General features: G+C 47.1%; 2 protein-coding genes and 1 long non-coding RNA gene across 6 annotated transcripts; 2 read left to right on the top strand and 1 right to left on the bottom strand.

Moving 5' to 3' along the window:
• Positions 1 to 2,763: 2,763 nt before the first annotated feature.
• On the bottom strand, positions 2,764 to 5,181 carry LOC125549284. 4 transcript variants are annotated; one of them, XR_007301303.1, is made up of 6 exons: positions 4,698 to 5,181; positions 4,475 to 4,594; positions 4,162 to 4,350; positions 3,661 to 4,084; positions 3,441 to 3,579; positions 2,764 to 3,065 (listed from the first exon to the last, which is right to left on the bottom strand). It is a non-coding gene; the product is annotated as an uncharacterized LOC125549284 (long non-coding RNA). The 4 variants fall into 4 exon arrangements; XR_007301302.1 differs by having other exon boundaries at positions 2,764 to 2,996; positions 4,475 to 5,178; XR_007301300.1 differs by having other exon boundaries at positions 4,475 to 5,177.
• A 30,562-nt stretch (positions 5,182 to 35,743) lies between these two features.
• LOC125547231 (glutamic acid-rich protein-like) lies at positions 35,744 to 36,338 on the top strand. The gene is made up of 2 exons (XM_048711188.1): positions 35,744 to 35,815; positions 35,928 to 36,338. The coding sequence occupies exons 1-2, from the start codon at positions 35,744 to 35,746 to the stop codon at positions 36,336 to 36,338; spliced, it is 483 nt and encodes a 160-aa protein (XP_048567145.1).
• A 16,903-nt stretch (positions 36,339 to 53,241) lies between these two features.
• On the top strand, positions 53,242 to 56,556 carry LOC125547232 (B3 domain-containing protein Os03g0619600-like). The gene is made up of 8 exons (XM_048711189.1): positions 53,242 to 53,356; positions 53,484 to 53,488; positions 54,260 to 54,349; positions 54,449 to 54,863; positions 54,941 to 55,125; positions 55,453 to 55,816; positions 55,912 to 56,135; positions 56,257 to 56,556. Exons 1-8 carry the CDS (start codon positions 53,242 to 53,244, stop codon positions 56,554 to 56,556), a joined length of 1,698 nt encoding a protein of 565 aa, XP_048567146.1.
• Positions 56,557 to 71,936: the final 15,380 nt, after the last annotated feature.

Genomic DNA, 71,936 nt, shown 5'->3' on the forward strand with positions numbered 1-71,936 from the left:
TACTAGTTCAGTTGCTAAGAGTAGTAACTCGAAACAGGAGTTGCAAGATAAACAGAGACTAGTTAAGGACGAGGTGACGATGTGTATTGGAAATGATTCCAAAGTTGATAAGATCACCATCGCACACTCCTTTTACCTTCCGGATTAGTGTTGAACCTAAAATAAATGTTATTTTGGTGTTTGCGTTGAGCATGAATATGATTGGATCATGTTTATTGCAATATGATTATTCATTTAAGACAAAGAATAATTGTTATTTTATTTACGGGAATAAAACCTTCTATGGTCATACACTTAATATAAATGGTTTATTGAATCTCGATCGTAGTGATACACATATTCATAATATTGAAGCCAAAAGATGCAAGGTTAATAATGATAGTGCAACTTATTTGTGGCACTGCCGTTTAGGTCATATTGGTGTAAAGCGCATGAAGAAGATCCATGCTGATGTGATTTTGGAATCACTTGATTATGAATTGATGACCCACAAGTGTAGGGGATCTATCGTAGTCCTTTCGATAAGTAAGAGTGTCGAACCCAACGAGGAGCAGAAGGAAATGACAAGCGGTTTTCAGTAAGGTATTCTCTGCAAGCACTGAAATTATCGGTAATAGATAGTTTTGTGATAAGGTAATTGGTAACGAGCAACAAGTAACAAAAATAAATAAGGTGCAGCAAGGTGGCCCAATCCTTTTCGTAGCAAAGGACAAGCATGGACAAATTCTTATATGAAGGAAAACGCTCCCGAGGACACATGGGAAATATTGTCAAGCTAGTTTTCATCACGCTCATATGATCCGCGTTCGTTACTTTGATAATTTGATATGTGGGTGGACCGGTGCTTGGGTGCTGCCCTTCCTTGGACAAGCATCTCACTTATGATTAACCCCTATTGCAAGCATCCGCAACTACAAAAGAAGTATTAAGGTAAACCTAACCATAGCATGAAAACATATGGATCCAAATCAGCCCCTTACGAAGCAACGATAAACTAGGGATTAAGCTTCTGTCACTCTAGCAACCCATCATCTACTTATTACTTCCCGATGCCTTCCTCTAGGCCCAAACAATGGTGAAGTGTCATGTAGTCGACGTTCACATAACACCACTAGAGGAGAGACAACATACATTTCATCAAAATATCGAACGAATACCAAATTCACATGACTACTAATAGCAAGACTTCTCCCATGTCCTCAGGAACAAACATAACTACTCACAAATCATATTCATGTTCATAATCAGAGGGGTATTAATATGCATTAAAGATCTGAACTTATAATCTTCCACCAGATAAACCAACTAGCATCAACTACAAAGCGTAATCAACACTACTAGCAACCCACAGATACCAATCTGAGGCTTTGGGACAAAGATTGGATACAAGATATGAACTAGAGTTTGAGAGGAGATGGTGCTGGTGAAGATGTTGATGGAGATTGACACCTCCCGACGAGAGGGTCATTGGTGATGAAGATGTCGATGATTTCCCCCTCTCGGAGGGATGTTTCCCCGACAGAACAGCTCCGCCGGAACCCTAGATTGGTTCTGCCAAGGTTTCGCCTCGTGGCGGCGGAGCTTCTTTTCCGAAAGCTTGCTTATGATTTTTTCCAGGGTGAAAGACACCATGTAGCCAAAGATGGGCACCGGAGGCCTGACAGGGGGCACATGAGGCAGGGGGGCGCGCCCAGGGGGTAGGGCGCGCCCCCACCCTCGTGGATGGTGGGTCGCCCCCCTCCGGTGCTTTCTTCGCTTAGTATTTTTTATAAATTACAAAACTGACTTCCGTGGAGTTTCAGGACTTTTGGAGTTGTGCAGAATAGGTATCTAATATTTGCTCCTTTTGCAGCCCAGAATTCCAGCTGCCGGCATTCTCCCTCTTCGTGTAAACCTTGTAAAATAAGAGAGAAAAGGCATAAGTATTATGATATAATGTGTAATAACATCCCATAATGCAATAAATATCAATATCAAAGCATGATGCAAAGTGGACGTATCAACTCCCCCAAGCTTAGACCTCGCTTGTCCTCAAGTGGAAGCCGAAATCGAAAAATATGTTCACATGTTTAGAAATAGGGGTTTCGATAAAATAAAATATGAAGATGAGGGCATCATGATCATTCTTGAAACAACAACATACATTTATATTGTCATATGATTTCTTATGCTCAAGTAACAATCTATTCACAATGTCAAGTATGAATCAGAAACTTCATTGAAAACTAACAAACTATAATCTTGGTCACTGAAGCAATTGCAATTTATCATAACATAGGAAAGAGTCAACATAAGAGCTTTTCAACAAGTCCACATACTCAACTATCATTTAGTCTTTCACAATTGCTAACACTCACGCAATACTTATGGTTATGGAGTTTTAATCGGACATAGAGAAAGATAAGGGCTTATAATGTTGCCTCCCAACCTTTTACCTCAAGGGTAATGTCAAAAATAATAGTTCATGCTAACTTACATCCAATTGGATATATATTCAGTAGAACAGAAGTACAGAGACATAGTAAAGCCAAGATGGCACTAAACCTGGTAGTCCCATCCGATCACTGCAGAGGGCTTGACGCCCTTTGACGTCTCCAGGAGTAGTGGCAAGAAGTTCCGCCCGCCCGCCACCATATACAAGGTTCATCCAACACACACACACACACACACACACAACGCCACTGCAACAAGGTCCAACACAAACTCACGAACAACACATACACCACAGAGTCTGCTGTGGGCACAGCACAACAAGCCCAAACACCACAAGGGTGGCACAAACAACACATATACTCCAGTGGCACACACCAAACAAAAAAAAGCAATAGAAACCCCAATTCCTGGAGAGGGAGAAAGAATGGGAATGGGAGTGCAGGCGCGGACCTCGTTGTGGCCAGCGAGGGAGATCTTCTCCTTGTTGAAGATGGCGATGTAGAAGTCGAGTATGCAGCCCTCCGGCATGCAGCCGCCACGGCACCATCAGCATACAAAATAATCTGCATCACCGGTCATAGTCTCGTCAGGATTCTAGCATCGATGTTGCATTTTTCCAAGCAATTTATGACCTGCAAAAAATCATGTTGTTCATATTATATAGAACGAAAAATAAGATTCTAGCATCGATGTTATGCATTTCAGTACTGATTAACAGTCTCTTTTTTCATAACAATCCTAGCTAAAAAAATGTTTTTAGTATGTCTTAGGCTATTGGCTAATTCTGGGCATAATAGTCTCAAAGTGCATATGTGGTTCTTTGAGTATAGAAGCGGAACACAATGCTAGTAAATAAAAAGACTAAAAACATAAAGAGTTGTGGAACGCCATCGCAGCTGATTACATTCGCTAAAATAAGGTAGAAGAGATAGTAATGGAAATGTACAGTCCAAAATGTAGAAGTTGAATGAAAAGTTTAGTAAGATGAGATTGGCAGTGTAGCTTACCTACAACTGGGGCTTCTCTAAAAGCAGCAATTAGAACTGTTGTACATACATGAACTTGCTTAGTAGCTTTCTTCAGCACTTAGAAAAGAAATCTCACGATGATGATTTGTTGCTCACCTTGCTGCATGCTGCAAACCGACTAAGAGAACATTATGTGAAGACAAACCATGAGATTCAGGTAGAACTTGTCCTGCAATGAAGGTTGCAGTTTTAACATTACCTGTGGATTCAGTCGTCAGTCTAAAGTAACAAACCAACTGTCTGCAACTGATGGGAGATATCCACTGATATTTTTTCTCGCATCATGCCAGTTGCCAAACTTCAAATCACACACAAAACATACCGGCGCACAGAGAGAAACGACGCTGGCAGATTTCGCATCCCCTGACTGGAAGAACCGGCGGCCATGGGACATGCGTCCTCGGCGCTCCACAACAATAGCAACAGAATGAGAGCAATGTCTGCCATGGAGTTCAGAGCTATAGTGTTTGCATCCTCTTCGCGGACCAACATCGCCGCGGCACCGGAGCTTGCGTTATGGGCGCAACAGCAATGGCGGAGTGAAGACATGTGTATATCTTATTTAGGAAATAGCACCAAAAGGCATTGTCTGTCTCCCACAACAGAGGCAGATCCATCTCTACCTACAAATGGGTTAAAAATTGTACTGAATCCGACATGGTTAATTGTATTGGCAAGTAACCACGGGAGGGGCACATACCTCGTAGTCAAGCTGCAAGAAGTCGGAAAATCAAAGCACAATCCTCTCAAATCAGTTCAATCGATCCACCACCCAGTTGCTACGAAAAGTACCAATTCACTGTGTAACATTGTTGTGTCATAGCGCATCATCAAGGAGAATCCACTAATTCCATGATCGTTGTAGCCTTTCACGGCCAAGTAATTAGGCCTATGATACATAAGATACACTGAGATCAAACCTGAACATGCTAGCTTGTACAGTACTTATACATAAAGCAAAACATTTGGAGTTGGTCTTGTATGGAATATAAAGGGGGCAAAAGAGCAAGTACCTGATTCATGGGTGGCGTCAGGCTGCTGAGGCTGCGCGACATCCAGATCGTGGCGAGCGTCCACGCGAGTAGTACGCCAGCATGTGGAAGGAGATGGCGTTAAGGCTGGCGCGTCCACAACTGGATGGATCGACGGTGGTCGCGTTCACGCAGCTGACGCCGTGAGACTGGGGCGTGGTGGAGTCGTGCAGGCAGTTTACACACAGTCGAGTACTTGAGTTACCTCGAGGGATGTGGTAGTGGCGTGCCCAGATCGAGTGGATCCGGCCGGTGAGGTGCCTCGCGGCACCAGGGGGAGGCGGCGGACGTGGTGAAGGGTGGCGGCGAGCGCTGCTTCTTCCTCTGCAGCGACAGGTGCGCGCTCTCCCGGTTGAGCACCAGCTACACCCGCCGCTCGTCCTCCTCTGAGACTCGTCGTTCTTCAGGCCGCCGTCCCCTTCAGCGCCGGAGGATAGGACCCCCCGGGATCCATTATAGGAGTTAGCCTGGGCATATAGGGCGCGGGGCACGAGTGAAGGTGGGAGCGCGGAGCTCGCATCGCGGCGGCGTCTGACAGGCGTGGGCGCGGTACGGGAATGCGGCGGCGCTGAGCTCGCGTGGGGGCGGCATTGTAGTGTGATGGCGCTGAGCTTACGCGGGGGAGGCAGGGCAACGCTTATGGGAAGATGGAAAGGACTGGATCTGGAGTGGAGGAATTCTCGGGCATAACCAGCTCATCAACGTCGGGTGGAATAGATCCGCAAATTTGGGCTTCTGCTGGTGGGATTCGCGAGATCAAGGGGACGCCGAGCTGGTATCGGCAGACCACGGCGTGCGACTGCTCGGCAGAACATTTGATCTGATCCGTTGACCCAAGTGACAGGTCATTGGCGTAATACGGACTGTAGGATATGTTTAAGTGGATTTGATCGTAGGGTCCTGATTATCTTGTGTACAGTTTTTTATGTAACTCTAGGTGAATTCATGTTTGCTCTTTTAATAGTACTCCCTCCGTCCCAAAATTTTTGTTTTAGATTTGTCTAAATACGGATGTATCTAGTTACGTTTTAGTGTTAGATACATCCGTATCTAAGACAAGAATCTTGGGACGGAGGGAGTAGTATAGTATAGAAGTATAGATATAGATAAGGCAAAGAAACTTACTTGTCAGTAGTTAAGGAAGCTAGCAGTAGTACTAACTACTCCAGTGTGTGTGGGCTCGCTGTACACGTGCAGCCCGACTTTCCTGTAAAAAGAACTTGTGCTCTCACTATTCGTTTTGGAGCTCGGCCACCATAGAGCCCCTTTTTTAAAAATAATCCAGAAAATCATAATTTGAAGTTTCAACAAATTGGACAAGAAATCCACAAGCTACTGAAAATAAGAACGATAAAAACTACTCCCGGGAGATTGAAACAGAAGACAGGGGAGGAACCCTAGCCACCCCAACCTCCCCCCCCTCCTCTGGCGCTCCCGCAGGCGGCAGGGGAGGAACCCTAGCCGCCGGCGCCTCTCCTCTCCCCCCTCCCGCCGCCGCCAAAGGGTGCGCCCGGGCGAAGCCCGGCCAGTGCCGGCGACGGCGGGGACTCTCACCCCCTTGTGCGGCTAGGGCTGGCGCGGTCGGACCAGGGCGCTGCGGAGCGCGGGACGCGGCGGCGGCTCTGCTGGTGGCGCGGGGCTCTCCGGCCGGCGTGGTGGGCTGCGATGAGGCGGGCCGTGCCCGGGGTCTGGATGCGGCGCCTCGGCCGGATCTGGCCCTACGGCGGCGAGGGCCGCGGGCGGCGCTGTGGGCGGGCGGCCACCTCTGCCCGGTCCTCCCTGCCTGGTGGAGGTGGGGGGTGGTGGTGCGTGCTGGTGGTCGGGGACGGCGGCTGTGACTTTGGCGGCGGCTCGGCCAGATCTGACTTCTCAGCGGTGCGGGCCTCGGAAGGCTTGGGCTGCGGGCAGCCGCCTCGACCGGGGCCATGTCGGCTGGTTGGGATGGCGGCGCAGTAGCGGTGGTTCGGCCCCCCTCTCCTGATGCTTGGGGTGCTTGGAGCTGTGGTCGGAGGTGTGGCCGGAGGGTGGACCACGGTCGCTCGACGCTCCTCGTCTTTGGCTGGCCACGGTGGTTGGGGCGCTCCGGGGGTTGGCAGGGTGCCTCCGGGTTTTTGCTGTTGCCAGGGGTGGCGACGGCGGCCCGTCCCCGGTTCAAGAAATGGCGAGGTAGCTGCGGCGTGCCCGGCAGCCGCTGGTGGCTTTCCCCTGCCCTGTCTCAGCCGGTTGGGTCCCATTCTCGCCCAAAGGGCTCGCCTTTCTGACAGCCGCGTCCGGTGGTCCGTGTGGAAGGAGGTGGGGTGGTCTTGGATGCCAGGGCGGCGGCTCTGGTGGTGGAAGCACGGTGCTCGCGGGCGGAGGCCGTGGCTCAGGTGCTGCCCGGTGGCCATGGCCGTGTGGGCGGCGTGGTGGCCGGGGGGGTGATGATCGGTGGTGGTGGTGCGGCTTCCGTACCTTTGCCAGGGGCAGTGAGCATGGACCGGGGTGAAAACCTGCTCTGTCTTTGGGCAGTCCGGCGGCGATGAGTTCGTCCCCTTCTTGAAGGCGCCGTCGCGGTCCTCATTGTCGTGGTTCTATGTCTGACAGTAGTGTAGGGGGGTAAGTATGGAGAGGCAAGATCTTAGCTGTGGGGAAGTTGTAAGCACGCAGGGTTTACGAGTTCAGGCCCTTCTCGGAGGAAGTAATAGCCCTACGTCTCAGAGCCCGGAGGCGGTCGACTAGATTATATGAATATGGGTTACAGAGGTGCGAACCTTGTCTCGGAGGAGGGGGTGGCTTATATAGAGTGCGTCAGGTGTTGGAAATATGCCCTAGAGGTAATAATAAAAGCATTATTATTATATTTCCTTGTTCATGATAATTGTCTTTATTCATGCTATAATTGTGTTATCCGGAAATCGTAATACATGTGTGAATAATAGACACCAACATGTCCCTAGTAAGCCTCTAGTTGACTAGCTCGGTGATCAACAGATAGTCATGGTTTCCTGACTATGGACATTAGATGTCATTGATAACGAGATCACATCATTAGGAGAATGATGTGATGGACAAGACCCAATCCTAAACATAGCATAAGATCGTATAGTTTGTTTGCTAGAGTTTTCCAATGTCAAGTATCTTTTCCTTAGACCATGAGATCGTGTAACTCCCGGATACCGTAGGAGTGCTTTGGGTGTACCAAACGTCACAACGTAACTCGGTGACTATAAAGGTATACTACGGGTATCTTCGAAAGTGTCTGTTGGGTTGACACGGATCAAGACTGAGATTTGTCACTCCGTATGACGGAGAGGTATCGCTGGGCCCACTCGGTAATGCATCATCATAATGAGCTCAAAGTGACCAAGTGTCTGGTCACGGGATCATACATTACGGTACGAGTAAAGTGACTTGCCAGTAACGAGATTGAACGAGGTATTGGGATACCGACGATCGGATCTGGGGCAAGTAACATACCGATTGACAAAGGGAATTGTATACGGGGTTGCTTGAATCCTCGACATCGTGGTTCATCCGATGAGATCATCGAGGAGCATGTGGGAGCCAACATGGGTATCCAGATCCAGCTGTTGGTTATTGACCGGAGAGTCGTCTCGGTCATGTCTACATGTCTCCCGAACCCGTAGGGTCTACACACTTATGGTTCGGTGACGCTAGGGTTGTAGGGATATGTATATGCAGTAACCCGAATGTTGTTCGGAGTCCCAGATGAGATCCCGGACGTCGCGAGGAGTTCCAGAATGGTCCGGAGGTAAAGAATTATATATAGGAAGTGCTATTTCGGCCATCGGGACAAGTTTCGGGGTCACCGGTATTGTACCGGGACCACCGGAAGGGTCCCGGGGGTCCACCGGGTGGGGCCACCTGCCCTGCGGGGCCACATGGGCTGTAGGGGGTGCGCCTTGGCCTATATGGGCCAAGGGCACCAGCCCGAAGAGGCCCATGCGCCTGGGGTTCAAGGAAGGGAAGAGTCCCAAAGGGGGAAGGCACCTCCTAGGTGCCTTAGGGAGGAGGGATTCCTCCCTTGGCCGCACCCCCCTAGGAGATTGGATCTCCTAGGGCCGGCGCCCCCCCCTTGGATTCCCTATATATAGTGGGGGAAGGAGGGCCTCTCAAACCACGCCTTTGGTGCCTCCCTCTCCCTCTCCAACACATCCTCCTCCTCCATAGAGCTTGGCGAAGCCCTGCCGGAGCACTGCAGCTCCATCACCACTACGCCGTCGTGCTGCTGCTGGAGCCATCTTCCTTAACCTCTCCTTCCCCTTGCTGGATCAAGAAGGAGGAGACGTTACGCTGACCGTACGTGTGTTGAACGCGGAGGTGCCGTCCGTTCGGCGCTAGGATCTCCGGTGATTTGGATCACGTCGAGTACGCCTTCCTCATCCCCGTTCTTTGAACGCTTCCGCGCGTGATCTACAAAGGTATGTAGATGCAATCCGATCACTCGTTGCTAGATGAACTCCTAGATGGATCTTGGTGAAACCGTAGGAAAATTTTGTTTTCTGCAACGTTCCCCAACAGTGGCATCATGAGCTAGGTCTATGCGTAGTTCTCTTGCACGAGTAGAACACAATTTGTTGTGGGCGTTGATGTTTTCAACTTTCTTGCCGCTACTAGTCTTATCTTGCTTCAACGGTATTGTGGGATGAAGCGGCCCGGACCAATCTTACACGTACGCTTACGTGAGACCGGTTCCACCGACTAACATGCACAAGTTGCATAAGGTGGCTGGCGGGTGTCTGTCTCTCCCACTTTAGTTGGAGCGGATTCGATGAAAAGGGTCCTTATGAAGGGTAAATAGAAGTTGACAAATCACGTTGTGGCTTTCACGTAGGTAAGAAAACGTTCTTGCTAGAACCCTACTTCAGCCACGTAAACCATGCAACAACAATTAGAGGACGTCTAACTTGTTTTTGCAGCAAGTGCTTTGTGATGTGATATGGCCAAAGTTGTGATGAATGATGAATGATATATATGTGATGTATGAGATGTTCATGCTATTGTAATAGGAATCACGACTTGCATGTCGATGAGTATGACAACCGACAGGAGCCATAGGAGTTGTCTTTATTTTTTGTATGACCTGCGTGTCATTGAGAAACGCCATGTAAATTACTTTACTTTATTGCTAAACGCGGTAGCCGTAGTAGTAGAAGTAATAGTTGGCGAGCAACTTCATGGAGACACGATGATGGAGATCATGATGATGGAGATCATGGTGTTATGCCGGTGACAAGATGATCATGGAGCCCCAAGATGGAGATCAAAGGAGCTATGTGATATTGGCCATATCATGTCACTATTATTATTTGATTGCATGTGATGTTTATCATGTTTTTACATCTTTTTTACTTAGAACGACGGTAGTAAATAAGATGATCCCTCATAATAATTTCAAGAAAGTGTTCCCCCTAACTGTGCACCGTTGCGACAGTTTGTTGTTTCGAAGCACCACGTGATGATCGAGTGTTAGATTCTAACGTTCACATACAATGGGTGTAAGACAGATTTACACATGCAAACACTTAGGTTGACTTGACGAGCCTAGCATGTACAGACATGGCCTCGGAACAAAGAAGACCGAAAGGTCGAGCATGAGTCGTATAGAAGATACGATCAACATGAAGATGTTCACCGATGTTGACTAGTCCGTCTCACGTGATGATCGGACATGGCCTAGTTAACTTGGATCATGTTATACTTAGATTACAGGAGGGATGTCTATCTAAGTGGGAGTTCATTGAATAATTTGATTAGATGAACTTAATTATCATGAACTTAGTCTAAAACTTTACAATATGTCTTGTAGATCAAATGGCCAACGTAGTCCTCAACTTCAACGCGTTCCTAGAGAAAACCAAGCTGAAAGACGATGGCAGCAACTACACGGACTGGGTCCGGAACCTGAGGATCATCCTCATAGCTGCCAAGAAAGATTATGTCCTACAAGCACCGCTAGGTGACGCACCTTTTCTCCCTGCAGAACAAGACGTTATGAACGCTTGGCAGGCACGTACCGACGACTACTCCCTCGTTCAGTGCGGCATGCTTTACAGCTTAGAGCCGGGGCTCCAAAAGCGTTTTGAGAGACACAGAGCATATGAGATGTTCGAAGAGCTGAAAATGGTTTTCCAAGCTCATGCCCGGGTCTAGAGATATCAAGTCTCCGACAAGTTCTTCAACTGTAAGATGGAGGAAAATAGTTCTGTCAGTGAGCACATACTCACTATGTCTGGGTTGCATAACCGCTTGACTCAGCTGGGAGTTTATCTCCCGGATGACGCGGTCATTGACAGAATCCTTCAGTCGCTTCCACCGAGCTACAAGAGCTTTGTGATGAACTTCAATATGCAGGGGATGGAAAAGACCATTCGTGAAGTATTTGCAATGCTGAAATCAGCAGAGGTAGAAGTCAAAAAGGAACATCAAGTGTTGATGGTGAATAAAACCACTAAGTTCAAGAAGGGCAAGGGAAAGAAAGCCTTCAAGAAAGACGGCAAGGGAGTTGCCGCGCCCGGCAAGCAAGCTACCGGGAAGAAGCCAAAGAATGGACCCAAGCCCGAGACTGAGTGCTTTTATTGCAAGGAAAGTGGTCACTGGAAGCGGAACTGCCCCAAATACTTAGCGGACAAGAAGGCTGGCAGAACGAAAGGTATATGTGATATACATGTAATTGATGTGTACCTTACCAGTACTCGTAGTAGCTCCTGGGTATTTGATACCGGTGCGGTTGCTCACATTTGTAACTCAAAACAGGAGCTGCGGAATAAGCGGAGACTGGCGAAGGACGAGGTGACGATGCGCGTCGGGAATGGTTCCAAGGTCAATGTGATCGCCGTCGGCACGCTACCTCTACATTTACCTTCGGGATTAGTTTTAAACCTTAATAATTGTTATTTAGTGCCAGCTTTGAGCATGAACATTGTATCAGGATCTCGTTTAATTCGAGATGGCTACTCATTTAAATCCGAGAATAATGGTTGTTTTATTTATATGAGAGATATGTTTTATGGTCATGCTCCGATGGTAAATGGTTTATTCTTAATGAATCTCGAGCGTAATGCTACACATGTTCATAGTGTGAGTACCAAAAGATGTAAGATTGATAATGATAGTCCCACATACTTGTGGCACTGCCGCCTTGGTCACATAGGTGTCAAACGCATGAAGAAGCTCCATGCTGATGGACTTTTAGAGTCTCTTGATTACGAATCATTTGACATGTGCGAACCATGCCTCATGGGTAAAATGACCAAGACTCCATTCTCAGGAACAATGGAGCGAGCAACCAACTTATTGGAAATCATACATACTGATGTGTGCGGTCCAATGAGTGTTGAGGCTCGCGGTGGCTATCGTTATGTTCTCACCCTCACTGATGACTTGAGTAGATATGGGTATGTCTACTTAATGAAACACAAGTCTGAAACCTTTGAAAAGTTCAAGGAATTTCAGAGTGAGGTTGAGAATCAACGTGACAGGAAAATCAAGTTCCTGCGATCAGATCGTGGAGGAGAATACTTGAGTCATGAGTTTGGCACACACTTAAGAAAATGTGGAATAGTTTCATAGCTCACGCCGCCTGGAACACCTCAGCGTAATGGTGTGTCCGAACGTCGTAATCGCACTCTATTAGATATGGTGCGATCTATGATGTCTCTTGCCGATTTACCGCTATCTTTTTGGGGGTATGCTTTAGAGACTGCCGCATTCACTTTAAATAGGGCTCCGTCTAAATCCATTGAGACGACACCGTATGAATTATGGTTTGGGAAGAAACCTAAGCTGCGTTTCTAAAAGTTTGGGGATGCGATGCTTATGTCAAGAAACTTCAACCTGAAAAGTTCGAACCCAAGTCGGAAAAATGCGTCTTCATAGGATACCCTAAAGAAACTATTGGGTATACCTTCTACCTCAGATCTGAAGGCAAGATCTTTGTTGCCAAGAATGGATCCTTTCTGGAGAAAGAGTTTCTCTCGAAAGAAGTAAGTGGGAGGAAAGTAGAACTTGATGAAGTATTACCTCTTGAACCGGAAAATGGCGCAACTCAAGAAAATGTTCCTGAGGTGCCTGCACCGACTAGAGAGGAAGTTAATGATGATGATCAAGATACTTCTGATCAAGCTCCTACTGAAATTCGAAGGTCCACAAGGACACGTTCCGCACTAGAGTGGTACGGCAACCCTGTCTTGGAAATCATGTTGTTAGACAACGGTGAACCTTCGAACTATGAAGAAGCGATGGCAGGCCCGGATTCCGACAAATGGCTAGAAGCCATGAAATCCGAGATAGGATCCATGTATGAAAACGAAGTATGGACTTTGACTGACTTGCCCGTTGAGCGGCGAGCCATAGAAAATAAATGGATCTTTAAGAAGAAGACAGACGCGGATGGTAATGTGACCATCTATAAAGCTCGGCTTGTCGCTAAGGGTTATCGACAAGTTCAAGGGGTTGACTACGATGAGACTTTCTCACCGGTAGCGAAGCTGAAGTCCGTCCGAATCATGTTAGCGATTGCCGCATTCTATGATTATGAAATATGGAAAATGGACGTCAAAACGGCATTCCTTAATGGTTTCCTTAAGGAAGAATTGTATATGATGCAGCCGGAAGGTTTTGTCGATCCTAAGAATGCTGACAAGGTGTGCAAGCTCCAACGCTCGATTTATGGGCTGGTGCAAGCATCTCGAAGTTGGAACATTCGCTTTGATGAGATGATCAAAGCGTTTGGGTTTACACAGACTTATGGAGAAGCCTGTGTTTACAAGAAAGTGAGTGGGAGCTCTGTAGCATTTCTCATATTATATGTAGATGACATACTTTTGATGGGAAATGATATAGAACTCTTGGACAGCATTAAGGCCTACTTGAATAAGAGTTTTTCAATGAAGGACCTTGGAGAAGCTGCTTATATATTAGGCATCAAGATCTACAGAGATAGATCAAGACGCCTCATAGGTCTTTCACAAAGCACATACCTTGATAAGATATTGAAGAAGTTCAATATGGATCAGTCTAAGAAGGGGTTCTTGCCTGTGTTGCAAGGTGTGAAATTGAGCTCAGCTCAATGTCCGACCACGGCAGAAGATATAGAAGAGATGAGTGTCATCCCCTATGCGTCAGCCATAGGTTCTATTATGTATAACATGCTGTGTACCAGACCTGATGTAAACCTTGCCGTAAGTTTGGTAGGAAGGTACCAAAGTAATCCCGGCAAGGAACACTGGACAGCGGTCAAGAATATCCTGAAGTACCTGAAAAGGACTAAGGAAATATTTCTCATCTATGGAGGTGACGAAGAGCTCGTCGTAAAGGGTTACGTCGACGCTAGCTTCGACACAGATCTGGATGACTCTAAGTCACAAACCGGATACGTGTATATTTTGATTGGTGGGGCAGTAAGCTGGTACAGTTGCAAGCAGAGCGTCGTGGCGGGATCTACATGTGAAGCGGAGTACATGGCAGCCTTGGAGGCAGCACATGAAGCAATTTGGGTGAAGGAGTTCATAACCGACCTAGGAGTCATACCCAATGCGTCGGGGCCAATCAAACTCTTCTGTGACAACACCGGAGCTATTGCACTTGCCAAGGAGCCCAGGTTTCACAAGAAGGCAAGGCACATCAAGCGTCGCTTTAACTCCATTCGTGAAAATGTTCAACATGGAGACATAGATATTTGTAAAGTACATACGGACTTGAATGTAGCAGATCCGTTGACTAAACCTCTCCCTAGAGCAAAACATGATCAACACCAGAATTCCATGGGTATTCGATTCATCACAATGTAACTAGATTATTGACTCTAGTGCAAGTGGTAGACTGCTGGAAACATGCCCTAGAGGCAATAATAAAAGTATTATTATTATATTTCCTTGTTCATGATAATTGTCTTTATTCATGCTATAATTGTGTTATCCGGAAATCGTAATACATGTGTGAATAATAGACACCAACATGTCCCTAGTAAGCCTCTAGTTGACTAGCTCGGTGATCAACAGATAGTCATGGTTTCCTGACTATGGACATTAGATGTCATTGATAACGAGATCACATCATTAGGAGAATGATGTGATGGACAAGACCCAATCCTAAACATAGCATAAGATCGTATAGTTCGTTTGCTAGAGTTTTCCAATGTCAAGTATCTTTTCCTTAGACCATGAGATCGTGTAACTCCCGGATACCGTAGGAGTGCTTTGGGTGTACCAAACGTCACAACGTAACTGGGTGACTATAAAGGTATACTACGGGTATCTCCAAAAGTGTGTGTTGGATTGACACGGATCAAGGCTGGGATTTGTCACTCCGTATGACGGAGAGGTATCACTTGGCCCACTCGGTAATGCATCATCATAATGAGCTCAAAGTGACCAAGTGTCTGGTCACGGGATCATACATTACGGTACGAGTAAAGTGACTTGCCGGTAACGAGATTGAACGAGGTATTGGGATACTGACGATCGGATCTCGGGCAAGTAACGTACCGATTGACAAAGGGAATTGTATACGGGGTTGCTTGAATCCTCGACATCGTGGTTCATCCGATGAGATCATCGAGGAGCATGTGGGAGCCAACATGGTTATCCAGATCCCGCTGTTGGTTATTGACCGGAGAGTCGTCTCGGTCATGTCTACATGTCTCCCGAACCCGTAGGGTCTACACACTTAAGGTTCGGTGACGCTAGGGTTGTAGGGATATGTATATGCAGTAACCCGAATGTTGTTCGGAGTCCCGGATGAGATCCCGGACGTCGCGAGCAGTTCCAGAATGGTCCGGAGGTAAACAATTATATATAGGAAGTGCTATTTCGGCCATCGGGACAAGTTTCGGGGTCATCGGTATTGTACCGGGACCACCGGAAGGGTCCCGGGGGTCCACCGGGTGGGGCCACCTGCCCCGGGGGGGCACATGGGCTGTAGGGGGTGCGCCTTGTCCTATATGGGCCAAGGGCACCAGCCCCAAGAGGCCCATGCGCCTAGGGTTCAAGGAAGGGAAGAGTCCCAAAGGGGGAAGGCACCTCCTAGGTGCCTTGGGGAGGAGGGATTCCTCCCTTGGCCGCACCCCCCTAGGAGATTGGATCTCCTAGGGCCGGCGCCCCCCCTTGGATTCCCTATATATAGTGGGGGAAGTATGGCCTCTCAAACCACGCCTTTGGTGCCTCCCTCTCCCTCTCCAACACATCCTCCTCCTCCATAGAGCTTGGCGAAGCCCTGCCGGAGCACTGCAGCTCCATCACCACCACGCCGTCGTGCTTCTGCTGGAGCCATCTTCCTCAACCTCTCCTTCCCCTTGCTGGATCAAGAAGGAGGAGACGTTATGCTGACCGTACGTGTGTTGAATGCGGAGGTGCCGTCCGTTCGGCGCTAGGATCTCCGGTGATTTGGATCACGTTGAGTACGCCTTCCTCATCCCCGTTCTTTGAACGCTTCTGCGCATGATCTACAAAGGTATGTAGATGCAATCCGATCACTCGTTGCTAGATGAACTCCTAGATGGATCTTGGTGAAACCATAGGAAAATTTTGTTTTCTGCAACGTTCCCCAACAACGACAACTTTGGTTTCTTGCCAAACCACAGTTCAGATTGTGTCGTCTCAACGGACTTAGATGGTGCCCTATTTAACGTGAATGCAGCTGTCTCTAATGCATAACCCCAAAACGATAGTGGTAGATCGGTAAGAGACATCATAGATCGCACCATATCTAATAAAGTACGGTTATGATATTCGGACACACCATTATGCTGTGGTGTTCCAGGTGGCATGAGTTTGTGAAACTATTCCACATTGTTTTAATTGAAGACCAAACTCGTAACTCAAATATTTTACTTCTGCGATCATATCGTAGAATTTTTTTTATTTTTGTTACGATGATTTTCCACTTCACTCTGAAATTCTTTGAACTTTTCAAATGTTTCAGACCTTTGTTTCATCAAGTAGATATACTCATATCTGCTCAAATCATCTGTGAAGATCAGAAAATAATGATACCTATCGCGAGCCTCAATATTCATCGGACCACATACATCAGTATGTATGATTTCCAACAAATCTGTTGCTCGCTCTATTGTTCCGAAGAACAGAGTCTTAGTCATCTTGCCCATGAGGCATGGTTCGCAAGCATCAACTGATTCATAATCAAATGATTCCAAAAGCCCATCAGCATGGAGTTTCTTCATGCGCTTTACACCAATATGACCTAAACGGCAGTGCTACAAATAAGTTGCACTATCATTATTAACTTTGCATCTTTTGGTTTCAATATTATGATTATGTGTATCACTACGATCAAGATCCAACGAACTATTTTCATTGGGTGTGTAACCATATAAGGTTTTACTCATGTAAACAGAACAACAATTTATTCTCTTACTTAAATGAATAACCGTATTACAATAAACATGATCAAATCATATTCATGCTCAACGCAAACACCAAATAACACTTATTCAGGTTCAGCACAAATCCCGAAAGTATAGGGAGTGTGCGATGATGATCATATCAGTCTTGGAACCACTTCCAACACACATCGTCACTTCACCCTTAACTAGTCTCTGTTTATTCTGCAACTCCCATTTCGAGTTACTAATCTTAGCAACTGAACTAGTATCAAATACTGAGGGGTTGCTATAAACACTAGTAAAGTACACATCAATAACATGTATATCAAATATACTTATGTTCACTTTGCCATCCTTCTTATCTGCCAATCACTTGGGGTAGTTCCGCTTCCATTGACCAGTCCCTTTGCAGTAGAAACACTTAGTCTCAGGCTTAGGACCAGACTTGAGCTTCTTCACTTGAGCAGCAACTTGCTTGCTGTTCTTCTTGAAGTTCCCCTTCTTCCCTCTGCCCTTTTCTTGAAACTAGTGGTCTTGTCTACCATCAACACTTGATGTTTTTCTCGATTTCTACCTTCGTCAATTTCCGCATTACGAAGAGCTTGGGAATTGTTTCCGTTATCCCTTGCATATCATAGTTCATCACGAAGTTCTATTAACTTGGTGATGGTGACTAGAGAATTCTGTCAATCACTATCTTATCTGGAAGATTAACTCCCACTTGATTCAAGCGATTGTAGTACTCAGACAATCTGAGCACATGCTCACTAGTTGAGCGATTCTCCTCCATCTTTTGGCTATAGAACTTGTTGGAGACTTCATATCTCTCAACTCGGGTATTTGCTTGAAATATTAACTTCAACTCCTGGAACATCTCATATGCTCCATGACGTTCAAAACGTCTTTGAAGTCCCGATTCTAAGCCATTAAGCATGGTGCACTAAACTATCAAGTAGTCATCATATTGAGCTAGCCAAACGTTCATAACGTCTGCATCTGCTCCTGCAATAGGTCCGTCACTTAGCGGTGCATCAAGGACATAATTCTTCTGTGCAGCAATGAGGATAAACCTCAGATCACGGATCCAATCCGCATCATTGCTACTAACATCTTTCAACACAATTTTCTCTAGGAACATATCAAAATAAACACAGGGAAGCAACAACGTGAGCTATTGATCTACAACATGATTTGCAAAATACTACCAGGACTAAGTTCATGATAAATTTAAGTTCAATTAATCATATTACTTAAGAACTCCCACTTAGATAGACATCCCTCTAATCCTCTAAGTGATCACGTGATCCAAATCAACTAAACCATGTCCGATCATCACGTGAGATGGAGCAGTTTCATTGGTGAACATCACTATGTTGATCATATCTACTATATGATTCACGCTCGACCTTTCGGTCTCCGCGTTCCGAGGCCATATCTGTATATGCTTGGCTCGTCAAGTATAACCTGAGTATTCCGCGTGTGCAACTGTTTTGCACCCGTTGTATTTGAACGTAGAGCCTATCACACCCGATCATCACGTGGTGTCTCAGCACGAAGAACTTTCGCAACGGTGCATACTCAGGGAGAACACTTCTTGATAATTAGTGAGAGATCATCTTAAAATGCTACCGTCAAACTAAGCAAAATAAGATGTATAAAAGATAAACATCATATGCAATCAAAATATGTGACATGATATGGCCATCATCATCTTGCGCCTTTGATCTCCATCTCCAAAGTACTGTCATGATCTCTATCTTCACCGGCATGACACCATGATCTCCATCATCTTGATCTATATCAATGTGTCGTCACATGGTCGTCTCGCCAACTATTGCTCTTACAACTATTGCTATCGCATAGCGATAAAGTAAAGCAATTATTTGGTGCTTGCATCTTATGCAATAAAGATACAACCATAAGGCTTTTGCCAGTTGCCGATAACTTTAACAAAACATGATCATCTCATACAACAACTTATATCTCATCACGTTTTGACCATATCACATCACAACATGCCCTGCAAAAACAAGTTAGACGTCCTCTACTTTGTTGTTGCAAGTTTTACGTGGCTGCTACGGGCTTAAGCAAGAACCAATCTTACCTACGCATCAAAACCACAACGATAGTTTGTCAAGTTGGTGCTGTTTTAACCTTTGCAAGGACCGGGCGTAGCCACACTCGGTTCAACTAAACTTGGAGAAATTGTCACCCGCAAGCCACCTATGTGCAAAGCACGTCGGGAGAACCGGTCTCGCGTAAGCGTACACGTAATGTCGGTTCGGGACGCTTCGTCCAACAATACCGCCGAACCAAAGTATGACATGCTGGTAAGCAGTATGACTTATATCGCCCACAACTCACTTGTGTTCTACTCGTGCATATAATATCAACACATAAAACCTAGGCTCGGATGCCACTGTTGGGTTTCGTAGTAATTTCAAAAAATTTCCTACGCTCACGCAAGATCATAGTGATGCATAGCAACGAGAGGGGAGAGTATGATCTATGTACCTTATAGATCGCAACGGAAGCGTTTGGTTGATGTAGTCGTACGTCTTCACGGCCCGATCGATCAAGCACCGAAACTACGGCACCTCCGAGTTCTAGCACACGTTCAGCTCGATGACAATCCCCGGACTCCGATCCAGCAAAGTGTCGGGGAAGAGTTCCGTCAGCACGACGGCGTGGTGACGATCTTGATGTACTACTGCAGCAGGGCTTCGCCTAAACTCCGCTACAATATTATCGAGGACTATGGTGGAAGGGGGCGCCGCACACGGCTAAGAATAAGATCACGTGGATCAACTTGTGTGTCTCTGGGGTGCCCCTGCCTCCGTATATAAAGGACTAAAGGGGGGGAGGCGGCCGGCCAAGGAGGGCGCGCCAGGAGAGCCTACTCCCTCTGGGAGTAGGATCCCCCCCCCCAATCCTAGTTGGAATAGGATCCGCGGAGGGGGGAAAAGAGATAGAGGGGCCGGCCCCCTCTCCTTGTCCTATTCGGACCAAGGGAGGGGAGGGGCGCGCGGCCCATGAAGGGCTGCCTCTTCTCTTTTCCACTAAGGCCCATCATGGCCCATTTAGCTCCCGGGGGGTTCCGGTAACCTCCCGGTACTCCGGTAAAATCCCGATTTCACCCGGAACACTTCCGGTATCCAAACATAGGCTTCCAATATATCAATCTTTATGTCTCGACCATTTCGAGACTCCTCGTCATGTCCGTGATCACATCCGGGACTCCGAACAAACTTCGGTACATCAAAATGTATAAACTCATAATATAACTGTCATCGTAACCTTAAGCGTGCGGACCCTACGGGTTCGAGAACAATGTAGACATGACCGAGACATGTCTCCGGTCAATAACCAATAGCGGAACCTGGATGCTCTTATTGGCTCCTACATATTCTACGAAGATCTTTATCGGTCAGACCGCATAACATACGTTGTTCCCTTCGTCATCGGTATGTTACTTGCCCGAGATTCGATCGTCGGTATTCCAAATACCTAGTTCAATCTCGTTACCGGCAAGTCTCTTTACTCGTTCTGTAATACATCATCCCGCAACTAACTCATTGGTTGCAGTGCTTGCAAGGCTTAAGTGATGTGCATTACCGAGAGGGCCCGGAGATACCTCTCCGACAATCGGAGTACAAATCCTGAATCTCGAAATACGCCAACCCAACATGTACCTTTGGAGACACCTATAGAGCTCCTTTATAATCACCCAGTTACGTTGTGACGTTTGGTAGCACACAAAGTGTTCCTCCGGTAAACGGGAGTTGCATAATCTCATAGTCATAGGAACATGTATAAGTCATGAAGAAAGCAATAGCAACATACTAAACGATCGGGTGCTAAGCTAGTGGAATGGGTCATGTCAATCAGATCATTCACTTAATGATGTGATCTCGTTAATCAAATAACAACTACTTGTTCATGGTTAGGAAACATAACCATCTTTGATTAACGAGCTAGTCAAGTAGAGGCATACTAGTGACACTTTGTTTGTCTATGTATTCACACATGTATTATGTTTCCGGTTAATACAATTCTAGCATGAATAATAAACATTTATCATGATATAAGGAAATAAATAATAACTTTATTATTGCCTCTAGGGCATATTTCCTTCACCACAACAGCAGCCAGTCAAAGGAGGCAGGAAAACGAAGGAAGCTCCAAGGAAGAGTGAGGGGATAAAAGGAGACGTGTACGTGATGATTCCACCCAAACCTTTCCAACGCAGACCCCCTCTTAATAGTACGGCTTTCCTACGACTCAAATCCACCAAAAAGAAACGTAGAAAAGACGCCGTCTTCGAGGGGCACCCAATCGTCTTGTGCCTAGAAAAGAAGTGTCTGGAATACTCATGGCACACGATTAGTCCGCAAATGCGTTGTCATCAATCACCAAAACACTTAGGGATAAATATGTCCTTACACTATAGATGAGGGGAAGCCTCCAGCGCCTAGTACGAGCGCTTGCACTTGTAACATTGGCCGTCTTGCGCTCTGTTGCCGCTGGTGCAAAATCTTCCAATATGGAAGTTGCTTCAAATGGCTTGACTTCGTATAGTATTGCTTGGTTTCTTCCATAATTGTATTCTCTTGCCAAACAACAGAAAAGCGAGTTTTCATTTCTCTTCAAAGGTTGGCGCTAGAAATAACCGAGAAGTAACGAAAACGCAGTGAAGACCAAGTCAAAATTATTTATAAGAAATGGCAAATTCTTGAGTCATCAGTACCACGCACCGTCTCCTTAGTTCTGGAAGATGTGCGTGGAGTTTCATAATTTGGTTATTAGTCCTCATATGAAATCCGATTTGGGCATTTTGGACTCGTTTGATTTGTATCGAAAAGCCTGATAAGCTCCTCGCATTGGATCTCTAGTTTGGTCTTGTTGGGAAATCTCATTTTTGACAAACTCCATGGTAGGCATGTATCTAGTGCTTGTAATTCCTTTAGATTGATTCCAACATTGGTTCTTTCATCGCGCTAAGTCTATGGGAGTTCCAAATCACCTACAAACACAACACAACAAGAAAAATAGTAAAAATTAAGGACAATGCAATGCTCACGATAAAATGGGTGTAAAATGGAGATCATGCATAATGGACATACAAATGGCTAATTGGGACATGATATGAAGAGTCATTGTGAAACAAATGAGCTCTAAAATGGTTCAAAAATTAGAGTCATCAAACTCCCCAAGCTTAAACCTTTCTCGTCCTGGAGTAAGAAAGTTGACTGTCTAAGCTCAGTATTGAGAACCCTTAGGCTTACATTCAAACCAAAGCCCAAAAGTATAACCTTATATTCATGTAAATTAACTTTGTAAAATTTAATCTAGCATTAGAGTAATACTTGTAATCCACTTAGTCCCATTGCCAAGGAGGTGAAGAAGGAAGAAATATTTTGTTGTGTCTAAATTCCCATTGCCAACCCATTGTATTTATCTTGTCTTTTGGTGTGATGACAATGTAGTTAGCCGAGCTAGTGATGATTGTTAAAGTTTATCTCAGTTCATTGATTCCTTGGAGAATTATTCAGGAGATGGTTGACCCCCGCCCCTCAAAAAGGTCAAAGGCGTGGTTTTCTGATGACTCAAAGGTTCTATTTTGGTTTATTTTAGTCATAGGGAAACCACACTTTCAAGAGGGGTCGAGGTGGTTGGATGACAATGTGGGAACACTACAAAATATAAACACCAACTATCCTACACCTACCACCAAAGGGAAGTCTTTAAACCACTTAACCACATCCTCTTGTGCCCATGGAATAGTGTACAAGCCTCTCGACAACCCTCTTTGCTTCAATTTCAAATATGCCAACCCATCGTAACAAGCGATCGAAGCCCACTTGCATTCCGAGTGTAGTAGTATCACGCCGTCCTCTTCCCCGAATTCCTCTCAGAGAGCCACTATTCGCCGCTAGTGTGCAACAAATAGCCACGGCTTCGTTGAAGCCAGTGTAGTTGGGCTGGCCCAACAAGCATTTTGTTACAACTTTCATCCTGGTTTATTAGTTCCCATTGTATTCAGGGTCATATTTTTACCATGGTTTTAACTAATAAAACATAAGTTACACGTAGCAAAAATTATATCATCGGAAACTTTGTTCAAGACAACTATATACTTTTCGTGAGATGCATTAACATATTGTTAGTTAATTCTATGGTCAAAATTTGAAACAAAATACGAAGGGGACCAATAAATCAAGACAGAGGCAGTAGCATTTTACTTTATTGCACTGTACCAAACCACTTTTTGCTTTCCCAAAAATTGTAATTAAAAAAATGTTCTTCATTTAAAAGAAAGATTGGAATTTCAAAAAATGTTAAAAAATTAAAATTGTTCACATTTTAAAACATTGCTTTCATGAATTGAAATTCGGGAATATGTTTAAAGTTTATGAAAATTTTGATATTCTTGAACAAAAAATTGAAAATCCTGAACAAATTTTGCAAATGCGAGCATTTTTTGAATACATGTTGTTGTTTGAAAATACGGTTAACATTTTTATAATACACCTTAAAATATTGAACATTTTTACTGAAAAAGGCTTTCGCCCCGCTTTATAGATAAAGCAACTGCCCAAGCCAAACATCCAACAAAGTTCACACACACACATAAAGGTCTAGCACAGACAAGTAGTCAAAGGGTTAATGTTGAGGGCACAGCTCAACAAGCCCTGAAGAAGCAAAAAGCACGCACACGAGGGGTGCGGCAGAGCATCTAGTCGGGCTCCGGGGATGGCGGGGGGAGCGGAGGCGCCAAGCAGAAGGCCATCGATCGAAGGTCGGCGATGAGGTTGTTGATGAACATTTTTAAACTACATACTAAACATTTTCATAATATAGGGTGGACATTTTTACAATACATATGGACGTTTTTAAAGTACATACTGTAAATTTTTAGAATATGTAAGGAATATTTTTACAATACGTGATGAACATTTTTAAAATAAATAGTGAAAGTTTTTTATAAAGGATGAACATTTTTATAATACATAGTGAACATTCTTTTAATTATTTTTTAGGTGATAATTTTTTTGATATAGGCGAACATTTTTGTAATATAGTATAACTTTTTCTGAAAAATTACAACATATTATGAGAATGAACCGAAAGAAATGAAGTGATTTTGTTTTCATTTTTTTGTGATATTTTTGAAAGAAAAAGAGACGAAATAGAAAAATAAAAATAAAAAGGCTAAGCACAAATAGTGGCCAGGCCCAGCGAGAGTAACCTTCAGCGAAGGCATGAAAACAAAAGAAAAAACGGCACAGGGGCTTCCTCCCTCCTGCTCTGCTCGCCGCCGCAGCAAGTACATGCACGCTCAGACGCTCTGACCGTTGCCGCTCTTCCTATGTCACCCAGTCCCACCGCCACAGCCGCGCCACCACCACGCCGACCAAACCCTCATGAGATCAGGCCTCCCGCCGCTCGGAGCTGCCGCACTTCGCCGGGCGTGTCCTCGATCTCGCTTTTCAAGGGAGTCCTGAGCGCGCAGCACCGGATGCATCGGCCGCCAGGATCCCGCTTCCATCCCCACCCCGCGCGCTCTCTCCTCGTGCCTACCTGTGGCCTCCCCACCCCAGTGACAGGACAGCAGCCGTCGTGATTCGGCTGCGTGAGCATGTTCTTTTCAGCATATCATGTTCGATTAATCAGTTGGTAATGTCTTGGCTGTGTTACCCTATTGGATCATGCGAATATCTTCGGTTTCCCGTCTATTGTTAGCACTTTGTCCACAGTGGTTTTTAGTATTATCTTATATAATGGGTGTAAACTTCTGAATTTTGTCCTTACCATATGAGTTAGAATAAACTAGATGATTTCCCCGCGCATTGCTGCAGGACATCCGTGTACATCCGGAATATTATTCTAACAAAATGGGGTTGACCAACAATGGAATCTGTGTTCATATTTGATATTTCCAAGTGTATTCACGAGTGAATTGCAAAAAACCACCATATTTAAAGTTGAAGCATCCAATTGCCACCACATTTGTTGCGCGTTTCAAAAATCCACCATTTGACTTGTAAATTTTCTCAATAAAAACAAATGACCGGTTTGCCGCAGTTAACACGATTTCTGACTAGGCTGGCCCACCCGTCAGGTGCCACGTGGGCGAGGCCAGACGACGAGTGGGTTGACGGCCGTTAGGGCACGCGCGTGGTCAAAGCGCTCGCGGCTCTGACTGCTTGGCCCATTCTCCCCTCTTTCCCCCGTCACTCTCTCTGTCCTGCGATGGCGGCGGCGGCTAAACCTAGCGGCGGCGGCAGCGAGTCAGCAGGCGGCAGAGGGACTGGAGGCAATGGTGATGGGTTCTCGGAGGTGGACAACTGGTTCGGAAGCAGTACCTTGCCGACGCAGCGGGCTCCTTCACCGGAGCGATCCCCTTCGCCCCCCTCGCCACCGGAGTGGGACATTGAGCGCCGTGCGGCGGCGGCCCTAGCACGCAAGATCAGGGCTTCAGGCGTTGGAGAAGGCCATCAGTGGGCTTCAGGGTTCGGTGGCGTGTGGTAAGATTTCTTCCCCCTCCACCCCTCTCTTCATTGGATTCACTGGAAATTTTAGGGTTGTTAGATTGCATATAAACCTATCATGTTACAGTAGGGCTGTTGGATTTTAGGAAATTTTAGGGTTGTTGGATTTTAGGAGATTTGAGGGCAGTTTGATTTTAGGGCTTTGTTTACTGAAGATTATTGTTTGTTTACTCAAGTGTTGTAGCTGATATAGTTAATATCTTTTCTGTATAACATGTTTCAGTAGGAAATATAGCTCTGGGTTTATAGTTTTATGCATGAATGCTTTGTTTACTCCTTATTGACAGTGAAGATAGTGCTAATATCTTGTCTGAATATCTTGTCTGAATAACATGTTACATTATTAAAACAGAATCAATCAAGCACTAATTCTCCTCAATTTTATGTAGTTTGGATGATGAGATATGGGAAATAAGGTACCATTTTCAAGGGAGAGACAACTTGGAGAGGACCATTTCTTTGTCAGAAATTACTTTTATGAACATGTTAGCACTGCTAGAGACTGAAGAGGGATATACTGAAGCTGACTACATGTTCTATATGAAAGAAGAAGGAAAGGGGGCAGCAGGAATGCAGGTTATTGACAGTGAAGATAGTGTGGAAGAGATGCTAGACTATTATGCTGAGCAGAAGGTGCTCAACATAACTGTAATTAAGGCTAATGAGCCTAATCCAGGAGAGTTTTATAGGTCAAATATTGTGGAGGAACAAGTGCCTATAAGTAATGTGGGGGATTCCAACATTATTTCTATAGATGAGGCAGGAGTATTGTTCCCTATTGCTGTTGAAGACACAATTGAAGAGTTGTATGTTGTGCCTATTGCTGTTGTAGAGCCAGGTCAAGAGTCTGCATATATTAACACACAACAGAGCATGAATTTGAAGAAAGCAAAGGGCAAAGAGAAAGTACAGGAAGATGTTGGCCCCTCTGATGATGAAGTGTTTGTTGATTTGAACTGCTGTGAGGAGGAAGATGAAATCATTGAGGAGGAAGAGCATGACATAGGTAATGAGGAGGAAGATGAAATCATTGAGAAGCTGAAGCAGAAAAGGAAACAAAGAGAGGATCCTATGCATCACTTTGAAGGAGACACAGAAGTGGAAGAGATGTGTCCAGAGGCAGAGGACTCAGACACAGAACCTGAGACACCTCTTCCTCAAACATTCAAGAAAGTAGGCAAAGCAGGCCCCACTACAAGATCACACCATGAAGCTGACATTGAGGTAATTCCTGATTTCATTCCATCTGATGATTCTGCTTGTTTCCCTGGGGACTATGGCATTAGTGATTCAGATGATGAGTCAGGTCTACCACTCCCTTGTGGAAGGAAGAGTCAAGCCAAGAGGGCCAGGACTAGGATCTGGTATGATGAGAGCAAGCCAGATGCTCATGACCAACTTTGCTTGAGTATGTGCTTCACTGATGTGTATCAATTTAGAAGAGCACTTAGGAATTTTCATATCAGAATCCTTAGAAATTTCCAGTACCATAGGAACTGCAAGGATAGGATCATTGTGCATTGCACAGAAAGGGACAATGGGTGTCCTTTTTTCATGACTGCATCCACAATTGCTCATGAGAAGACATTCTACATCAAGAAGATGCAGTTGTTGCACACTTGTGGTGCACATGGAGAAAAAACCAAAGTGACAGTTGACTGGATGGCCAGAACATGTGAGCAGCAACTGAGAGATAATCCAAGGGCTGGTGTTGATGCAATTTTAAAAAGAACAAAGACTAAGTATGGGCTGGAAGTGCCAAAGACCAAGGCCTACAGGGCAAGGTCATTGGCCATTGAAGTGGTGGAAGGTGACATGAAGGGACAATACACAAGGTTTAGGGATTATCTTCAAGCTGTGCTTGATACCAACCCTGGGAGCAGATGCATTGTGACTACCAGAGAGCTTGAGCTCCATCCTAGCCCAAATCCTAGGTTCCACTACATGTTCTACTGTCTGAATGCTTCAAAAGAAGGCTTCTTGAATGGGTGTAGGCCCTTTATAGGTATTATATGTATTCCAAATTACTCCAATTCATTGCCCATATCTTGTACTTAATAATGCACTGATTTCACTACCCAATGCTTTAATACATGTTTAGATGGTTGCTTTATCAAGCTTTCTACTGGGCAACAGATACTTGCAGCCACTGGTAGGGATGGGAATAACAACATATTCCCTATTGCAATTGGTATTGTTGATAAGGAGGACAAGGAAAGTTGGACTTGGTTTCTTAGACAATTAAGAGCTTGCATTGGAGAGGGGAACAAGTGGGGCACATACACAATCATCTCTGATAGACAAAAGGTATATTTTTCATTTCACAATTGAATAAGCAATTTCTAGAAATAATAATTTGTTATACTTGCTGCAATTGTGAAGTAATATGATTAATAATTTTTAATACTTGCTGCAATTATGAAGTTATATGATTAATAATCTATATAATGACTTAAACAGGGGCTGTTGAATGCAATTCAAGCTGTATTCCCACACTCACCTCAAAGATATTGTCTTAGACATATCTATGCAAATTTCCAGTTGGCTGGCTTCAGAAGTGAGGAGTTGAAGAAGCATATGGACAATGCTGCATATTCATACACCAAGAATGGTTTTGAGGTTGCAATGAATGAACTGAGAAAGGAGGTTGAGAACTTGTTTGTGTTACCATGCTAAGTTTGAGAACTTGTATGGATGATAACTCTTATGGTTGAGAACATGTTTGTTTCATCAACAATTTACTTGTTTGATTTTATGCTTTTTGCTATTCTATGAGATTTTGGCATTTGATGGTTAGTTTGGAGTGGTGGTTTTGTCGAGTCCGAGCCACCCTAAAGCCTAAATGCAAGGTTGAGTGTCTTTGTCGAGCCAAAGCCACCTTGAAGACTAAATGGTGGTTTCGGTGGTTTAGGGTGGTTTTGTCGAGCCCAAGCCACCCTAAAGCCTAAATGAGCCTAAATGATAGGTTTAGGGTGTTTTTGTCGAGCCCAAGCCACCTTGAAGATTTAATGGTGGTTTGGGTGGTTTTGTCGAGCCCAAGCCACCATACAACCTAAATGATAGGTTTAGGGTGGCTTTGTCGAGCCCAAGCCACCCTAAAGCCTAAATGATTGTTTTAGTTGGCTTGGGTTAAAATTCAGTTTAGTTAAAATTTAGAGCCAATTAAGGAGGAAAAGGAAAGTTGGACTTGGTTTCTTAGCCAATTAAAAGCCTACCTAACACCATTAATCTATTTCCTACCTACCAGCCACCATTTCTACTATATAAGGCACCCCCAATTGCCACACACAACATTCAAACCCAAACACAATCACTTCTCCTCCCCCCAGCCGCCAGAGCAAACCCTTTAAGAGATGGATCTTGGAGAGGTTGTCGATGAAGAAGAACAGGTGCCCGGGGCCAGGCGTAGAGAGGCAAGAAGGAGGGAGAGAAGGCAACTAGCTCAAGGGATCCTTGCAGCACGCAACCGCAAAGACATGGAGCAGTTCGTGGAGGCATTCCCAGTTGGCTCCAACCCTACTGATGATGATATCATCTACTGGGCAAGGAGGAGGGCCAATTTCCATCCTTCTCAGGTTACTAGGATGAGGTGGAGTAGGATTCTGTACCTAGATGAATGATATGTTAAGTTTCACTGCTCCTAGATCTACCTTGCTATCTATCTATGTATCAAATCAGTTGATGAGTGCAATGTAATAAATCCTAGATGGTGAGTGCACTATGCATATTTTTGGATTATTAGGATTCTGTACCCTATAGGTTAAATGCATATCTTTGTGCTTTATGTGATCAAAAATTTACATCATGTAAGCATTTGCCCAATTTGGCCATGCCTAGTTGGTCTTGACCATTCACCATGTAGTCCAAAGAAGCAGATTCATAATAGCATAGCTCTTACTATAGAAAGCTAACAACATTACATAACTGGGGTAGTTTTGCAGCTAGTCATTACATACATTACATAAATTAACTGGAGGTAGTTTTGCAGATAAACATCACAGTCATTACATAACTAGGGGATTCCCAAAATATACAACCCCAAGGCCAGCTATATTGTTCCAAGGCCACATATTAGCTTAACATAACTGAGGTGATGAACAACATTGTTCACTCATCAAGGATTGACTTGATCTTGGCAAGCTTGTCCTTGTTGCCATGACCAGCTTTCATAAGATCACCCACCAGAAACTCCAGCTTCTTCTTCTCCTCTATCAGCCAGTCCCTCTCTTTCTTCATCTCATCCCTCTCCTTCCTTGTGTTCCTAATGATCTCCCCCTGAGACCTAAGAATGCACCTCATCTCCTTCAGCTCCTGAGCCAGCTTCTCCATCTGCTTCATCTTGCCAAAGTCAGCACTATCCTTCTCCTTGCTGATAGCTAGCTTCTCCATGTCCTTGTCCACATCCATCTGCTTCTGCTTGAACTCTTCATCACTCATGACCCTGTTGTTCTGATCTGCCCAATCAAACATCTTGGTGACATCCTCAACCAGCTGACTGTACTGATCCCCAAGTGTATTCAACTGCTTGTTCACCTTGTCTAACTCTTTCTTATACTTAGCATGGTCAATCACTCTGCCACAATTCTCCTCATGAAACATCTCGCATATCTTCTCCAAACATCTTTGCAGAACAGAAGGCCATGGGGCATCAACCCACTGAGCAACTCCACAGTCAATACCATCCTGCATCAAGTATTAGAAAATAAAGATGCTAACTTCAAAAATAAAATAGATGAGATATCCAGTGATTCAGTCATACTTGCAGATACAATAGACATTCAGGAAACTTCAAGTTCAAATCAATGTCCTAAACATGTTTCATTTACTCAATTTACTGACACAAACTGATGCTTGCAAAATCACTGTTAAAAACATGTTTCATCAACTACAGACAGTCCAAAATGACTGAATTTACTGCAGACTAACTACCACTAACACAATTAACTGAATTTACTGACAGCAACTACAGACAGTCCAAATTTACTACATACTAACTACCAAATTTACTGCAAACAGTGCAAATTTACTGCATACAAACTAACATTTGATTGTTGCAACTGCAGATAGTCCAAATTAACTGAATTTACTGTAGACTAACTACCATTAACACAATTAACTGAATCTGCAGACTAACTACCACTGAATTTACTGACCTGAGGAACAGCACATCCATAGAACCTCCTCCCAGTGTCCCTTCCTTCAAATGCAACATATTTCATGCATGGGGCCAAGTGCAGTCTACATGTGATGCTTGCATCTGCAACTCTACCACAGAAGGATGCATCTATAGTGGTGCCAGGGTTCGTCTGCATTGTAGCACACTAGTGAACCGCAGAAAAGATAGGAACTGCTCCAAACATGGTCTCAAATCGAAGAACACTTGAACCCTAACCCTAACCCTAGGTGCAAAGCAGATATCTTACCCAGTGCTGCTCCAGATCCATGCCGAGCAGCTCCTCCTCATCGCTGCTCTCCTCTCCATCCTTCCACGACGGCATCTTCTACGGCGGGGAGGGAACCATGCCCCCGGCGGCAGTGAAGAACTCCGGCGGCGGTAACAGGGGACAGAGCAGAGGAGGGAGAGTGAGAGAGTGTGCGAGTGGAGTGGAGTGTGAGCGGCGGGGAGTGGGGGCTCTGTTTTGTACCGCGTGCCCTAACGGCCGTCAACCCACTCGCTGTCTGGCCTCGCCCACGTGGCACCTGACGGGTGGGCCAGCCTAGTCAGAAATCGTGTTAACTACGGCAAACCGGTCATTTGTTTTTATTGAGAAAATTTACAAGTCAAGTGGTGGATTTTTGGGACGCGCAACAAATGTGGTGGCAATTGGATGCTTCAACTTCAAATGTGGTGGTTTTTTGCAATTCACTCTGTATTCACTATGCTCATTCATTGTCAGTTTTACATCTGCATAATGGAAGACATGACAGTTGTACATCCTTGATAGATGAACATGATGTTATCTCATCATTTTATATTTCAAGAGGAGGGTCATAGAAGGAAGGAAAAGTGGGAGGCATGGCAAATAGTTAAAATTCCAAAAGGGTAGATCTAAATCCCAATGCAATTTGTATCTACGATGTCGTCATAGTTGGGTTTCAATTGAAGCCGTAGGTCCTTTGTTACGTGGCTCTAACACTCGGCCATAAAAACTGACCGATGCAACCAAAGGAAGCAATGCTCAAATAGTGCAATGTGTAACATCGCAGGAGAGAGGTGATAATCTACAACAACAAAATAGTAGAAGTCAGAGCTGTATAAAAGCGCTACTTACAAAGAAAATCCAAATTAGTCTTGATAAGAAAACTACAATGGAGTAGGAAATTTTAGGAAAATTGTACATATAGCAAAATATAGGGAGCTGATGCCCCAATGGCATTGCCAGAGGTAAGACAACTATGGTCCAAAACTAGCCGAATGCCCGTGCGTTGCCACGAAACAACAAATTTAGGCAATGCTATATCCGAGTGAAGCCAAATGCCCGTGCGTTGCCACGGAACAACAAATTTAGGCAATGCTATATCCGAGTGGAGGCTAGTATGCCTCACGGCTCCACAATACAAATCGTATGCATCACTATAGGATAGCTTACACTCTCTTATAATCTTAGACACTGTTCAAAAAATCGTCTGAGTAGCCGAGTAATCGGCCGATTAATCGCTACTCGGCCCTCCACCTTGTAAATTACATGTATTCAGTAGTGTTATTCGGCTTGGGGATTACTCGGCCGATTAATCGGCCTGACAACGATTAATCTGCCGCAGACCGATTAATCACAGGACTCACAGGGGCCGAACTACAAAAAAGTAGCCTCCCTCGTCTCTCTCCTCAATCCTACCCGTGGCACGTGGGTTAGGTTGGGCAGAGCTCCCAGACCTAGCCGCCGCCTGCACTACCCACCCCGCGCCGCCGCCATTCCTCCGCCGCCGGCCAACGGCGGCCCTCCCTCGTCTCCTCACCGCCTTCCCCTCCTCCCCCACCTCCCCGCATCTACCCCCCCCCCCGCCTCACCCGTGGCTGTCGCCTCTCCTCGCCGCCTCCACCTGTCGTTCCTCCGCCACCGGCCAACGGCGGCCCTTCCTCTCCCGCCTCTCCTCGCCACCTCCCGCCTCCCGCATCTACCCCGTCTTTCCTCCTCATCAGTGGCTGTGGAAAGCAAGCAGGTGGCAGCCCTGGCGCCCTCCCTCTCCGGCCTGTACGTGCTTCCTACTCACGTCGGCGACTAGGGCAGCAGCAAGCAGGTGGCCGCCCCTCCCTACTCGGCCCTCCACCTTGTAAATTACATGTATTCAGTAGTGTTATTCGGCTTGGGGATTACTCGGCCGATTAATCGGCCTGACAACGATTAATCTGCCGCAGACCGATTAATCACAGGACTCACAGGGGCCGAACTACAAAAAAGTAGCCTCCCTCGTCTCTCTCCTCAATCCTACCCGTGGCACGTGGGTTAGGTTGGGCAGAGCTCCCAGACCTAGCCGCCGCCTGCACTACCCACCCCGCGCCGCCGCCATTCCTCCGCCGCCGGCCAACGGCGGCCCTCCCTCGTCTCCTCACCGCCTTCCCCTCCTCCCCCCCCTCCCGCATCTACCCCCCCCCCCGCCTCACCCGTGGCTGTCGCCTCTCCTCGCCGCCTCCACCTGTCGTTCCTCCGCCACCGGCCAACGGCGGCCCTTCCTCTCCCGCCTCTCCTCGCCACCTCCCGCCTCCCGCATCTACCCCGTCTTTCCTCCTCATCAGTGGCTGTGGAAAGCAAGCAGGTGGCAGCCCTGGCGCCCTCCCTCTCCGGCCTGTACGTGCTTCCTACTCACGTCGGCGACTAGGGCAGCAGCAAGCAGGTGGCCGCCCCTCCCTCTCCGGCCTGTACGTGCTGCCTACTCACGTCGGCGACTAGGGCAGCAGCAAGCAGGTGGCCGCCCCTCCCTCTCGGCCTCTCCTTGCTCTCTTCACGCCGGCGACTAGGTTGAAGGAGAAGGGGCAGCAACACATCATCATAGCAGCAAGCAGAGGTTGCTGCCACTTCATGTTTGATGAATGATGAATTGATGATTCAAATGATTGCCGTGTAGAATTGTTACAACTGTAGTACTATGTGCAATTGTAATTTATTAATTTCATGCTGTTTGGTGGCTTAATTGTATTAAAATTGTATGTATGCAATTTATTAGTAATTGCCTAGTTGGTAATTGACTTTTGTTGTTTAACACTTTAACTTTAATTATTGCTAACTTGCTGCCCTACTTGATTTGTATTTTGTTTTTTGTATGTAGGAGATGGCTACGTCTAGTGCCGCTTCTGAGGTGGCAAGTTCTCAGTCGCTAAAAAGGAATTCTGATGACATGGCGTGGGAATTCGCCATATTGTGTGATCCAAATGATTTGCAAAGAGTGAAGTGCAAGCTATGTGGAAAAGAAATGTCTGGAGGGGTCAATAGGATGGAGCAACACATAGCACAAATCAGAGGCTCGGTGACAATTTGTATGGTAGCCACTCCAGAACAACAAGCTCGGTGCAAGGAGGCTTTTCATGCCGCAAAGAAGAAGGTGGAAAAGGAAAAGCAAGCACAAGAATTAAGGGCCTCAGTGAACATAGAAGTTGAGGATGATGAAGAGCTTAGTGCACTTGGTAAAGGTGACCCCAAAAATGTCGGGCCTATGGATCAATTTGTGGCGCCGGTTGATCCTAGTGTGCCATTGAAAAAATTCCAACGCAACATCAATGATAGTATCGACAAGGAGAGAAGCTACAAAGTGGGGCAATATTTGTCTAGATGGATGTACAAGAAAAACATACCCTTCAATGCTATCAATGATGATGACTTCAAACAATTTTGTGAAGCCCTTGGTCGTTATGGTCCTGATTGGAGGCAACCTTCACAACATCATATCCGAGAAAAGATGTTGTTGCAGGAGGTGGAAAGGACTAGGGATTTGTTGAAGCCACATGAGGCTGAGAGGGAGATCACCGGGTGCTCTGTCATGACTGATGCTTGGACAGACAAGAAAAGAAGGAGCATCATGAACTTGTGTGTGCATTGTAAGTTGGGGACAGTTTTTCTTGAATCAAAGGAGGCATCGGCTGATGCACACACAAGTCTCTACATCTTCAATTATGTGGATGAATGCATTGAGAAAATTGGTATCAATCTTGAACCTTTTATTTTATCTCGTTCTTTGCTTTTCAAGCTTTCATCATGTATTGATTATTGTGTTTTACCATGATGTTTGTAGGTGCTGATAATGTTGTACAAGTAGTCACGGATAATGCTTCAAACAATATGGGAGCAAAAGGGATGTTGAAAGAAAAAAGGCCGAAGATATTTTGGACCTCATGTGCAACGCACACCCTCAACTTGATGGTAGAAGCGGTTGGTAAATTAAAGCAATTTGGTTCTACAATTACCAAAGCAAAGGAGATGACTATTTTTCTTTATGCACATCATGCAACATTGGCGTTGATGAGGTCTCATACAAAAAAGAGAGACATTGTTAGGCCGGGAGTGACAAGATTTGCTTCGGCATTTCTTACCTTGCAAAGTCTTGCTGCAAAGAAGAAACAACTAAAGGAGATGTGTTGTAGTGATGCTTGGGAACAATGCAAGCATACACGTACAAGGAAAGGAAAGTCGGCTCATGCCACCATAATTAGTAGGACATTTTGGAAGAATGTGTCTCTTTGCATCAAGGTAAGAAAATTAATAATGTTCTTTAATTGTGTCTTGTCATCTTGTGTTATATGTAATATGTTAAATACTAATGTTGTGCTTATCGTATGTTGCAATGCAAGGTTTTTGAGCCATTGGTGAAGGTGCTTCGATTGGCTGATAGTGATGGACAGTCCATGGCCTCTATGTATGGAGAAATAATAGAGGCAAAGAAGGCAATATTGCTTGCGGTTGAAAATTCAGAGAAGGACTATAAGATCATCACAACAGCCATGGAGGGCAAGATGAATGGGAGGTTAGATACGCCATTGCACATGGCCGCATATGCACTGAATCCCTATTATAGTTATGCTACCCCAAGCATATTTGTCGATGTAGAGGTCATGAGTGGATTGATGGAAGTTATTGAGACCTTCTATCATGATGATGATGAGAAGCAAAATAAAGCACTTAACGTAGACTTGCCAAGGTTTAAAAATAAGGAGGGCATGTTTGCAAAGTTGGCTGCCTCCAAAGCTATAACGAATGCAAATTTCAATCCCGGTAAGCTTGTTCTCCTACATACTCTTTGTCTTTTTGCATTTTGCATTTCTGAAATTATGGGTTGATGGATTGATGCATAATACTTTGTTTTTTGTTTTCTCATGTAGGAGAGTGGTGGGCAACTTATGGACTACAAACTCCTACGTTGATGCACATGGCTTTGAGGATACTCAACTTGACCACAAGTTCTTCTGGATGTGAACGGAATTGGAGTGTTTTTGAACAAGTAACTCTTGAATCTCAACTTGTAGTTATTCAAATTTGATATTTAGTTCCTTACTTTATTTATGAACAAATGTGAATGGCTACTTGATTAGGCTTTACTTTGCAATTTTTAGGTGGATGCTAAGAGGAGAAATAAACTAGATGTAAGTCGTAGGGACAATCTAGTTTATATCCAATTCAATGGAAGAATGATGGACAAAAGAAAGAAATGTTCCTCCTCTCGTGATGTTCTCCTTGGTGAAGATGCTTCCATGGAACAAGATTGGATATGTGAAGATGCATATGTTGAGGACGAGGTTGATCCCGACACCACCATTGATGATGAAGTGGGAGCCACCGAGGCTATAGAGCCTCGTAGGAGTGCAAGAGTGAGAGAACTCCATGAAGTAGAAGAATTTGTTGCTGATGAAGATTCAGAAAATGAGATTGCTTTGGAAGAGGAGATAGAATTTGAGTCTGATAATGATGAGATGATTGAAACAAATGAGGACGAGGATGAGGACGAGGACACAACACAACCTTAATTCTTTGGTTCATGCTATTTAGTATTTACCTAGTAATTTATTTTGGTTGTGGCCTTGTGGGAGAAGGAGAACTTTGTCTATGTGTGTTGTTTGGTATTTTCCTAGTTTGAGTTCTCAACTTGTCATGCAATGCAACTATGCAAGATTTCAAGAATCCATGAATGATATTTTTTTTGTGTTTTATGGTTGAGGACCTTGTTATGTTATGCACTTATGCAAGAAGTCAAGAACTATGATTATTTGTGTTTTATGGCTGTTGTGAATTGTCACCTGTGGACCTTGCTATGTCATACTATCATACATACTTTTGGACCTTGTTATGTTATACTGTCATATCATACATACCTGATACTTGTGGGCCTTGCTATGTCATGTGATACATACTTGTGGACCTTGTTATGTTATGCAAATTCAAGAACTATGATTATTTGTTATTAAGTTACTACAAGTCTTAGAGATAGAGCACATAATGATTGTTGCCATACTTGTTGAATATATCATATTTTAGAGCATTGTTGTCACACACACGTACACTCATTCAACATTTTGCTTTTTTTTGAACTCACATGTCACAACTCACATATGACCTCGGATCAAAATAATCAAAACATAAAAGTTGTTCACCTTGCCGATACGAATAACTTTCATGTTGATTTTTTTTTCATATTAGGTACTTACTCATTCCAGGGCATTTAAATAAATTCTTGCGTGGCCAAAATCTGATCCCAACACTAGGATTCTGAGATTTATAAAAAAACTGACCGATTAATGCTCGACCGATTAATTCCGATTAATCGGCGGATTCACGATTAATCCCTACTCCCTAGTTGACCGAGCAGTTACCGATTACCGATTTCCTGAACATTGATCTTAGAAGAGCATTTTCTCTCCCTCGTCTACCGCTATCCATAATGAATGAATTAGTGAACTGAATGACAATGATGTTGCTTTGTAATATTTTACTAAATCCAGGATTATTTGCCTCTGAAAGGATAGAATTTTGAATAATATTTGAGCAGACACATTATCTCGGAGATAAGATAAAAATCATATGTAAATTCAACATTTAGGATTTTTTTTAAGAGATGATAACACATAGTATTAAAAGAGCACCGAATAACGCACCAATTTTAATAAAATGACAGGCATATACTCATCTGTAGTAGTATCGCTTCCATCAGTATGCAACAATTTTAGGCTAATAAAAGAATATGTAAGGTACATAAGTGCTTGTATAGCAAAATAGAACAAACCTTTTTTGTTTGTAGAACATGACAAGTACATCTTTTTATGTTTCAGAAGAAAGCACTGTACCACCAATATTTATCAGAATTTCCTCATGTTTTATACACAAAAACACAGTCAACAATGGTAGCACATTAACACACAAATCCCTTGCATCCTAAAGCGAGCACAACGTTTGTCATGGTAGGAGAACATCTCAAAGAGAGTTTACGAAGGATGGTAAAAAAATCAAATAAATAATCAAAGATTGCTATATAGGTAGATGACAAATACCAGTGACACAGATGAATACATTGCCCATAAAGAGAAACCCAGGAAGAGGAAATATACCCCACAAAATCAGTAGAGTAGAATGGCCTCACCACGGGCTCAGGTTAACCTATCTGGAAGCTGTGAGGCTGGCATGATCACCACACAGGCTCATGTTTTATGCAATTTTGTATTCTCTTGGTGAACAGTATGTACGACAATGAACTACTTTGAGAAAATATAATTATGACAGTAATATCTTGAGCACCATAAGTGAAGGCACATGTAATTTGTATTTTTCATGCGCCACAAAATACGACATGGGATTCACGTACAGATAAATGTGTTACCTAAAGAAAATGTTTGACCACAAATGTATATGTCATGTGAATTTAAAGTTACTTACAACTCCAATTAATAGTGTATATGTAATGTCAAATTAAAGTTGCATACAACTGCAATTCATAGTGGTTCTCACGTCAATTTAAATATGTATCTGATTTTTTACGAACAAGACTTAGAGGTTGACCCTGTCTAGCTAAGCTGCGGGTCAGTGTTTAACATGGATGAGAGAAAAACAAAACCACATCCTATTCTCTCATTGTCATGACAATGATAGGAAGAAAAAACAGACATTCATAAACAAACAAAAAGATGGGACTTTTCATTGCTTCCTAGCCCTCTTGTTCATTGAGACGACTGAAGGATATAATGATCGGCGATGCTTAAAGAGAAATAAAGTTGACTGCATTATCAACAAATGACAGGGCAAACTGGAAACAGCGATCAAGATTAGCAAGCAACTACATTAGTGAAGTGAGTGATCACACTTGATAGTTGAAGGTGCAGAAGTACTCGAAAAGTAAAAGAAACATATGCGTACAATGGAACAGAGATTCTGCAAGGAATTTTTATACATAATATTCAGTCCTAATTCTCATATTAACAAGTGTATTGAGTTCCTGTTTCCTGAATTGTGTCTGTTTGGCAAGATACACGCAAAAAGATTTTGTACGGAATTGTGTGATCAAAAGAGGGGGGAATGAGGGGCAATATAAAGTACTGATTTTATATTAGATGGATCAAAGAACAGCTGCTGAATACCCGTGCGTACACCTTACAATTCAAAGTTTCAAATATTGTAGTAATAAATAATTAAGAACAAGTTCATATATACATAGAAGTGGAAGGCTTCTGAATTCAGAAAGGGAGAAAAGACCTCACTCATATGATTCCATGGGTGAGCAGCCGCCGCTGTGTCCGCTGACAAGATGATGACAATCATACTGTGGGGCGTTGTGTAGAGTTTGGGCTATGACTCTGTGGTTGTGCATCACCACTGTTCCTTCCTCGCATCTCAAATGGCAGCTAATAAGAAGAAGAAACAACAATCTTGATACACTACAAAAGGACCAATCACATATGGAAATCACCAAGAACCATATCACAAAACTGGAGGCAAGAGGACACTTCTCAAACATCTCTCCATCTCCAACCCGTGACTGCTATAGGAACGAGTAGTGTTCCTTAGCAATCCTCATAGTGATTGGCCCATGCTCTCACGTCTGGGTTGGTCTATGTCGAACTCAGCCGTGATGAAGCGGCCGCCACCGCGGCATCTACATTGAAGGCCGTCGTCCTTGTAGCCCTGATCGACTGTTGCGCGCGCCACCGTTACCACGCACCGCCGATGCCCTTGCAGGGTCGTCCTGTGAGACCACGCGCTGGGCCGTCCTCGAGGCGCCCACCGGCAACGAGCGAAGGACATGGACGATATAGTCACCGGACAAGGACAAGGGCGCTCCTCCGATCGTGACATGGACATGGGTGGGATCAGGCTGATCCCTAGATCGGACTGGGATAAGATGGGGAGAGGCAGGAGCAGGAGAGTGAATGTGCCGAGGTGGTTCAGGTTGGGGAAAGAGATCTGTAGATTGAGGATTTGAGGTCGTGGGAGAAGTTGAGGACGTGCAGGTTTTCCTCTTCTAGTTTCTCGCTGCTTTGGAACGTGGACTTTCTCGGTAGACTTTTTTATGCGTGGGAATCCTACCGGAGCGGGAGGACGTGGTTGCACCTATCGATAGGACGAGGAGGTGGAACCATCGAGAAGGTCGAACCATCACGACGTTCGATCCTCCTTTAATAGTAGAGATTCCAACGCTTGAAAGCATAGAAAAGAAATGTGACTGTATTCATTTATAACCGTTCAATATTAGAAATCAAGAGGACATTATCTAAAATATTTTGCTATCAGTTCAAGACGGCAAAAAAAAGGCTAGAATAAGCTAATGCAAAGAAACCTTTCATTGGACATATTTTTTCGTGTTGGACATAAATCAGATTCTCTGCCTTGGCATGTCAAAGGCTGCCTCTACCTTACCCCTCACGGATGCCCTCCCTTTCTGATCGCACGGCTACTGAGCGAGCTGCCTCTCTATGTGCACATCAACCAGCCCAAATTGAAACAAAGCCAGCCCGTATTTACCCAAAGAAGGCCCAGCTAGAGGGGAGCGTGGAGGAGGGAAAGCGAGAGGATTTTGGCGGGTGAGCAGCCGCCAGATGCGATTTTTGGCGGGGGCGCCGGCGTCTAGCGCGGGTTCTCATCTCAGTTAGGCGTTCGTCGGGGTGCCTGGACGCCTCGCCGGCTGGGCCATCCTAGTTGAGCGTCAGAGCAGATCGAAGCTGCTCGACTTCACTCTGCTTCAGGTTCGTGTCCTTCTTCAATTTCAAGAAATAGAGACTGCCTAGTAATTTTAGGTTTGTGTCCGATTCGCCGAGAGCAGGAACGCAGGCTGCCTGGTATTGCTATTTCTCTGAAATATTCACTCTTTCACTGCCTAGTATGATTTTGATTTATTCGTTCATTTATGCTAAAGAAATCTTCACAATTTCACTTGTAATTGTCTGAAATATTTAGTCTATTTGTTCATAATATGTGCAGTATACATCTGAGTTCTTCCCTTCCAGTTAAGATTCAATGGCACAATCTAACAAGTAAGTTAGACTTTCCATTCGGAAAAAAAATTATTTGCTTGCAACCAGATTTGTAGCAACAAAGATTAATTAATTTTTGTGTAGGGAGAATGAGAATCCTATCTGGTTACCTCAAGTTGGTCTGAAATTCAGAAACTTAGATGATGCTTGGTTGTTCTGGGTAAACTATGGAGGTTGTGCAGGTTTTGAGGTCAGAAAGAGGTATAAAAATATGAGTAAATTTGACGGGAAAGCAACATCATGTAGATATGTGTGTGCCAAGGAGGGTTTTCGAGCACACGACAAGAGGGATCATATCACAAAGAATCCTTGAGCTCAAACAAGAACTAATTGTGAAGTCCGGATGACACTTTCATTGGATCGAGTGGCAGGGAATTATGAAGTGGTCGATGTAATGCCTCCAGAAGCAACTTCAAGACAAACTTAGTGCATCTACAAGTATTTTGAGTGATTCATATCATGCCCAACATGTTGTTCCACAAGATGAAGGTTTGCTTAGTGCTGCACGCTTAAAGAAAAAGGAGGTTAAAGAAAAAACTTCAAAGAGGCGTGGCAGTTGGCTCGAGAGGATGCACAAGTTCAAAAGGAAAAAGCAAACTAAATCTAGCGTATGTTGATGAAAACCATTGCAATATAGAGTTCGTATTCATTATTACTACATGCTAAATAACAGAGCTGATTTTTTATGCAGAAAAAAAAGAATGGTGGTGGCGGTGTGAAAACTCAAGTACCAATGAATGTCCCTCATAAATCTAGCGTCTGTTGCTGAAAACCCTTGTAATTGTGAGTATTTGTTCCTTACTATATGCTAAATAACTACGTTGATTGCTTTGTGCAGCAACATGAGAATGGTGGTGGTGTAGTGTCGGTGTACTAGAGTAGGGGTACCCTAGTATTCCGAACTTGTGCACGGGCAGTCGCAGCATCCCGCGGCAAGGCTTGCCAGGTGACTGCCAAGGTCCTCCGTGGTTCCTTTGGAGCCATTCAAGAACAAAGTGTCCAAGCCAAGAAGACAAGACCCCGGCAAGAGGAGCTTGCCGGGAAGGCTAACAAAAGCATCCCAAGACCCCGGCAAGAGGAGCTTGCCGGGAAGGCCACCCAAGGCATTGCAAGGAACTTGCCGCAGCGCACCTCGCGCCCCGGCAAGGCCCGGTGAGCGACAAGCTCCCGGACGCGACAAGACAATGATAGCGGAAAGGCGCTTGCCGCGGGAAGCCACCTCTCTGGGCCCGCTATCTAGCACATCCACCAACGTGTCGCTCTGGGGCCCTTCCAGGCGTACGTGGCAGGAGGCTGTGAAGCCAGCGGCGTGCGGTGGCAAGCGGCGCTGACAAGATCGCCATCGTGGCGAACGGTGGCGTCCCTAGCGGTCCCTTTTCGCACTGTTTAGGCGACACAGATGGGCATTTAAGGCCCTTGTCCCCTGCCGTCAGGGTTAGGTATGATACACTGTAGCAGGTAGCTGTGCCTACCACAGCACCTTTCCATTTTTGCCCTTTACCTCCGTTGCCACCTGTCGGTAACCCCTTGAGCATATAAAAGGAGGCCCGTGTGCAACGTAGAGGGGGGTTAGCTAGTTCGAACACTCACGCTCGGTCTTGTTAGCTATAGGTGTGTGCTGTAGCACTCCGCGCTCCCGAGCAAGAAATCAATACAAACCACAAAGCAGGAGTAGGGTTTTACGCATCCGTGCGGCCCGAACCTAGGTAAATCGCTCGCGTGCATCGCCTCGACCCGCTCTTTGCACGATCTCCGCCCCCGCCGAACCGAAAGGGACCCGGTCCGCCGGTCCCATAGGTGCCCGTGGATCAGTACCCCGGCATCTTTGGCGCGCCAGGTAGGGGGCGTCGAAGTTGTGTGAACCAGATCCGGCGTTCTCGCGAGCTAGATCTTCATCATCTTCATCAACATGCCGCCGAAGAAGAAGGTTTCGGAGGCGGCTGCTCCGTCCGCGCCTTACCCACCACCGCCAGGACAAACGGCTGATGGGGCGGGCGCCGGCGGAAGAACGGGCATAGACGAGGGAGCTCACGGTGCTGCCAGGTCCAAGGGCGAGGCTGCGCTCCCCATCGGCGGCGTAGCTGGCTCCCACAACGACCGGGCGCACTCCAAGACCTCGGCGTCCGTATATGCACCGCGCCTGTCTCAGGACGCGCGGGACCGGCAGCGTCATGGTACTCACGGTACCATGCGTTTGCTAGACCAAGATCGGGCTGGTGGATCTCGGAGCGCTCAGGACCACCATGCACGCCAACATGCTGGCACGAGCGAGGCACGGTCGCCTGGACAGGATATTGCTCCTTCTAACGTGGTTAGAAGTCCGAGCATATCCCGCTCCTCGCACCGTTCGCCACCACCGCCCGCCACTGCAGCAGAAGCTTTGGCGCGAGCTCAGCTGCTCCTAGACTACCCTCCAACGACGGACAAGATCGACGATTGGAGGGCAACCATCCAGAGTCTCATCGGCTTCGCCAACGGGGACACTCCACGGCAACCGAGCACGTCGCAGCCGCGGCAAGCCAGCCAGGCACGAGCCGAAGACGACAAGACTGGTGGGGGTGCAACTACTGTGCACTCTCCGCCCTGAAGGCCGAGATCACCTCTTCAAGAACGACAACAAGAAGACGCTCGTACTCGCATAGAGCGCCGAAGGGAAGCGCGACGTCAATCAGACCAGCACGTTGGGCCCTCTGTTGACATGCATGCGCCAGGGGAAGCAGGCGACTTGCCGTACGCGGTAGGTTGCCCTGCGTTCACTCGTGAGCTGCGGCAAGTCCAGTGGCCCAGCACGAAGAATTTCAAACCAGATGTACCAGAGAAGTACGACGGCAAGACGCATCCGTCGGAGTTCCTCAGCATCTACACCATCGCGGTGCAGGCTGCCGGGGGGGCGGGACGACAAGATCCTTGCCAACTACTTCCTGCTGGTGCTCAAGCCCAACGTCAGGTCCTGGCTCATGCACTTGCCGGACAACTCCATATCCTCCTGGGCTGATCTATGCCATCAGTTTGTCGGCGCCTTTACAGGCGGCCACAAACCTCATGGCCAAGAGAGTGACCTTCATCTGCTCGCCCAGAAGGAAGGAGAGCCCCTGCGCAAGTACATTCAGAGATTCAGCCGTGTACAGTATAACATCCCAGACGTCCACCCCGCCGCGGTCATCAGCGCGTTCCATCAGAACATGCATAACCGCAGGATGCGGGAGGAGATGGCGATGTCCAGGATCAGAGACGTCAGTGAGCTGTATGCCCTGGCCGACAAGTGTGCACCTGCTGAGGAAGGGAGGAAACTCCCCGGAGAGAAGACCGGAGCAGAAGGATCTGACAGTGAGGATGCTGCCCCGACAAAGAAAAACCGGCGGCGGAACAGGAAGAAGAAAGGCAAAGAGGTGCTAGTCGTTGAGAAGTCCGGCAACGAAGGTGGCGCCAAGAAGGCCAAAGTTGGTAGCTCCGGCAAGGAGGTTGCCACGTGCACCAACTGCCAGGCTGTGGCAGTCGCCGACAAGCTGGACGGCACCGACAAGCAGTACTGCAAGATTCACCGCACCAAGGGCCATGACCTCCAGAGCTGCAAGAAGGTCGTGCAGCTTGTCCAGCAGCAAAAGGCTGAGTACGAGCGACGCGACAAGGAGAGGGCCCAAGGAGGTGCTGGAGAATCCGGCAAGAAGCGCGCCGGCCGGGGAGGACGCCGCGGCAAGGCCAAGCAGCGGCAAGGAGACAGACCTCCCCACGGCCGCGACAACGATGAAGATGACGATGACGACGAAGACATGGATGATGTTGAGACCAGTGAGCAGGAGTTTCAGAAAGCCACAGAGGTCTTGTGCGTTGACGGCGGTGCTTCTCTGCACACTTCACACCGCCAACTCAAGCAGTGGGTGCGGGAAGTCAATGCAGCGGAACCACCTGTCGAATCGCGCAAACTTCTGAAATGGTCCAGCACGCCTATCATCTTTGACATTGAGGACCACCCTAATCGCACAACTGCGGTCGGGTGCTTGCCGATGTTGGTTTCACCAACTATCCGCAACCTCAAGGTCACTAAGATGTTAGTTGACGGCGGGGCCGGCTTGAACCTGATCTCCTCCGCTGTACTCCAGAAACTCCAGATCCCTGACAGCGAGCTCGAAGAGACCGGCACATTCCAAGGAATTAACCCGGGAAGGAGCAAGCCGAAGGGGAAAGTCACGCTGTCCGTAACATTTGGCAGCGTGCTGAACTACAGGACTGAGAGGGTCACTTTTGACGTTGCCGATATTCCATTACCTTACAATGGAATACTTGGCCGTCCAGCCGTCGCCAAGTTCATGGCAGCCTCTCACTACGCATATAACATGCTGAAGATGCCAGGCCCGATAAGCGTCATCTCTGTCCCTGGCGACAAAAAATATGCTCTTATCTGTGCCGACAAGATCTACCGGGAAGCAGCAGCCGCAGCAGAGCGCGAGTCACTTGCCGCTGAAGCTCCCGGGGGGAAGAAGACCAAGTCCGGCAAGAGTTCTGATGCCCACTCCGGCAAGCGCACCTCTTCGGAGTGCTGCGCTGCCGTCGAGGACGCACCATCGAGCTCCACCGGCAAGTGTAAGAAGACGATGGCAGCTCCGCCAGAGATGAAAAAGGTGTCCGCCAAGGAGGATGGCACTGGTGGTACCTTCACCATCAGTGCCACTCTCGACCCTAAATAGGAAAGCGCGCTCGTTGCTTTCCTGCGGGCGAATATCGACGTGTTTGCATGGCAACCGTCTGACATCCCCGGTGTTCCCAGGAAAGTGATTAAGCACCACCTTGCCGTTTGTCCTCATGCGCGGCCCGTCAAGCAGAAAGTTAGGAAGCAAGCAGTGGAGCGCCAAGAGTTCATAGCAGAAGAGATCAAGAAGTTGGAAGCAGCAGGCCTTGTCAGAGGAGTGCTCCATCCTACGTGGTTGGCCAATCCTGTAGTCGTGCGCAACGCAAACAGGAAATGGAGACTTTGTATCGATTTTACCGATGTTAACAAAGCTTGTCCCAAAGACCCATTTCCTTTGCCGCGCATTGACCAGATTGTTGACTCCACAGCCGGATGTGATTTGCTTTCATTTCTTGACGCATATTCAGGATATCATCAGATCTTCATGGCAGAAGAGGATGAGGAGAAGACAGCATTTATTACTCCATGTGGCACGTACTGTTTCGTACGAATGCCTTTCGGATTAAAAAATGTTGGTTCAATATTTGCAAGAGTAGTCCATGTCGCCCTTGAGCCGCAAATACACAGAAATGTGGAAGCCTACATGGATGATATAGTGGTCAAGAGCAAGGACAGGGCAACTCTGATTCAAGATTTGGACGAAACCTTTGCAAATCTGCGCAAGATCAGCCTCAAGCTCAACCCAGAGAAGTGTGTGTTTGGAGTTCCTTCCGGCAAGCTTCTCGGGTTCTTCGTGTCTCAGCGGGGAATTGAAGCCAATCCCGACAAGATCAAGGCCATTGAGCAGATTGAAGCACCCAAGCGCGTCAAGGATGTACAAAGACTTGCCGGTTGTGTGGCTGCTCTCAGCAGGTTTATCTCTCGGTCTGCTGAGCGCGCCCTGCCATTTTTCAAATTATTGAAAAAGGCAGGCCCAATGAGATGGACTCGGAAGCGGAGGCTGCGCTGCAAGACTTGAAGAGATACCTGTCCTCCCCTCCAATACTTGTCGCACCTAAGCCGCAAGAGAAGTTGCTGTTGTATATAGCGGCAACCAATCAAGTGGTTAGTGCTGCGTTAGTAGCAGAGAGGGAGGCAGATGACGAGCCTGCAACCACGGCAAGCACATCCAGCGACAAGCAGGGGGCTTCCCCGACAAGCTCTGGTCCCGACAAAGATGGATCTGCGCAGATGCGAGAGGAGATACAGAAGAAGGTGGTGCAGCGCCCAGTTTACTTTGTCAGTTCCCTTTTGCAGGGGCTAGGTCAAGGTACTCTGGTGTGTAGAAATTGCTTTTCGGCCTCCTCATGGCCTCGAGAAAGCTGCGCCATTACTTCCAAGCACATGAGATCACAGTTGTCACTCGCTTTCCGCTCAAGAGGATATTACAGAATCCAGACGCGACAGGCAGGATTGTTGAGTGGGCACTGGAACTGTCAAGCTTTGGCCTCAAGTTTGAGAGTACTTCAACTATCCAGAGCAGAGCATTGGCAGAATTTATAGCAGAATGGACGCCAACACCAGATGAAGAAATGCAGAAACAAGCATCCCCGACAAGGAAGTAAGCAAAGAGTGGCTGATGTACTTTGATGGTGCCTTTTCGCTGCAAGGCGCCGGCACTGGTGTGCTGCTTGTCGCACCCACCGGAGAGCACCTCAAGTACGTAGTCCAGATGCACTTTCCCAAGGACCAAGCAACAAACAATACTGCAGAGTATGAAGGATTGCTTGCCGGTCTCAGAATCGCGGCAGACCTTGGGATCAAGAAGCTCATTGTCAGGGGTGACTCACAGCTTGTCGTCCGCCAAGTAAACAAGAGTTATCAGAGTCCGTTGATGGAAGCTTACGTCGACGAAGTGAGAAAACTAGAAGAGCACTTTGACGGCCTACAAATGGAACATGTTCCAAGAGCTCAGAACGCCATTGCCGATGGCCTGTCAAAGTGCGCCGCACTTAAGTTACCTGTGGAACCAGGGATCTTTGTGCTCAAGCTGACTCACCCGTCCGTAACGCCATCAACTAGACAGAGCAAGAAGAGGAAGTTGATTTCTGGTGACTATTTGCCGGCAGAGCTTCCCGAAGCCGCCGCCAAGAAGGTCCCTAAGATCAACACCAAGAGCGCAGAGGAGCAGTCTGCTCCGGCAAGCCCCAGGGTTTGTTCCATTGAAGCAGAAGCTCCCGATAAGTTTTGCTCCGGTAAGCTTGTCGGGGAACGTCAAGCTCCAGCAGAGACGCAGCTTCTCGCCGTAGAAGCGGATGTTCCCGCAGCAGCTGAGACCAACACCAAGAGCGCTGAGGAGCAAGATGCTCCGGCAAGCCCTAGGGTTTGTTCCGTTGAAGCAGAAGCTCCCGACAAGTTTTGCTCCGGCAAGCTTGCCGGGGAACGTCAAGCTCCGGCAGACCCGCGGGTTCTTTCCGTAGAAGCGGATGTTCCCGCAGCGGCAGATTTGCCTTTAGTCCTTGTTGTCGAGCCACAAGCTCCAACATGGGCGCAGCAGATTGTCCGTTTCCTTCAGACAGGGGAACTTCCCGAAGAGCAAGAAGAAGCGGAAAGAGTAGCCCGGCAGTCAAGTATGTACCAGTTTGTCGACGAGACACTGTACAGAAGAAGACTCAACGGTGTGAAATTGAAGTGTATTCACCGGGAAGACGGACAGAAGCTGTTGGCAGATATACATGGAGGCATATGTGGTCACCACATTGGCGCAAGAGCACTTGTCGGCAAAGCATTCCGGCAAGGTTTCTTCTGGCCAACAGCCCTCCAGGATGCAACTGCACAAGTAACCAAGTGTGAAGCGTGCCAGTTCCATTCCAAGCAGATACACCAACCAGCTCAAGCTCTCCAGACGATCCCTTTATCCTGGCCATTTTCGGTCTGCGGGCTCGACATCCTCGGCCCCTTTCCCCGAGTTGTCGGGGGCTTTGAGTACTTGTACGTTGCAATCAACAAGTTCACAAAGTGGCCGGAAGTGGAACCAGTGAGGAAGGTGACCGCACAGTCAGCCGTCAAGTTCTTCAGGTCGATTCTTTGCCGCTTCGGGATACCTAACAGGATAATCATCGACAACGGTACACAATTCACGAGCCGCACCTTCATGCAGTACATCCAAGATCTTGGCGCCAAGGTCTGCTTCGCTTCTGTTGCTCACCCGAGAAGCAACGGTCAAGCGGAGAGGGCAAATGCTGAAGTGCTGCGCGGGCTCAAGACCAGAACTTTCGACAGGCTGCACAAGTGCGGAAGAAACTGGATCGAGGAGCTGCCGGTGGTTCTTTTGTCGATCAGGACGACACAAAATTGAGCCACTGGCCAGACACCTTTCGCTCTAGTCTATGGAGCAGAGGCAGTTATCCCCATGGAACTCGTATACGGGTCACCTCGAGTGCTCGCTTATGATGAGCTTGAGCAAGAGCAGCTGCGACAAGATGACGCGCTGCTCCTTGAGGAAGACCGTCTTCAGGCTGTTGTGCGAGCTGCTCGCTACCAGCAAGCTTTGCGCCGCTACCATAGCCGCAAAGTTAATGCCAGAAGTCTCGAGGAAGGAGACCTTGTTCTTCGGCGCGTTTAGTCCGCCAAGAATTCCAACAAGTTGACGCCGAAGTGGGAAGGCCCTTACCGGATGAAACGAGTCACTAGGCCTGGCGCTGTCCGCCTTGAGACTGAAGATGGAATTCCGGTGAGCAACTCCTGGAACATTGAGCATCTTCGTAAGTTTTACCCGTAAGGCGCGGTTGCCGGAACCTGTTCCGGCAACCACCTTTTGTACAAGTCTTGCCGCTGTTGCATGTAATCCTTTGTACAAAGCCGGGCGCAGAACCCAGCATAAATAAAGCTCATGTGCCCCGCGCATTTTGTCGATTTTATGCTTTCTATTTTTTGGCATATATGATCTGACACTTTGTGCAGCACCTACTCCACGGTAAGCAATAACGAGCCGTAAAGCTACATATCTGTATTTTCTCTTCTTTCTTTTCTCTCAAGGAAAGCAAGGTTCCCCTCGCCCACAAGTTTGCCGGGGGGGAAAGAGAAGACGATGGTATGGACCAGGCGTCGTTCAAAGAAAGTTTCGCCTTGCCGGGAAGCAAACAACAGAAAAGCTAAGTTACCAAAGTTTGAGCAATCAGATTTTTTAAATTTTAAGTTATCTCCCTTGAACGACCGCACTTTGTATGGAAAACCTGTGCGCGGAGGAACCAACTCGTAGCTAGTTGCGCCCCTACTTTGTTTCGAGTCCGCTCAACAACTTAAGTTAGCTGCTAGCGCCCTTACTTTGTTTCGAGTCCGCTCAACAACTTAAGTGAGCCGCTAGCGCCCTTACTTTGTTTCGAGTCCGCTCAGCAACTTAAGTGAGCTGCAACTAGTTGCGACAAGGTTTCTTGCCGGTAGCGGCACCGCCAGCAGGCTGCTGACGTTCCGCACTCAGCGCTCGCGGCTCAGGTGCCTGCACCGGCAAGTTCCCTAAAAGCGTAGGGTAAAAAAAACATACAAAGGGAGGAATCGAGTAAAGGGAATAACATAGCGATCATTGCCCAGAATAGAGTTATATTACAAAAATAGCTTGTCGTAGCTCTAATAGACTGTTTTCATAACATGATAAACAGCGACAAGGAAAGAAGAAATGAGCGGCCTAATCTACGCGATCGCCTTCAACCCTCTTGATCCCGCTCACCTAGTCCACAATGGGTGCGACAAGGGCCTTGAGCTCCGCCAGATCAGCTTCTGGCGGCAAGGTCCTGAGGATGTTGGTGAGGCGGAGGCCCGGATTGCGGAAGGCCACCTTCATCAACACTTTCTGGAGGGCCCCTGCGCAGATCTTGCGTGACTCGTCAGCCAGTTGCTTGGGGATCCTCTCCCGGAGTCGCTGGAGGGCCGTCGCTACGCCCTTGAAGAACAGAACGAGCTTGGCACTGGGTTGGAGGTTGTCGTCGGAGGGATACCCGAGATCCTCCATCCCCAGTTGCGCCAGCTCCTTGTCGATGTCCCTGGCGGCGTTCACAAGACTCTCCGTCCAGTGCGTCACGGTCTCCCTGAAGGCGTTCTGGGCGGCGGCAGCACTCTCCAGCAGCGCCTTGTCGGCCTTGATTTCCTCCTTCAAGGCCGCCTCCCGCTTCTTGGCGCTGTCCAGAGTCTTGGTCAAAGTGGTTAGCTTCAACTCAAGATCCACGTTGGAGACTTTGGCGGTGCTGAGCTCCTTGCCCTTCTCGGAGAGATCGGCCTCCAGCCGCGCCACCTTCGTCTTCAACTCCTCCTTGGCGGCCTCGGCGGCGGCGGCAGCGTCCTCCGCTTGCTTGAGGGCTCCGCCAAGTTTCTCCTCGCGTGAGGCAAGCTCCTCCTCGTGGGCATCAAGATTGACCTTCCGCTGCGCCAGCTCGCCCTCCTCCGCGGCTAGCTTCACAGCGGCAAGTCGCTGGCGCTCTTCGGCTTCGGCCTTCTCGAGGAGAAAGGCCTTCTGCGCTTCAGCGAGCTGCTCCCGCTCCTCCGCCAGGGATCGAAGGGCTTCCCGGTGGAAACCCCCGAGCTCTTCCACGCGCTTTTCAATGTCTGCTCCCGCCTTCGCGACAAGCGCCTCGCGGGACTCCAGCTTGGCTTGTCGCGCGCGGTAGAGCGACATCAACTTCCGCAGCAGCCGCTCTTCTTCAGGCTCGTTGCTGCTGCTGCTTGGCGCGTCGACCAGCGTCAGCCCCGCGGAGGCAAGCACTTCCCCGTCGAAGATCTCTCCCTCGACCGGCGCCCTGGAGCTCGACACCCAGGGGAGGTTGATGAAGATGCCTTCGCCGGCCTTCAGGTAGGCGCCTGGCTGGGGCTCTCCGGAGCCTGGCGCTGCGGCAGCGGCGGACGGGTCGGCGGTCGGTGTAGCGCCTGGCGCTCCTGCGGCCTCAGGGCCGTCAGTGCGATCGCCGAACCCCTCGCTAGTTGCCGCGGCGTCAGCCTTGGCGCCCTCTGCGCCGGCGGCATCGCCACCACCGGCTGCTTCGTCGGCGACGACCTCGGTCTCCATCTGCTCCGCAGCGGATGGGTCTGACAGCCGGAAAGGGGAGAAGAATCAAGCAAAAATCCAACAAAAAGAAGATCAAGAGAAGAAGAACCCAACGGAAGTTTTGAAGCAAGAGGAGTACCTGCACTAGGTTCTGCAGTCGTGGTCTCCGCCGTCGGGGGGCCGCTGGCGCTGTCCCTCGCCGGAGAACCCTCTCTTGCCGGAGACTTCTCCCTTACCGGGAAGCCCTCCCTTGCCGGAGAATTCTCCCTTGTCGGGGGATTCTCCCTTGGCTCCTGGTGGGGCTGCTCGGCTCCTACACAAGTCAACAAGCAGATATCAGCAAAGAAAAGTACCCAAGCGCACCTCGCAGCAGAAAGTAAATCATACACTTACGCTAGGGGCTGCCCTGGAGAAAAGTCGCCGGGTCCGGCAAGGTTGTCTCGGGCGTGCCACCTGCTGTCGTAGTGGGCTCGTCCTCGATGACGATCACCGGGACCTTAGCTCTCTTCGCCGCTCTCTGGGCCAGAGTCCTGAAGAGGAACAGGTTCAGGGGAAAAGCAAGTGAGAAACAAGACAAAACAGCAAGAATTGAAGAACTAAGGCCCTACCGTGCGTTACCATTAGCCCATACCTTCGAGGCTGAAAAGAAAGTTGTCCATCGACTTGGCACTTCGCCAGCGCGGCGTCCACTCCATGGTTTAGTCGCCGGGCAGAGCATCCTTCCAGGAGAGGCTCCAGCGGCCGGTCTGATTCCGCCCACAAACATCAGCCACCGCCGCATGCTGCAGCCTCCTATCCATGTCTTCCATCTGCGGGAGCGGCGAACGACGCAGGGTTCGGTGGAGGCCACCAAGGATAGCGGCGGGGGCAGAGGGCAGTGCCGGTAGAGGCGGAGGAGGAGGGGAGGTGCCACGGACTGGCAACCGTGCCAGAGGGGCGGACCACACGCAGATATCGAGGGAGGCAGCGGGTAATGCCGACAGAGGCGGAGGAGAAGGGGAGGTGCCGCGGACCTGCGACCGTGCCAGAGAGGCGGACCACATGGAGAGATCGCTTCCTATTGCCAAGGGAAAAGATTGGTCCTTTATTTAAGGAGAGGGAGGGGAAACGGAAAGGATAGTGGGGGCAGGACGATTGAGCTTTCATCCCTGTTTGCGGATTGACACCATTGGGCTTCGGTGGTGGTAATTTAAGACCGGAAACAAAGCAGCAACATGCAAGTAATTTGTTAAATGTAAAAATAATTGATGATGTGGCAAGTTGCTGAGGTGGATAGGCTGCATGAAATAGGATAGTGGGGATGAACTATTTAGGTATTATAGATTATAGATGAATAAATGGCATGCATTGGTTTATGCATAGGCCAGCGGTTTAATCTCCTTTCCGGAAAAATAATAAACCGAAATGGAGTAGTATATGGCATGATGTTTTCAGGTTCATGCTCTGATTGGAAGTAGCATTATCAAGAAAATAGGCAAGAAATATTTTCCTTACAAATTTTACATGAGCGAGTCAACTAGTTTCGAGTTTTGAGAAAGCAGCTATAGGGAAACTGATTTTTGGGGAATATGAGAAGTCTGCATGCGGTGTTGCCTCTTTGATTGGAGTTTGTACTTTTGGGAAATAGTCTCTATAGTTTTTTGTCAAATCATGGTAATTATGGAGGTTAACCATGGCATTAATTTAGGGAAGAGTGGGTATACTGTAATACTCAGATTTATGGCTTGGGCATATGAGAAGACTTGACCATGCAGTGAACGCTCCCTTCATAAGAAATGACTTCTGGTCTGCTTGTGCCCTTCCAGTGCCTGGACGCCCCCTTCATAAGTACGCCTGGATTTGCATTCCATAGATACATTCTGCTACAGCGCAGCGGCCTTCACCACCACGGTAAGCTTCTTCTTCCAAGTTGTTATCTTAGTTTGCAATTTAGTAATGTTCTTTCTTCTTCTACACCTGCATATGGAGGAGCAGTACTCCTGTTTTTTGCTTTCTTCTTATTTCTGCTGAACTTCAGAAACTGTTAGGAGTGCAGAAAGCAGTCATGCAAAACAATGACAGAAACTGAGTTTATCAATTTAGATATGCATTTAACCATCAGTTCTTTTTTGTTTTCAAATAGATATCGTTAATCCATTTAGATATGCATTTTACCTCCCTAGTAGGATCACAAATGGAGCCTAGTGATCAATAGATTCAGTTAGAAAATTATTGTATCCATCAGAAAGATCAAAGACAGAGTTTCTTCTGCCAAGTTACTCTCTTCATCTTTCTAGTCATGTCCTTTCGACTTCCTCCCCTACAACTTAGAAGAACATTATTCCTTGATTTTGTATAATGATAGGAATTTCAGAAGCTGATTGTTCTATGGTTGTTAATCATCAGTGTTTTATTTCTTTTTATGCATGATGTCAGTGATCTATTTAGATCTGCATTTACCCCCCGTGGAACATAACAAAGGGATCTTAGTGATCAATGGATCCAGTCAGAATATTATTCAATTCATAGGAAAGATCATGCCAGAGTTCTTCTGCCAAGTATTTGTAATTTTATTCTAGTGTTGTTTTGCTTTCTTTTTACATGGTAATCAAAACAGATTTTCAGGGCAGGATTAGTTTTATAGTGTTGACAGCATTTTGTTGCTACTGTTATTTTCAAATAAAGAAATTCTCTGCTTAATCTCAAAAGATTCTAGGGCATAGTTATGAATCTTGAGTGATTTTAGGGTATTACTAGTTAGGCAAACAGAAATTTGAATGTGCCACCTGACATACTATGTGATTCATTCAACAGGACGTATCCAAGATGAGCAACCCTTGCGAATGCTGTGAAAGGAAGATAAGGTTCATCAGAAAAATAAATGGAAATTTTATGCATAGCATGGTAAGCCTTTTCTAACTTTCCTTGTTCAGTGGTTGCCTCATGTTTGTAGAGTTTGTTCGTTGCCTCAAACATTTTTTGCACAATTGCTGCTTGTTACAGGTCATTCCAGAGTGGTTTGTTAGTCAACTTGGGGGCAAAATCTGGAGAACCATCAAACTGCAAGCCCCTGATGGTATCATATATGATGTTGGACTTAGTGAGAATATGAATAGAATTATCCTCAAGTTTGGGTGGGCAGCATTTCTTGATGCCAATGAAATTGAAGAAAACTATTCCTTGATGTTTCGGTACCTCGGAAACTCCCTCTTTGAGGTTACAATATTTGATTCCAATGGGAAGGAGAAAGTCTCACGCAGTCACTATACCGATAATTCGAGCAGTTCTCATCCTGGAGCTACTCAGTCATCAGCAGGGCAAGGTTCAGATTCAGATGGAAGCCAGAAGGAAAGCTTGTACCAGTACAAAAAATCAGCAAAGATGCCCGCAATATATTCTTCTTCTGAGGAATTCTCAGGTTAAGTTGTGTACTCAGATTATTCACTTACTCTCTACCACATGTTCTCTTACTGTCAAAACTTCTTTTAAGAACAGAAGACAATTTTGTGGAGTCGGAGGATCAACAGATGCTTTCAAAATATTGTGTCTTCTCAGGGCGGTGCTATCTTACAGAAGCACAGAAGGCGAAAGTTCTTGCACTTGTAAAGAAAATTCGACCCGAAATCCTGGTGCTTGTTGTAGAGATGAAGAAGAGCAATGTAAAGCAGAGTGGTACTCTGGTACGTAAGTTTTACCATTGCACTTTGTATGAACTGCTCTTTTTCTGTACCTATGTACAATTTCTTTTCTATTTAGGGAAGTTGGTGGTCTTGCTCTAATGGATATGTTTGCACAAAATGCATCTACTCAGACAGTTGAAACCATGCATACAGACGAAGTACATAAGTATTATTGTTGTCTAAATAAGTATTATTGTTGTCTTATTAGTTGAAACTGTGTGTATTGTACGATTTAGCCTTTCTGACAGTCCAAATGTCTTAACTATTTAGTACTTAGGCTGTGAGATAAAATAGCTCAACATTATCACTATCCCTTTTTTCAATTAGGTAATATGTAAGGATTACGCACGCAAGCACATGCCATGCGAAGGAACAAATATCATACTCCAGCTGCCTCGAAAAGACAAGGGTTGGAAGTGCAGATTCCATATCAGGCCATCTGGAACATCTGACGCTGGTCGCCGCAACCTTTCATTGGGGAACTTTGTCCGTGACAATCATGTTAGAGAAGGCGAGATATGCCTCTTTGAACCAATGACAAATGCTAAGGAGAAAAGATTCACTATGACTGTCCATCTCGTTCACAAAGCGGGCATTTATCATTCCCCTGGTGAAAGAACTGACATTGGCTCAAATCATGGAAGGACGAGCACTAAGATGGCAAGTGCTATGGATGAACCACCTACTGATGGTATGCCAGCTTGACACTAAGATCTTGCCACTGCTAGGATGTGTCACATTTCATTTTGCATTATACTTCTCTGATTCGTGTAACGACTTGTCCAGGTGAAGAGTACTCTTCGGAACATGAAGAGCATGGAGTCTCTGATCATTCTGAGGGAGGTTCTGAACCTCCCTTCATGCTGGCAGACAAAGCTTACCTAACACGAGCACAAGAGAAGAAAGTGTTGGAGAAAGTCGAGGAAATCGAGTCAGAAGTACCCTTGTATGCTGCTATCATGAGCAAGTCCAATGTCTATCGGGGTGGTGGCTGTAACACTCCCACCCTAGTAGTTCATGAAAAACACTTTCTGTCGCTTCCTATCAGTACACTTCAGATCGGAACAAATTTCCAAATATTTTTGCAATTGTGTCATTCTAACATTTGCCCTGTTGTATGTATATAAACAGCACTTTGGCTACCAATACACAGGCAGATATCTTGTTCAGAAGTCTGCTGCTGGCCATCATCGTGGAAAGAGTAGCCTGATCAGTTTGATGCTTCATAGGGAGGGGAGGAGTGGATCATGGCCTACCAAGATGCAACACAGCATGCAACACACAACTCATGCGATGAGGGTTCTCAAAGGATGGACGTTTTTCGCCCGCGACAACCGCCTGCGGGAGGGTGACCTCTGTCTCTTCAAGCTGATAAAGAACAAGGAGCCTCTCACTATGGTGATCCACATCATTCGCCGTGAGGAATGTTAGCCTGAAGCATGTATTGCATGCTGCTACTCTGGTGATCCTGAACCCTGGTGGTGGAAAACTATGTGGCTTATCTTGGAACGTTATCTTAGTATTTTCTTACTTCCGTGAGAACTTTGTTAATTTGAGAGTAATTTTGATGGTTCAAGTTTGAGCAACTTATTATGTGCTTCTGAGGTTGATTTGAGTGAACATGTTTTTTTTTATGGGATTCAAGTTTGATCTTTGAAGATGATGGTTTACATCAATCGCTGTGAGAAATGTTAGCCTGAAGGCATGCTACTGGTACTATTATCTTCAACTCTAGGAGCGAAAGCTATGTAGCTTATCTCTAGAGACCTTTTACGGTGCATCAAATCAATTTGGGCTGTTAATTTATGTGGCTTGAAGGGCCTAGATAAGACAATACTACAACAGATTTTCGATAGTATATTGACTAGTTAGGGGTATTTTGGGTACTCTAATGTTTATCAATCACGCAAGCAGGTTTCTTCCCCGCCATGGCGCAGTCCACACCATCTAATACTTTTCGGTCAGCGACGCACGATGAAGACGATGAAACAAAGTTGACGATCTTGGTTCGTGCTCCAAGCTGGCCTGCACCGCACGTACACAGCGACCTAGAAAAGCTACGCTAGTAGACTCACCGCCGGCCAGCCGGATACACAAGCATGCACGTCACACGTATGCAAGTACGCAACAATCACATCGCTGATTTCTCTTCTAACACACCTACGTAGAGCTTGTTGATGGCCACGGGCACGCATCATCTCCGGTGGTTTTATTTATTGCCCCAACTCAGTTTGCGATTAAAAGGCCGATGGTGGCGAGCACTAGTGCAGAACCGAGCAATAGCATCGGTTCGTAAGGCCCTTTAGTGCCGGTCCCATAACCGGCACTAAAGTGTGGTCACTAAAGCCCCCCTCCTTAGTACCGGTTCAGCACGAACCGGTGCTAAAGGGCAACCACGTGGCACGAGGCAGCTCCGGGGGCCGGGAGCCCTTTAGTACCGGTTGGTAACACCAACTGGTACTAAAATGTTTGGGGGGTTTTTGGTTTTATGATTTCTTTTTCATTTAATTTTGTGTTTTCCATTTTAATTTTTTTTCGTTTGCTGGTATTTTACGATACTACACATTGTACACGTTATGCATATATATATATATATATATATATATATATATATAAGTAGAATTTCTAGTAGAACCAATCATATATATTTCATCAATGTCTCACAAACCACCATATTAATTCACACATACACACATGTATAGCTATATACAATTTCTCCTACATATGCATGTTGCCTTCGGAGCCAGTGGCATTAGCCTAATTGGTGCCTTCGGAGCACGATGACAATTGGAAGTGGCTCATGATCTGGTCGATGGGGGCGGTAGCGGGTAATAGTATTCTCCCTTCAGATTTATGATCTTCTCGAGCAAAAATCCCGCTATTTCCTCTTGAAGTGCTTCTACGCGCTCCGTTTCTAGGAGCTTGTCCCGCACCTCTTTGAACTGTTAAGAAGGAGATCAATATGCATGTGTATTAGTCAGGACTGGGCATTCGGTTAGACCGAACCGTTCGGTTCGGTGCTTCGGTCTTTCTTGAAAATCAGTTTCCCAAATTTACTAATCATTCGGTCCTATGAATAATCAATGACCGAGACTTCGGTGCACCGATAATTCGGGTCGGGCCTCGGTTACAACCGAAGAGAACTGAGATATTGGTTAGGAAAGCAAGAAATCGGGATCCAATTCGCTCAAAAAAAGAAGAAATCAGGAGTCAAAAGGAACAACGAACAAACAGTGTGGATTTGTAGTGGGATTCCTCAGCTATAACTGCTGGCGCCGGTTGTGAGGGAGTGATGGTGGCTGGCTCGCTGCCGCGTTGGAGCCATGTACATCATCGGCCGCCACCGCGAGGGAGCCATGGGTGCTGCCGCCGCCATCGCGTGGGAGCACTGCCGCCGCCGCCGCCAAGTGGGATCCATGTGCGTCCTTGGCCGCCGCCGCGTGGGAAGATTGGCGTTGACGCCGCAGTCGAGTGGGAGCCATGGGCCGTGCGCGCCGCCAGCCGCCGCTACTTTCCTATGCGAGGCGAGTAAATGGAAGCGGCGGATCTGCGTGGTATGCGTGCGTGAAACATGGAGCTCGTTTGTGGATAAGCCGTGGGGCTCTGTGTATTTGGGTTCAGAAATTGACTGAAAAGGTTCGGATGGATGGGATATTGGGCTTTGTTGTGATGGGCTTTATACAATATTCGGTCAATTCGGGGTATTCGGTCAACCTGGTCCAGCGACCGAACTCACCGATGCAATTTCGGTTTTTGATTTTTGCCAACCGAATAAACAACAGTAGTTTCGGTCATCGGGTTTTTCGGCTTCGGTCTCGGTTTTTTCGGCTCCGGTCTTCGGTTCTCGGTTTTTATGCCCATCCCTAGTATTAGTTGTGTGACTAGATATCGATAATGGTGTAAAAATTGTGAATAGTGTTCTGACAAGCGTACCCATTCCTGCCTTTGAGATCTGCTCCTTTCGAACGCCATCATGCGAATGTTCTCGCAAACACAGAATGCACACAGATCAGTCCCCTGCGCCTGCTTCAGGGCCTTTATTACGAGAATGGAATTTAATTTGATCAGATAATAATTAATCAAGCATGATAATTAAAGAGATGGCAACTAGCTAGCTAGCTAGTACTACTTAATTACTTACCTTGGGTCGAAACCATTTCAGCTGTCGTTTCCATTCGCCTTCTGTGACGCTGATGAACCTTGCCCAAGCCCTGCCCGCCAACAAAGAAAATGAATAAAGGGGTTATTAAATAGTTCATATCATGAAATGACGAACTAAATAGGCCGAGATATATGATTAATAATGATTGAAATTACCTGTTGACTATCCCAAACAAGATGTTATAGTCACTATTTGCTTTGAGTAGTGAGTCCAGTATTTCAACTGTTCCGGCGTCAACTTTAATGATACACAAGATCCAGTGAAATTTGCATGCACACAAGATCCAGAGCTCCATGAGCGGATCGAAGATGGGCACGCAATACAGTAGGCCTTCCCCGTCGGTCTTTCCGGCACATTTCTGCTCCTCCTTGGGGCGACAAGCTGCTTTGACAGGAGGCTCATCTCATAGCCTACCTGCGCTGGATCTGCACCTTGTGCCTCACCTGCGGGGCTGCTCCGGCAACCCGAAGGAACAGTGGCGACGAGGTCGCAGACGCACTCGCCCGTGCCTCCGTGCCGGATCGAATGGGTTAATTTAATTAATTAGATCATTAATTGTGATTATAGAACTAACAAAGAAGAAATCTATCTGTAAACAGAAATTACCAATATGTCCCAGAGGGAAAATTTGACCCATCTATACTGGCCATTGGATCTACCAAAATACTACCCATCATAATGGGCAGTATGATGCACCGTAAAAAAGCTCTATCTCTAAATGAGGGAGGCATTGAGCAAGAAACTTACGTGTTTATCATTAGATGATTTTCTTGGGAGGCATTGATCAACCTTTCCAATCAGTCAGCGCATCTCCAACTGAAGCCCAAAACTATTTTTACGGGCTTTGGAAAAAAGAAGATGCAGTAGAGCCACTGTTAGGACCTCCAAAATGGGGAGGAAGTTTCATCTCCCTCTTCTCGCGTGAGCAGCCCTCTGGCCGCCGAATCCACCTCATTGCCGCATTCCAGACATCGCCCGCTCCGGATCCGTCCATGTTGATGGTGTTTTGCAAGGTCCCCGAACAACAGTACAATAGCATACGTGAGTTATGTGGCTGCAGGACATAACCTCAAGTTAGAAGATTTACAGAGGTTCAAGCCCCTGAGATGTGAGTAACAACCCTAAGCTTGCTTGTCTGAAATTATAGATATAACAAAGTACAATGTAGGATACTTGTACACTAAGTTGCTGGAGATATTTGGTGGCTGATCTCGACAGGAAGTCCAAGAAAATCATCACCATCAAGGCCTCCACCATCACCACCATCCCCACGACCACCACCATCATCATCTCCATGTGCACCATGTTGATGGTGATGAGGCCGGGTGTATTGCTTAAACATTTTAAGTAATAAAGCGCCCCTTTTCGAAAAATGTTGATGGTGATAGGCAGTTTCGATGTTGATGTAGAAGACACCCTAATCTCGGTAGCTAGATATTTATTCCTAGCTTTCCGTCAGTGGAGTGCCTTCTTTCTTCGGTGTTCTGGTTGGGACGGCTTGTTCTTTCCTTGTCATGGCTTCTCCTTCCTCTGTTTGGAGGGGTCCGGGCGACGCCTTCCTTTCTTAGCCGTGGACTCGGGGTTATCCTTGACTTCTTGAAGATTCCTTCCACCCACACCTAGCCAGATGTGGGCCCAGTTCCACTACTAACTAGCAAACTCCCCATCAATCATTCACGGTGAAGTCTAGTCAAACGGAGCTCGCCCTATCCTGTAGATGATACCTTTTTTCCTATTTTAAATGTGTTTTGCAAGCAGAAAACTAAGCATTGGGGAGACGAATAAGTGCTAGATGGATATAATATGAGGGATTTTGGTACTAAAATATACTCTAAAAGGTATGCATAAAATCTACTCATAAGAGCACCCCACACGCCAACTGTAGCGACCGAACCATCCAGCATGGGTGAAGACGCCGACAGACGGGTCCGACTAGGCTCTCGCGTGTGGGTGTGGGGCGCACCAAAGTCCGCCATATGATGGTGGCCTCGGAAGCGCCATCGCTCCACCCATCATGGACCTTCCAACCAGGTTGCCTGGGTCGAAGCCATCCGAAAAAATCGGACGGCTTGGAGCGTCCCCGAGAAGCCCCCGACGCATGCCACCTTGATGGCTCGGAGCGCTCGCATGCACACACTGACTGTAGTGACAGAACCAGCCGACACGAGCGAAGACACCGATAGGTAGGCCCGGCTAGACCATCGCGCGCGGGAGGGTGTCGTCCAATGACCGTGGCCCCGGGGGACTGGATGACCCCCCCCCCCCCCCCCCCCTCCCCCCGTGTCTGAGCCGTCTGGGCAGATCGGCCGGCTAGGAGACGCCTTTTCACAAATGCAACTGAGTTTTCATTTGAACCTTGTATTCAAGAATCATAGCACAAAATCTAAATTTATTTACGAACATGAAAATATAATAATCACTTTATTATTATTACGCTAGGGCGTATTTCCAACCGACATGCTAGTTGTCTCATATGTGATGACAAATTCAGCACTGACCATGAAGCAATAACGAGCCGTTGGCACGTCAATGATGACCACTATTGGTTGGTCAGTGTTATTTGGCTCTGTAGTAGTGACCCATAGTGAACCGAGTAGGAGCTTCATATTCATCATGACATGGACCATCAGTCCTAAGTTAAGAAGGACAACCTATACATGAGAGATATGAGGCGGGGTAAATTGACAAAAAGTGGATCTAGGGTCATATGCTATTGGATCAAAATCAACTACATGGACAACAAGATCAAGGGAAACATACCAACGAACAAGACACAACACCCTCAATGCAAAACCAAAGAACTCAATGGAAAACATCACCATGGATCTTCTCAAAATCATGCATCAAATGCAAACAAAAAGTGAGTCACTAAACTGAAATAGTAAAACAACAAACCAAATCAAACACAATCAACTAAGACGTAAATAGTATAAGAAATCCACAAATAAAGGGTGTAGGAATCAAACGTACCCTGGCTGTGGGAGAGGAAAGAGCTAGGATAGGAGGAGAACGAAAAGGGAGAGGGTAGTGAATGGAGACAAATGATTGGTGTGTAGTATTATGAAACTTGCGGGGAAAACCGGTCTCAAAGCCCATTAACAAACAAGAGAAATCAAATGAAAATAAATAAACGTTCAACCTCATAGGAAAAACCAGCATGAATCTTGAAGAACAAACAGACAATTATAGATTCGACTGATGGAAAGACAAAAGGAACAATAGATAAATAACTAATACAACATCTTTAACATATGAACCATCATGAAGGCTATATACAAAGTCATGATGATGTAGCTGCAGTCAATGACCCTCTTACTAGCCCACTGTGATCAGCTTAATTCCTCAAAGGGGGTGTATTTTTATGAACTTTGGTTTTGCCATCTAGCTTGTGCAATGTTACCTTAAGTTTCGCACCACAACCGTCATCCTCATGCTTGACTTCCGAAAAATATTTCAACTGTGTCAAATCAACTTGGTGAACAAGAGTTTTTCGGCTAGGTGACGTCCGAGGAGAGAGCGCGCGGGGAATTTCACTTAAGTGTCTTGCGCTGCCTTTTTCGAGCGCCTGTCCATGGGACACTCGAAAAAGATCCCCCAAACCTAAATCTAGGTAATCACTTTTACCGAGAGTAGTTCTCGGAAAAGTTAACCTTGCCGAGTGGAACTCCTAGCAAAGATTAATAGTGAGCATCATTTATGCCTTTTTTCATGTAACCCTGCGGCAAAAATAGATATAACAGTAATATAGTTATCTCAAATATTGCATATCTACAATTTTGGGCGCTGAAACCCTAGTAGTGCAATAAATGTCTCAAATATTGGTGGCGGGTCCGAAAAATACTAGGGCCTGGCACGTGTCATGTGATGGCCTCCTTTGAGAGCACGAGAAGTTTTGAGTCCAATAGAGCAACAGGAAACTCATTTCATTCACAAACTGGACACGTTCCCTCTAGATACCCAAAGACTATCTCGGAGATGGTGCAATTTACAAGCGGCCTTAGGTGAATCTTCTTTGAAGCGCGCCAAAACTTAGACATGACATGAGACGGTTTCAGGTCCCGAGGATTTCCAGCATCGTATGATTTTCCAAGGATTTAAACGGTTGGATCAGGCGTGTCGTCGAGGTAATGTCGCCCCTGGTGGCGGGGCCTACCCCTCCCTCGTCTGCACAAGGTATACACATGTCGCGCTCAAAGACATCATATAGGATATTCCATGCCACTTCTAGGCATGGTATGATATGTCCGCCTTGCAGATTTGCAATTTTCGGCACTGAAAACCAAGGAGTGCAATAAATGTCTCAAATATTGCGGCTGGGTCCGGAAAATACGGGGGCCTGGCATGCCTCATGTGATGGCCTCCTTTGAGAGCTCAAGAAGTCTCGAATCCAATGGAGCAACATGAACTACACATCATTCACAAACCGGACACGTTCCCTCTCGATACCCAGAGACTACCTCGGAGATGGTGTAGTCTACAAGCGGCCTCAGGTGAGGCTTCTTTGAAACGCACCCTGAACTTGTACCACACCCTACAAGGGACATGTGATGACACCATGTCAGGTCCCGAGGATTTCTGGCATCATACGATTTTCTAAGGATTTAAACGGTAGGATTAGGCATGCCGCCGAGGCAATTTTGACCCCTCGGTGGCGGGGCCTTCCCGTCCCTCGTCTGCACAAGGCATGCACATATCACTTAGACATCATATAGGATTTTCCATGCCGCTTTTGGGCAAGATTTCATGTGTCCACCTTGCAGATCTGCAATTTCTGGCGCTGAAACTCTAGGAGTGCAATAAATGTCTCAAATATTGCAGGCAGGTCGAAAAATATGGGGCCTGGCATGCGTCATGTGATGGCCTCATTTGAGAGCACCAGAAGTTTCGAGTCCAACGGAGCAACAAGAACCACACTTCATTCACAAAATTTGACATGTTCCCTCTCGACACCCTGATCTGCAATTTAACTGAATGACGTAATAACACCAGCGGTGCCTAAACTTGTCATCGATGTTCATTTTGGTGCCTAAACTTAAAAAAATACATCGAACTGGTTCTATAACTTGGCGGTATGGTTCAAACACGGTTCAAATCACATCCTGATACGTATGTATTGTTGACTAGACATGCTAGCATGGCGTGGGGCCCACTTGTAGTGCCGACACAGACTGACATGAAAAGAGTGCGTCTAAATGACCACCGGATCCCACCTATCAGTGCACAACCGAAATAAATAAAAATGAAGCAAGGCTAGGATTTGAGAACAAGCGACCTGCTCGCTGTGAAGGACCTGCACAAACCACTTCACTAGGGGAAGTTAGTTTACTATTATGCATCCTTAGCCTTTATCTAGCTAATTAGACCGCAATCAATGCAGCCAGTTTTCCACATGCAATTTTCAAAAGTTATACATTTTTGAAATGTTAATCTAATTTTTAAAATATTCATGTTTAAAAACATATCACATGGTCCTTTTTTAACTATTAGTTCTTTTTCCTTTTTTACATGACCCTTCGATGTGGACAACCGGCTTTGTAGTCAACAGCGTAGCACCGGAGCAGCTCCCGCGACCCGTCCTCTCGCCCTCCCGCTAGGGTTTCCCCCGCCGCCGCCGGCACGGGCGCCCCAGCGCCTTCCCCGCCCCCCCCCCCCCCCCCCCTCTCCCCCCCCCCCCCCCCCGTCCCCCCCCCCCCCCGAGCGCGGCGACCGGGGCGGCCGCCCTACCGCGCCGCCTAGTCCGCCCCGTACCTCCTCGTCCTACCGCTGCCGGCGCCGTGTCCTGGCTGGCGGTGGCGGCCCCCTGCTCTTCCCCGACGCGGATTCTCGGCTCGGGCAGCGTTTCCGGCGGCGTTGTTCCTTGGCCTACGGCAGCCCAGCGGCCTGGTGGGGGCTGGCGGCGACCTGTCGTGGTGGCGGCGGCGGGATAGCGCAGGTCGGCCCGCGGCACGAACCCGGCCCAGATTTGGGCCCTATGGGCCCATCTGGGTCCTAGCGGGCCGGTCTTGGCGTTGCCTCGCTGCTCTCTGCGCGGTGATGAGGTGGAGCGGCTCGGACGGCGGCCGCGGCGCCGTTGGTACATCTTCTGCAGCGCGAAGGCGGGTCTTTACGGGCATCTGAGCACCCGGCCGGACCTGTGTGCCCACGGGTCTGGTTCGCCCCTGCTATTGCGTCCGGTCGGTTACCGTCGTTGACGGTGGATGTTGAGCCCTCCCGCGTACCGACGGTGCTGCTGCCCTAGTCCCGGCTCCTCCTCATCGTTGTGCAGACCCTACTTTGTGGTGCCGTGGTCTGACGGCGTGGAAGCTTCAAGTCTGTGTTGGCGCAGGGTGGTGGTCGGTTTGGTGGCGCGCTCCGGAGCGCCTGAGGGGTGGGTTGGGATCGGGAGAAATCCCTGTCGGCTTGGCCGACGCCAGCATGGCGGCGCTTGCGGGTGTCGTCTGTCCTTCCTGGAGGGCGTCGGGGCGACCCTTCCTATCCCCTCGCCGCGTACCGGGGGAAACCCTTCGCAGCAGCGTCGTCGTCGTCGCATCCCTTCTTGGAGGTGTTGCTTGGTGCCGAAATTCCGGAGTCGCGGAGCTTGGCGGGAGGTCTCCGCTGGGCGCAGCGGTCGCGAGGCTTCTTCGTTTTTTGTTGATCCGCCGTTCTTGGCATTCGTTTCTTTTTTGTTTTCTCTTCCATTTCTTTTGGGCGTGACTGTGCTGCTTCCGCCCCAGCACCTATTGTTGGCTGTATCGTGGTGGTTGCTTTGTAATACAAAGCGGGGGGAAACCCTTTCTCGGATGACCCTTCGGTATGTGAGTTTCTTTTTCGTTTTTAGTAATTCTAAAACTTATGCGAATTATTGCATTAGTAATAAAAATAAAGCAAGAATATTCTTTTCTTAGAAATAATATGCATAAAAATTAATTTAAACATGTTAATGTAATTAAAAAAATATTTATGTATTATTAAAAAGTCATGTAATTAAAATGTTTTTAACTAGACAAATGGATGTATAGTTTAAAATTTGTTAACTTAAATATAAGAATGTATAAAATCCTGGGGGAGCACTAGGCCATTGTTTATTTTTTCACACATATTTTAAAATTCACTTTTATTCAAAAATATATCTTTTAAAAGATACATATACTTTATTAAAGCACGTGAACACTTTTTACAACTAGAAATATACTATTTCCTAAAAGCATGAGCACTTCATATACTACCTGAATATTTTGTAATTTCTAAAATAGGAAAAACAACTCCATGATTGTGTCGGTTATCTAAAATGTTGCAGTGTGTAAAAGACAACAAATGTACATGCGGCAATTGGTTGGCGCATGTCCTTTTTGTCGCTCGTGTCACCGGTTCGAAACTCAGCCTTGCAACTTTTTTGTTTATTTCAATTGCACCGACAGGTGGGACTCAATGATCATTGAGACGCACACTCTTCATGTCATTCTTTTCCGACACTGTAAGTGGGTCATGCGTCACGCTGGCATGTCTAGTCAGCAATACATACATATTTAGACGTGATATGAACCGTATTTGAGCCATACTGCCAAGTTATAGAACCAGTTCGGCGTATTTTTCAAGTTCAGGCACCAAAATAAACATCGATGGCAAGTTTAGGCACCACTAGTATTATTACCTCTAACCAAATTAATAAAAAGAGCCGACAGCCATAAATGTTCTCATTGTTAAGAATATGGATTGTCACTATGGACCTTCTCTGCCCGGAATAGGTGAAGATTCATAGTGACAGTCCATATCATTAACAAAAATGTAATGAAGACCAAAGCTTACTGCTTCATGACTACCCGATTATTTAAACTGGTCATGCCGCTAGTCCTTAGGCAAGAACTCAAGGTAGGACTAAACTGAGCTCTCACATAGACGAAAATTTCCAAAATAGGAAACAACGCTTTGTCGAGAGCCAAGTCATGGGCTCTCGGCAAAACATTGCCACAGTCACCGAGCCGTTAACCACTGTCGGACTTGCCATATGGCACCACTTTGTGTGAGACATTTGGTTATTGGCTAAAAGAGCATTTGCCGAGTTTCATCCTTTTGCCGAGTGTGTTTTTCACATGGTATCCGTAAATGCCCGTGTTTTCCATGCAACATCGATTGCCGAGTTCCCCTCTTGGCTTACTTTGCTTTGCCGAGTGCGCGTGGTTTGGCTCCCAGCAAAGAGCCAAACACTCGGCATAGAGCGAATTTCCAGTAGCGTTGACATCGACTAGATCCGGAAATTGTTCCTATTTTCAGTCGAAAAAGGCTTTCGTCCCGCTTTATATATAAAACACCAACCAACCATAATCTGATACAAACACACGCCATCACAACTCACGCACACACCCAAGGCTAGATACATAGGCGCTAGACGCAGCAACACCACACCCAGCCACTACAAGAGCTACCGGGATCCTCACCCGTGAACATGCCACCGCGAAGAGATGTAGCTGCAGACGATGAACCGTGAGCTCCAAAGCGGTGCCTTCAGGAAGGTTACGACACAAGAGTGCCGCCACCGCCCGAACCGAGGGTCAGGGTTTCCCCTAGAGCAACACGACGGGCAATGAGTGATGAAGCTATGTACCTAGGGTAGGGTCATGGACCTGTCCTAACTGCTCTACCCAAGGATATCTCTAGAAGAAACCACGTTTCAATTGACTTGGAGGTGTTCCACTCGACAGACTCGAAGACCCTCGACCAAGAAACAATCACTTGACCAAGATCCAACCACTCGACAGCCAGGAGACCTGAAGTCACTCCGCACGCTAACGGTCGGCCATTAAATAGCTTTTATGGTCATCATAGCACTTTATTACTAGCGTTACCAGTAACGCTCTGCCTTAATGTACATTAAACCCTTTGTAACATGGGCTGGCCGGGGTCCTGGCGCACTCTATATAAGCCACCCCCCTCCTCCGAGACAAGGTTCGCACCTCTGTAACCCATATTCATATAATTCAGTCGACCGCCTCCGGACTCCGAGACGTAGGGCTATTATTTCCTCCGAGAAGGGCCTGAACTCGTAAACCCTGCGTGCTTACAACTTCCCCACAGCTAAGATCTTGCCTCTCCATACTTACCCCCCTACACTACTGTCAGACTTAGAACCACGACAGTTGGCGCCCACCGTGGGGCAGGTGTTTTAGTGTTTGTTGGAGAAGTTGCGACTTTTTCCGACCCGAATCATCATGGTTTTCGGCGGAGTTTCGGTGGAGGGCCGCGAGATCCGTCTCGGCGCGCTCACGTTCATCGTCGATGACTCTTCTTGGCTCCAGGAGGCTCCGCTCGACGTGGACGCACTTCCTGCTCGCGGGGCAACGCACTTTAGCGCGTGCGTCCGCGGCGTTCTCCTGCGGCAACCATCGACCCCCTATCGGTCGGCTCCTGTGTTGTTCTCACTCCCCGTTTCCCGCCGGCGCAAGCGTTCCGGTCGGTCGAGACTTCAGCGGTGGGTGAGGCACGCTGTGGCGCGTCAGTCGGCCACCCCCCAGGTCGCGGCGATCGAGCCCAACGAATCCCTCTACGGCCTGTTCGACCTGTCGACTGGCTCCGCAGAGACCGCATCCGAGTGCGACAACAGCGATCCGGCGGCGAAGGTTCTGATGGTCGATGGACCGCCCAGTGCTCCCGGTTTTCCCCGTACCGACGGAGGCGCGGGTGGAGGTGACCCGTCGCGTCTCCATGAGGAGTATCTTCCCGAGCCTCTCACATCGCTGCAGAGAGAAGAACTTCGCCGCCGGAACATGGATGCACTGCACAGTCCTATCGTTGGAGAGACCCCCGAGGCTCGCGCCTTGGAGGACGCGCGCCTGGCAAACTTAGCCGAGCGCACTCGACGGGAGAACCTCCAGTGAGCACTCGACGAGCGTGCGCGACAACGGATTCCCGAATCCAGTCGACGTCAGCTCTTCCCGCCCCCGCAGGTATATCGAACTCCGATTCAGAATTTAGCAGCTGCAGCTCGCATAGCAGAGTCGATTCAGCCTTCCCAGTCGGAGGCTGGCAGAGGCATGCTGCAGATCAGAGCGTTACTCCGGGAAGCAGGAGATCAGAATTCCGCTATTTCTCAGTTGCGGAACAGGATTCACAGCAGATCCGTTACCGCGGACACAGTCCAGTCGGCTCACAGCCCGAGATCGCCCCCGAGGCGTGAGGGACATGGAGACCGGCGTGACCAGTATGGGAACCATGAGCAGTATGATCACCGAGTCGATCGTGACGGTCGACGTCGAGTGCCCACGCCTCCCCCGAGGAGCGGGTCGTGTGTGCCTCGCCAGCAGGATGACAGGCGCCCTCATAGTGGTGGGCGAAGGATTCCAGTTGACCCCAGAGGGCCAGGCTTTGACGCGAGATCCATTCTCGTCCAGGGTTTGGTCGACAGGAACAGGGCTCACTGAGAAGGTCATGACAGAGATGCACCTACCAGCAGCAGAGTGCATGTTTCGGGGCCAGAATGCTTTAGTAGGGCCATCAGGGCCGCTGTGATTCCTCCCAACTTCAGGTTGGCGACCGGAGTCAGTAAGTTCACTGGCGAGTCCAAGCCCGATACTTGGCTTGAAGATTACCGAGTGGCCGTCCAGATCGGCGGCGGCAATGATGAAGTGGCCATGAAGCACCTCCCTCTCATGTTGGATGGCTCGGCCAGAGCGTGGCTGAACCAGTTAGCACCTAGCAGCATTTACACTTGGGAGGATCTCTCCCGAGTGTTCGTCACCATATTTGAAGGTACGTGCAAGCGGCCGGCAGGACTGACGGAACTGCGGTCTTGTGTACAAAATCCAAATGAAACTTTCAGGGATTACATCCAGAGGTGGATCACGTTACATCACTCGGTGGAGAATGTGCCTGACCACCAAGCAGTTTGTGCCTTCAAGGAAGGCGTCAAGTACAGAGAACTGAATTTGAAATTCGGTCGAACTGGGGATATGTCCCTGAATCGGATGATGGAGATTGCCACCAAGTACGCTAATGGCGAAGATGAAGATCGGCTCAGGAGTGGCAAACTCAAGTCAGTCGCCCAAGAACCCGGGGGCAATTCCAATCGGAAACAGAAGCGGAAATCCGAGCCAGCGGCTCCCGGGTAAGCATTGACTTTAACCCAAGGAAAGTTTAAAGGGAAACCTAAAGGGCCTTGGAACCCTAAAAAGGTTAAAGACCAGGACGGAAATAATGTGTTGGACTTGCCATGCCTCGTCCACACAAAGAAAGATGAAGAGGGTAATTTCATTTACCCGAAACATACCACTCGACAGTGTCGACTCTTGATCCAGCAGTTCCAGGGCAAACATCCCAAAGGTAAGGAAAAGGAGTCGGACAAGGTCGAGGACAAAGAGGACAGTGACGACGGATACCCTCAAGTCAATTCCACCTTGATGATTTTTGCTGATGTTGAGAGCAAAAGTCGACTGAAAGTCATAAACCAAGAGGTGAATATGGTTGCTCCGGTGACACCAAGTTATTTGAATGGTCCCAGACTGCCATCACGTTCGACCAGTCCGATCACCCAACGCATATTGCCACCCCTGGGAGGCAAGCTCTGGTGGTCGACCCAGTGGTTGAAGGCACTCGACTGACCAAAGTCTTGATGGATGGTGGCAGTGGTTTGAACATATTATATGCTGAGATGTTGAAAGGGATGGGCATTCCGATGTCCAGACTCAGTGCCAGCAACATGAGTTTACATGGAGTCATTCCTGGGAAGAAGGCTGAATCACTCGGCCAGATTGCTCTTGATGTGGTTTTTGGTGATTCCAAGAAGTACCGCAAGGAAAAGTTGACATTTGAAGTTGTAGACTTCTAGAGTGCCTACCATGCTATTTTGGGCAGGCCGGCTTATGCACGCTTCATGGCCCGACCATGTTATGTGTATCTCAAATTGAAGATGCCTGGCCCCAAAGGTGTGATCACTATTATGGGCAATCAGAAAAAAGTGGAAGAATGTTTTCAGAAAGGTTCGAAGATCGCTGATGCTCAGATGGCAGTGGTGGAGTTGCAGGAATACCAGAAGACTGCAGACCCGAGTGATTTGTTGCGAGCCAAGAAGCCCGCCACAGAATCGGCTTTTCAGTCGACTAGCGATACGAAGACAGCTCACATCCACCCGACCGATCCCGGCGCTGCTCCGACTCATATCTCGACAACACTCGACTCCAAATAGGAAGAAGCGCTCATCCAGTTCCTCCGTGAGAACTGGGACATTTTCGCATGGAAGCCTTCTGACATGCCAGGTGTTCCCAGGGAGCTGGCTGAGCATCACCTGAGAGTCGACTCAAAAATAAAACCTGTCAAGGAACATCTCCGGCGGTCCGCCGTCCAGAAGAGAAAGGCCATTGGCGAAGAGGTAGCTCGGCTCTTAGCGGCAGAGTTCATCCGAGAAATCTACCACTCCGAGTGGCTCGCCAATGTTGTCATGGTCCCCAAGAAGGACAAGTCACTTCGCATGTGCATTGACTTTAAACATATCAATCGGGCTTGCCCGAAATACCATTTTCCTCTCCCCCGCATCGATCAGATAGTCGACTCGACTGCGGGATGTGAGCGACTGTCTTTTTTAGACGCCTATTCTGGGTACCATCAGATCCGTCTGTATGGACCTGACGAGATCAAAACAGCTTTCATCACTTCGTTCGGGTGCTTCTGTTATGTTACCATG

Source organism: Triticum urartu, chromosome 3 (assembly GCF_003073215.2).
Source record: "Triticum urartu cultivar G1812 chromosome 3, Tu2.1, whole genome shotgun sequence".
NCBI classification, from domain to species: domain Eukaryota; kingdom Viridiplantae; phylum Streptophyta; class Magnoliopsida; order Poales; family Poaceae; genus Triticum; species Triticum urartu.

What these genes read in the sequence shown, in the direction of transcription:
- LOC125547231 (XM_048711188.1), top strand. Translation starts at nt 35,744, where the DNA reads ATGGCTTTGAGGATACTCAACTTGACCACAAGTTCTTCTGGATGTGAA. An exon ending in ATTGGAGTGTTTTTGAACAA is followed by an intron (nt 35,816 to 35,927) that starts GTAACTCTTGAA and finishes TGCAATTTTTAG; the next exon opens with GTGGATGCTAAGAGGAGAAA.
- LOC125547232 (XM_048711189.1), top strand. Translation starts at nt 53,242, where the DNA reads ATGACTTCTGGTCTGCTTGTGCCCTTCCAGTGCCTGGACGCCCCCTTC. An exon ending in TAAAGCAGAGTGGTACTCTG is followed by an intron (nt 55,126 to 55,452) that starts GTACGTAAGTTT and finishes TTTTTCAATTAG; the next exon opens with GTAATATGTAAGGATTACGC. An exon ending in GGATGAACCACCTACTGATG is followed by an intron (nt 55,817 to 55,911) that starts GTATGCCAGCTT and finishes CGACTTGTCCAG; the next exon opens with GTGAAGAGTACTCTTCGGAA.